The sequence below is a fragment of the Cavia porcellus genome, unplaced genomic scaffold (assembly GCF_034190915.1).
Source record: "Cavia porcellus strain 051 isolate PalLab524CR breed Dunkin Hartley unplaced genomic scaffold, mCavPor4.1 scaffold_4, whole genome shotgun sequence".
NCBI lineage: Eukaryota > Metazoa > Chordata > Mammalia > Rodentia > Caviidae > Cavia > Cavia porcellus.
This window is the reverse complement of record NW_026947487.1, coordinates 60,334,127-60,406,001: the sequence shown is the minus strand read 5'-3', so window position 1 is coordinate 60,406,001 and position 71,875 is coordinate 60,334,127. Positions and strand designations below refer to the sequence as shown.

Genomic DNA, 71,875 nt, shown 5'->3' with positions numbered 1-71,875 from the left:
TGGCCTTGCATAGCCATGCAGGGCTACAAAAACACATGGCCAAAGGGATAGAGATAAGAAGACACATCACTTTTTTGAAACAAATCTCAGAAGTTTCTGCTACTATTCACTGAAGCCATCAAAAGTGTAACCAGGTTCAAGGTGAGGAGAAATAGACTCCACATACTGACTATAACTGACAAAATTTGGGAAGCATATGAGATTGACACACAGTATTGTGATGGCCATTTTTGGAAAATACAAGCCCAAAATGAAGAGCGGAAAATCAAACAACATGTATCTTTCAGAAACTCAAGCATCTGCTATGTGTTAGTACTGGGTTGGGTCAGGCCAGTGGTTTTTTATTTTGATAGTAACTTTTATTTATTTAATAAAGTCTTTCCCTGAAACTCAAAATATAAAGCATATAACAATGAAGCTTTTATCTTAAAATAAAGAAAGCTGGAACCCCCCCCCCTCCACTCATTTAGCTTCGCCTTTGTACTCTAAAGCTCTAAAATCCCCTCCCGTGGAAACTTCTGCTTCGACAGTCACATATCCTCAAGGCGAATCCGTGGCTCAGGTTTAAGGTTTCTCCTTGGCTCCTTCACTTGTACCTAAAGAACAAGAAACACAGATTCTTTCTTCACTCCCCTTACCCAGCCTGTGAGCAGACTGATTTAACCTAACAGAGACAGATTGGCAAAATCACCTTGTAGTAGGTGCTCAAGAGTAATGGTACCCAGGAGGGACAGGTAAGCAAAAAGGGAACAAACTTAGGCAGTTTGCAGACATCTCCAGTGTCCATTACTTTGTTCACTTAAATAAACAAATAACCCCCAGGCAATCAGCAGCCAGAACCTCTGCAGCTGCAGGAATGATTGCCTTTCATTAGATGCAAAGACTAATCAATGCCCTTAATCGCACCACCACGTGCCCAAACAGCACAAGCAAATCCCCAGCCAGATCTCCGTTTCTGGGCATCTATTCCACGCAGGGCAGAGAAGAAGCCTCTAGCTCTACCCTGCAGAAATCCTGACGGGCACTAGCTGAAAGAGACCAGCTGCTCCCCACATTCCTGGAAAGAGATGCCTGCTAGAAGAAGCAGCAGATGCAGTCTAGTGGGCTAGTGATGGAGGTAAGAAGAAAGTAGACCAGGACTGTTGGGAGCATCTTCTCTTTGACTTGTTCAGCTGCTGCGAGGTCCAGGAAGAAGTGTCAGCTACACCAAGAAGTAGGCCCTGCAGCAATCGATAGAATCCATTCTGATCCTGCATTGGTGGAGAGAAAACCAAAGAAGGGGATATCCCTTGTTTTTCCCAGCAAATGAATCATACGGGGCCAGGAGCCATGCTGACACTTGGGCCAGATGACAGGGGGGAGCACCCATCATACAGGGGTGGAACCCTCCTCCCTCTTTTTGCCTGGGCTTGTCACTTCAGTTGCCTCAAGCCTACCTGAAGTTAGTTTTGGAGGAAATTTTAGGTCACACATTTCCCACCTTGATTTAGATTGCCATGTCCCATGATAAACTCAGTGAGCACCTCCACATGAGTCAGGCCATTCCTGTGACTTCCCAGACGTAAGCTTCTCACATAACTCCATTTTATCTGCCAAAGAAGAGATTTGCATGTTCCAATTTAGTACATTTCAAATTTTTGTCACTTTTAAAGATACTGTCATAGTTTTGGCCTAACCTACGTTTTATTTATTTATCATTTTTCATTGAACTGACTCACTTTTGTAGCAAACAAAGGAATATATTCATTTTAAATAAATTTTTTTATCACTGCCTGCCTAATGTAGAAAACCAATATTGCACACCATAAATAGGCTATGCCTATAAAAATAAACCCAATGGGTGTTCAGAGTGGATTAAGCACAAACATTTTACTCTGCTCATTTCTGAAACCATCATAAAATGACAGTTAAGAAATAAAAAGCAAAAAGGCATAAACCCATAGGACCAAGAAGAACAGAAGAGGCACGGATAACAAATGCCAGAAGCCAACAAAATTTTGCAGGCTACTGAAAAAATGAGTTAAAAACAATCGAAATCTAGATTTAGGGGGCAAATAAAGCAAAGACAGAAATGCTGAGCAGTGGCATCCTGGAAAGGTGGGAGTTCCAGGTGGAGCCACCCCCATTATTAACAGAAATTTGAATTAGAATCTATCAGATACCCACCTTTCCTCTTCTACCATCATCATCAGTAGAGAGACCCTCCTCTTCCTTACCAGAAGAAATACGATGTTTAGGAATCAGAGAAATCGATCCTCTATCACCAGCAGCATTTTGTGACATACTACAAAAGCTGACAATGCATTAAGAATAGTAACTAATCTTTACAGTGTCTCACTGCTGAATATCCCACACACTCTCAGGCAATAGGAAGATGGCCGTTGTATAATGACATGATAAAGCGTAAGGGGCATTGGTGGACACTAGAGCTTCAGCTATGCTCAGATGGAAAAAGATCCATGAAATAGGAACATGAAAGTGTAGAAAGAATACTCTGAGAAGGAGAGGATAAGTCAAAGAGGACAGAGGAAGTCTAAGAAAATGAATGAATTGTTTCAGGTTTGTTCTCTGTATTACAGATACACCAGAGAAGTGGAAAAATAGAGTATCCAGAAAAGAAGAAATCACAGAAGAATGAGCGAAGGAAATTTCCCAAAAACTAAAGAACTTAAATATTCTGAAAGAATTGGTCTACTGAATGAGTAATGGAATAAATGAATAAGCAGCCATGAAGGGGTGTCACCATAAAGTTCCAGAGCATCAGGAACCGAGAGAAAAGCTCAAAATCTTCCCAAGAAAAAACAAAGCATGAAACCCAAGAAGACAATCCAGGTGATATAAACAAGACTCTGGAATGAGTAAGACAACAGACTTCTCCTCAACAATATTGAGAGCCAATGAAATAGTGCCAATCAAAAAATCAGAGAAGTTTATTCTGACTCTTGAATTTTATACACAGCAAAACTATCAGTTCAGAGTAATAGAACAACAAACATCCCTTTTTCAGGTATGTAAAGTGTCAAAAATTTGCCTCCAAAGCACCTTTCTCAGGAACATATCAAAGGACGTACTGTACCAAAACAGTGGAATAAATGAGAAAGATGAAGATATGAGATTTTGGCTAAACGGGGTTCTGCTCAAGGCAACAGCCGAAGGAAGTCCCTCTTGAGGGCCGTGTTGTTGGGATGAATCAAGACCAGGTGGAACTGTAAGATGGACAGCTGCAGGAGATGTCTCAGAGAAAAAGTGAAGCTGACAGATTAACTGACAGATGTGTGTATGTGGGGGGAGGATTGGATTGAAGGTCTTTGTACAGAGCTACTTAAAGATGTGGGAAGAGCTATCCAGATGCTCAGAGAAAGTCAAGCAAAAACAGGCAGGTATCAGCAAACGATGGCATCTTTAGATACTATTTGAATAGTATTTACCCATTCATAATAATGAAACACTGTATCTGGATTTACTAGTAAAAAAAAAAAAACCATGACAACAGATCTATTGTGGAAAGTTGCAAGCTGGGCATGGTGATGTACATCTGTAATTCCAGCACTCGGGAGTCTGAGGTAGGAGGATCCCAAGTTTGAGCTCACTTTGGGCTGTAGTTCAAGGCCAGCCTGAACTACATAACAATAACTTGTCTCAACAAACAAACAAACAAAGTTGGAGAGGGGGAAATGAGAGTGCATAAGATACTTATTGTTCATTAATTAATATCTACTTATTCTTATTGTATACTAAATTAGTATACATTAGAATATTATAATAGTTATATACAATATACAATAATATAATACAATAGTAATATACAATAGCATACAGTAGAAATTAGAAACATGCATATGCTGCTTAGGACAGGGAACAAAACTGGAATAGCTGTAGGAAGTGATAATAACTGCTTCATGAAACTGGCATTGTGGGCATGGGAAGAAGGGTAAGCAAGGGGCCTACTGTTTATGGTAGGCACTGTTCATTATAGGTATTCTACTACTATTAATTAATGGTTAGATATTATACTTTAAAAATTAATACAATGAACACAAAATGACACAATTAAATTTTCACAAGATAGATATTATTGTCTATTCAGAGCTCTGAACTCAAGGCCTGTGCTCTGTTAAAGATTAAGAAAAGCAAAGGAAGCCAGGTACAATGGTGCATGCCTGTAATCCCAGCACTCGGGAGGCTGAGGCAGGAGGATTGTTGTGAGTTTGAGACCAACCTGGGCTACAAAGTGAGCCCAAGCCTGGCCTGAACTGCATAGTGAGACCCTGTGTCCAAAAAAAAAAAAAAAAAAGATTAAGAAAAACCAGAGGCAGCAAAGACAAACCAGCACCCTTAGAGAGCTCCCTCCCACAGAAGATGAGAAAAAAACAGTGAAACGTTACCAATGCAACCTGTTGCTAAGACAAAGCTGAGATGGTTGTTTGCCTGAGTAAGGGAGAACACGCCTCTGACAGAGTTTGAGCAGTGTACAAATTAATCTTAATTATTAATCTGACTGGATTAAAAGACTTGCAGAGGTGATTGGATCATGTGAACGCTACACTCATCAGTGGATTCACCCACTTCTATTCAGAACTGAATGTGCTTGGGAGCGGGGCCCCTTTGGAGGAAGCTGGTCACTGACGGGATGCCCTTGGAGGCAACGCCTCTCACTGGTGCTATGCCACTGAAAGTTCCTTGGCTTTCAAGAAATGAGCAGTTTTGCTCCATCATGCCCTTCTGCCCTGAGGGTCCTGCCTTGGAGGTAGATGACTATGGACTGAAATCTTTGAAACCATTATCCAAAATACTCCCCTGCATTTAAATTGCAAGTATTGGGTATTTTGTCCCAAAGTGGGGGAGTAAGAACAGAATTGAATCAGAATTGGAAGTTTGGGCTAAAGAGAGTCTCTCAGTGCAGGGACTTGATTGGGATTAGGAAGACTCATCCATTGAGAATTGATGCAACCAGCAAAGCAAAGATTTTGAGTGGGTGAATTCAAAGGAATCTGAGGGTACAAACTGTGTTGCTGCTTTCATTGAAGAATCAATCGGTCTTTGAGGAAGTTCCTGGAACATACATTCAATGGAGCAGGAACTGTCCTGGACAACTCAAGCCAAGCTGAAGAGACGATGGGACAGAATGTCATGTAAATGTGAACAGGGAGGCAGCTGGGTCCTCAGGGCCCAGACTGAGTATGGGATAAAAGGATTAATTGACCAATTAATTAATGCCACCTCTGTCCATTATTTATGCCTGGGGTCCGTTGGCCCACATTTTGGGATGAAAATCTGACTTTGGTAAACAAAGTGTTATCAGAGAATGCTAATTACTTAATAATTATTAGAGGTAAAGATTTGAAGACACTATGCATCTGAGACCAGCTCTCACCTTGACCACAGAGAACTTTAGGGCACTTATATTTGTTCTTGGTTTCATGTTTCCAGGATTCTAAAACTTTAAGTGTCCATTTTATATAACAATGTTTCCTGACTTGGAATTTTGTCATGTTATAAAAGTATACACATTTTCTCCTTGCAGTTCATTATAAAATTACATGAAACATACAAGATTTCACAAAATAAGTTTTTGTGGTAATTTTGCCACCTGTCAGTCTATTGTGAGTGTTCTGAGCATGTTTTAACATGGGCTTGCCTAAGCAGTGATGTTCAATCCTTAGGTATATTCAATGCATCTTTTGATTTATATTTTCACACTACAGTGGATTTATCAGGATGTGATCACATTGCGAGTCACAGAGCAGCTGTGTAGGTTTTTAAATCCACTAAAAGATTTTGGGTCCACAGAGTGGCCATATTTGCTGACTGTAATTAATTCATTTCAAAATGATTCTTCTCTCTTTTTTCCCCTACTATCTGTCTTTTCTCAGAGTGTTCTCACTTTACCTGGCCTAGCCCAGATGCAAGATCCACCAGGGCTCGATCCAGTCCCCCAGTGTGGGGTCTGTGTCCCGTGATTTGGTTTCCCAGGCATAAATGTACCTGTTCATGTTTCTGCTCTGAAGCCCTCTCCTCCTGGGCTGGTGTTCTTCTCCCCTGCATATAAAGGCTGTTTTCTGATAAAAACAGAACTCAACTTCATTCTTTTTCAGAAACAAGCTCCAAGCCTTCCACTTGTGTCTGTTGAGGTCAACACCCCTCCTCTGCCTGCAGCTCAGAGGGAGCAGTTTCCAGGCCCTCACCTGCCAGGTAACACCTGACTTCACTTTCTCACACCATAAGGATATCTGGACAGGCACAAACCAGGAGGATTTTTAGACCAACTATAAAAATCACCAAGGCAAAATGGTTTCCCCAAAAGTGACACCAACTAGCAGCTGGGTGTGGAGGGACAAGCCTGTAATCTCTGGAAAGAGGCAGAGGAAGGGCGCATAGAAAGTTTGAGCTTAGGCAGAACAATTTAGAGATTTAGGGAGAACTGGCTTCAAATAAAAAAATTAAAAATAAGTGGGGATGTAGCTTACAGCAAAGGCATTTGTTCAATGACTAGTTTAAAAAAAAAGGAAAGAAGAAAAAAGAAGCAATCCCAAGACTCAGGTTTCAGAGCAGCCCTATACTGAAGTTTCTATCAGATTCCAACCTGAGAAGCGGATGGGAGATGTTTTCAAAGTTAAATCCACTCACAAAAGCCTAAGGGAAAAGGGTGTTGGGCAGTTCTCCAATGACATCAGCTATGGCTTGGAAAAGCAAAAGAATAAAAACACAACAACAAAACCACAAGGCAACCAAAAAAACGCCTCACTTTTATTTAATCTTTTAAGCCTTGATTTAAAAACAAAGTCAGGTTGGGTTTTGCAAGCTCAGATGGGGGAGGGGAGGGTGCAGAACTTTGAGCAGCCTGCAGGCCACCTCCCTGGCCGCCCCAGCCCGCGATGGTGACTTGCTCACCTCCCCCAGCCGCACCCCTCCCTGCCCTTCCACCCGCCCCATTCCCAGAACAAGACAGGAGATTTGTTACCGCTGATGTGTGGCCCCATCCGAATGAAGGGGGCTTTTCATTAACAAAATAGCGGGCGGTGTCATCTTCCCCTGGGTTGGAATCATTCACTATTAGCACAATGTGTTATTATTGTATTTTTAATTGAAATGTAAATTCTGGGAACACTCTGACCTAATTTACTCCCAGGGAAAAAAGGGCAAAATTCTCATTTTCAAGGCTCTAGAAATGCAAGTTAGTGTTATTAATGATTAAGCTCTTTTTCCTTCCCCTGTGCTGAGAGGTGGGGGCCGGAATGGGACCTTCTCATCCAGGCACAATAGTAACGTTACTCCATCCTCTCAGAGCTCTTGATCGGGCGGTAGATGAGTTGGGGAGCTTGCATATTTCCTCTGCTGTTCTGGGGTTCACACCTGGGCCGGGAAATGGCCAGAGTGCATGGATGCCATTTCAGGTTTTAAATGACGATGATGATTGATGCATGATTAAACGATTGATTTGGAGAGATTATTGTCCCATCTATTTCAAAGGAGCTCTCTTTGTAAAAAGAGAACCGAGTGGAGACAGGATGATTCAGGGGTTGACTCAGATTGTTCACAAACGTTATACACTTACACTCCACTGGGTGATGTTGCTAGAATCTGCAATAGAGTTCAGAGAGCGATGGACGTTCACAGCCCAATTCTTCTTGCACGGAGAATAGAAGGCATTCAGTGTACCAACAGATAGTCACTGAGCACATACCAAGTGCCAGCCACTTGGAGATGGATGGAAACCCCATTTTCTTCATGGGTGGATGATTGTTGGAAATTATCTTGCTGACTGATTGACTGAATCATTACCTATCTCCTCTAATCTCCCCCATCTTCTCTAGAAGGTAAAGAAGTCCCTCAGGTCCTTGTTCTGCTTGCCACATTCAGCAGTGTGTCCTCAGCGTGGAGGTGCCCAGCACTCACCAGTGATTAAAAAGTATTTATTAATCACAAAGGGAATATGGTACACAAAGTCAACAAAGCTCATGTACCGAGGAACCTACAATGTCTCTGACCAGTGTCATTAGTATCACACACCTGTTATGTGCCTCAGAAATGAGTAAACAACTTCAATCCCGTGTCATAACAAGAGAGACAGACAGTGTACAGCCTGGTGTAATAATGCTCTAGACCCTGGCTCTTGACTGGGGGAGATTCATACATCCTTTCTCCAAGGAGGCATCTGGCAATGCCTGCAAATTATTTTGATTCCTTAACTGAGGACAGTTGCTATTGGCATCTAGGTAGTAGAGACCAGGAACCCTGCTGAATATCCTGCAATGCACAAGGCAGTCCACAAGGCTTAAGACTTACCTTGCTCTGAGGCTGAATGGTCCTAAGGCCAAGAAACTCTGTTTTTGACACAGAATTGTGTATAGAATTAATCATGGAGCCCCAGGTAGCAGTGTCAGGGACTGCAAAACTCCCTGTGCTTGCAGAAGAGGTGGGACAGTGCTCTGGAACCCAGTGTCACTCCTGGAGTTACTGCCAATGAAAGTCAGAAGAATGGAGTCTCTGGAACCTGCTAACTGTCTCACACTTGGCTGTTTAGATATGGACCCTCTTTTGGGAGTCTCATGACCTAACTCACATTTGATGGAAGGAAAGGTGGAGGTATAGTTAGGGAAATAGATTATAAGGTTACCCAGTGACCCTCTTCTTAATGAGTTTAAGTCCCTGGTTAGAAAGGGGCTGACATTCTAGGCTGGTGGGCCATCTGGGGCTCTCCCTCTCTCCTCAAAGGTAAGGGAAGAGAGATTTTCCATGCTGCCTGACTGTATGACACTCAGTAGCAGAAAGAACCAATTGCAACATCTCTTCATTCCTGCACATCTCTTCCCTGAGGCCAAAGATTCTGGGGAGAGGAGATCCCATTCCCTCTAGCTTCTCACGTTTCTCTTAAACATGTTGTTTGTGGCTTCCTTTAAGCAGAATGAAAATAAATGCAGGCCAAGAGAGAAATGATTGGCAACACCAAGCAGCAGACAGGGGACTGTGGGACTTCAGGCGAGTGACATGCCCCAGCGCAGCAAAAGCAAGCCAAGCATTAGTGTCTGTCATTGGACCATCCCCAGTTGAGATCTTTGGGGGTGTGTGGCTTTCTTTTTAAAGCAACTTGGCATTTCATTACATCTACTTATAGTCCATAGATCAAACGCTCAAGGCAGGAATGTGGTGGGGCGGGGAAGACCCAGAGGCAGGAATGACGCAGGGGAGGTCTGGGTGGGTGTTGGGGGAATTGAGCCATAAAGAGAAGTCTCATCCGTGGTCTCCTCCTCTGATCCTATGTGTTCACAAACCAGGAATCTGGGCTAGAGTAAAACGCCATCTGCCTCCAGATGAGAATTCCCTTGGATTGTGGGAAGTCTCTGTGTTGACAAAGGGGACCTGAAGAACTCAGAGCAGACACCTCAGTGTTCCCTTCATCTCACAACCCTAACCAGATGTCTCCTTCCATAGAGATAAGGATGGGGTCCCCATTTTCAAAAAGGAGAGGAGTGAAGTGGAGGGAAGGGAGGGCATGGGAGAGGAGAGGGAGGGAGGGGAGAGCTGAGCAGTGTTACGGTGGAGGTGGCCTGCTGTTCCTCCTGTTTCTTAGAGTCTCCTTAAAAGATGGGCAGGATTTTCTGGATCTTGGCCATCTGGAGAAAGGTCTCCAGATGGAACTCAGACCCAGTGGTCCAAGGACTTTCAACACAGTGCCCCTGATAGGCCCTTAGATACCTCAAGCCCAACACTTCCTCTTGTTTTAAACACTTTCCTCCTTTCGGGGACAAAATACCCAAACCTGCAACTTGAAGAAGGAGAGGCTCATTTTGACTCCTGGTTCAGAGATTTCAGTCTATGTTTAGCAAACTGAAGCACAGAATAGGCATGGCAGAAAGGACTGGATGGAAGAAAGCTGCTCATGTCATGGCAGCCAGAAAGCAGAGAAGGGGAGAGAAGTTGGGAAGGAAGACAAACTCTTCCATATGACATCCCAGCAACCTGACTCCCCCAACCAGGACCCCCCTCCTAACAGCAAGTCAGCTATAGAGCCCCAAGGTCCAACCATCTTCCAAAAGCCCCTTTTATGAGCACAAAAGGTGTTGGAGGACATCTAGATACAAACCATAACAACATCCGATCCAACTTTTATTGTCTCTCCTAAACCTAGGGACTTTCCCATAACTGCTCTAGGGGATGACATCATGGCCAATGTCATCACCAAGCCAGAAATGGGAAGTCATCCTACACTCCTCCATCCCCCTCTTCTCCTCTTTGCTGACTGCCCATTTGGCCTTATCATCTCGGCCCCTTCATGTCTCCACCCATGCTGAAGCTCTCATTCAGACTCCAGTCACCTCCTGCCTGATTGTCCTATTGATGTTCTTATTTATCTCTCCACCTCTCTAACCTGAGTTTCTTCCAATTCAGCCCTCCCAGGAGAAATTTTCTGAAATGCAAATCTGATTATAAAAGCCGGTGGTGTTTATTTAGCACTTACTATGTGCCTGGCTCTAGCACTAAGCAGGTTCTCTTCCCTATCCATTTAACCCTTGCAGCTACCCTTGAGATGGGTATAACTTGACAGACAGAAACTTGGAGGCTTAGGAAGATGAGACAGGTATTAAACCAAGTCAACATGGCTTTTAGTGACAATCTTGAACTTCTGGTGCCTGAGGCTATCCTCTTAGATACAAGCTCTAAGTTTCATATCATTGCCATACTTACAATTCTTCTATGGTTCCCCTGTGCCTTCTGGATGGAAGTCAGACTTATTTAGTCTACTAGTCTCATTTCCTAGGGCTTCCCACCCTGTCTGTCTTTATGTACTACATGCTATGTCTTACCATTTTGCATTGATCAATCTAAACTACTAAACTACTGCACATAACCAACCACATTTTGAAAGAAAAATGCCTCTGCTCTTTGAAACTTAATGAAAACAGCACTGTCTGAAAGGAGCCTCCACATGTCTAAGGAGAAATGTGTAATCCCAGCACCACCAAAACATTCCATGTCTCTGTCACTGCATTTATACTATATTTCAATTGTCTTTTTGCATTTGCCTGAACTAAGAAGAAATGTCTGCTATAGATTGTCTCTCCCCCATCCCGCACCCCAGTCATGGACTGAAATCTTCACCTCCAAAGTGATGTCCTTAGAAGTGTGACTTTTGGGAGTGATTGAGACATGGGAATAGAACCTGCCTGGGTGGAATTATAAAGAGACCCAAGAGAGCTCCCTCACCCCTTCTACCCTGGGAGTACACAGGGAGAAGTTGCAGTCTGTGAATCAGGAACAGACCTTCATCAGATACCAAACCTGCTGACATCTTAATTTTGGATATTCAATCTCCAGAATTCTGCGCAATAAATTTTGGCTATGAACCAGTGCAGTTTATGATAATCTGTTATAATATCCTAAATGGACTAAAAAATATTACTAGTTGAATCAGGAACTTTTTGTATTAAGGAACACAAAGAGACCACGAAATCTCAGAGATAAAAGAGACCATACCTGCCACAGTTTTAAGCCTTGCATCCTACTCAAAACTTATCACAGGGCATGTAACCATCATACAACATTTAATACTGCATGTGAGTTTTACTGTCACTGCATGGTGGTCAGCTACTCACTATGCATGCTCTTTCTGCATGAGTTGGCATCCTAACTCTGCTCAGTATGTTCCTTAATTCTTCTGTATCCTAGCATCCTCATTATAATAGACATAATGAAAATATCAACTTTAATATCTTTCCTGAGACTATAAAGTCAAAGCAAGATTTTAAAAATGGTAGGCAATAGATATTGCACACATAATATCCTTCCAAATCATGAGTTAAGTTAAAGAATATTTTTGTTCTAAAAATCTCATAGTACTCCCTCCAGTTAACAGCCACCTCCCTAGAAGTTGCAAAGGTAGGATAAGAAGCTGCATCTGCTGATAAATCCATAGACAGAGAATTAGGCCTGTTTGCCAACAGTGAAGACAAACCACTGCGAGCCTCTCTTTCTTGCTGTGCAAACTGAGGACTCATCAGAGACTGGTCATTTTGGGCAGAAAGCAAGCCCAACACTAAGTAACTCAGGATTAAAAGACTATCAATAGATTGTGACAGGCACTTCCTGAGAAACACATCCTGGTCAAATAGCAGCAATCATTAAATATATGAGAATTGGTCAATTTAATCTGTTCTTTTCATATGGGCTGATTGAGTTAGAAGAGTAACCGAGCTAGGAAAAAATTGACATTTTGCATCCATTTCAAACAAATTGGAGAGAGGAAGGCATAGAGAGACCTGTGAAAGGAATCCACCCCCAATCCATACTCCATGCAGTGCCAACCTGCACCTGGATTTATGCAGTTCAGAGGCTCAGCAGCCGAAGCCTAGAAAGATTCAAAGTCACAGACTTAAAGCTGATGCACAAGTAGCTCCTCTTTGCATGCTGACAAAAGCCCTAACAGTTTCTTCACCTTTTCCTTCTATTCTCCATCAAGTTCCACTTGCTGAAATAACAAATGACATATAGGAAAAGAGCATAGGCCCTTGAGAGTCAGTGGTTCCAAGACTCTCACCCCACCCAGCCATACAGTGAAGGAAACAAGATATCAATGTTAACCTGAAAGAGACGTGGATTTCTGGCCGGCCACATGTTTCTGGGAGCATGTTTCAGAAAGATGAAGGATGGTAGAGCTTTCTTTGGAAAAACATGATGAACATGGATGTATACTCCAAGACAGACTTTGCCCTTTCCATCAACCACCTCCATCACCACCGAGCATGAGGAATATTTGCACCTAAGGGTGCAACCTACCTATGGCTTCCCTACTGCTCACATTTCTCACCAAGAGACATGAACATGGTAAGGAATATATTCTGTATGTGCTGAGGTACAACCCTCTGGCCCACCTAATTTCAGCACTAGGGAGGTAGACAGCTCCATGTTCACTGATAGTGCCAGTGATACCTCTTTATACCCAGGACAACTCTCCACTGATGTGGGTGGAGGTTTAGAGGCAACCCCATGTCCATCCTGTGGGAAGGACAGTATTGGGGAGAATTCTGCCTGCTTCCTCAAACAGTCCTCGGAGGGATCAAGCCCTAGCAGCATAGAACAGTAGCAAGTTCCTTTCCTTTCCTTTCCTTTCCTTTCCTTTCCTTTCCTTTCCTTTCCTTTCCTTTCCTTTCCTTCTTTTCCCTCTTTTCTTCTTCTATTCTTCCTTCTCCTTCATCCTCAATCCCTGAAATCATCTCTCATGAAACAAAAAACCAAAACAAACAACAACAAAACTACATGCATTGGAGTTCTTTTTGAGTTCCGCTCTTTTTTTTTTTTTTTTTTTTCTTTTGATACTTGCATTGAATACAGGGCCTTATGCATGCTTAGTATGTACTCTACCACCAAGATGCACCCATGGGTCCTAGGTTCTACTTTTGGGGGAATCTAAATTAACAGCCAAGGGAAAACAAAAATCAAGGGACATTTCCAGGAGATCAGCTGCAGAGTTCATGATTTGCCCCAAGCTGAACTAGAACGTGCCCTTGGCCCTGGAGATGCACCACTCCCCAGACCTGAGACCATGTCTGGTTTCCTTCTGTAGTGGGTGGCCTGGAGGAGCCACCTAGGTACCTCAGAAGACAGCCCATCCTAAGCCCAGATCTTGGGCATAGCTGCCATTCAAATTTAAACCTCAGGACTACTCTGGAGCAGGATAGGGATCATCTTTCTTTTCCAAATGGTAAAACTGAATGAATTCTCACAAAGGATTTTTTCAAAAGAGGCTTAATTTCATCTTTTAAAATTGTATCTTTAATAAAATTATTCAAGAAATATATGCCAACCTAGAATTTCTCATTCTTTTATTTTAACAAATCTTTACAATAACCTATCTTTGGAATATATGAAAGTGACTTTTTCCCTAAAAACCCTTTATTCTTTTTTTTTTTTTTTTTTTTTTTGGTATGGAGAGCAGACTCACAACCTTGCACTTCTCAAGCAGGTGCTGTACCAGCTGAGCTATATCCCCAGCCAAAAGTGGCATTTTATAGCACTTTTTCTTTTTCACTATTTGTAAGAGCACAATTGTGGTCAGGGTTTATAAGAGAAAAGACTTAATACAGGACACATAATTTGTAGGATTGTTTCATAAAGTTTGCCCGAAGAGTAGAATGCAAAAAAGTGCAGAAGATCCATCCACACATTAGAGACCTAAAGAACCCAGCTGAGGGCCTGGATCCCACAGCAGTGTCCTGCATGAGTCCAGTTGAAGACCTAGAGCCCATGACAATGTCTTATGCATGTCTGTATCAAGGACTTTCACTGAGGTCAATGGTAGAAGCTAGAAAATCTGCATCAGTGGATGAAGGATCTGTGCCGGCAGGCCAAGGGAGCTGCACTGGAGCCAGGAAGTGACACTCAAGGTGAGGAGCAGAACTCCCCCGAAAAGAACCATAGCCATCCTCAGCAACCGCGAGGGCCTGAGCTCCTCCGGTGATGAGAAGAGCTGAGTTCATATCAGGAAAATCAACACAACAAGCTTTTCGAGGAGAATCAATAGCTTACCAAAGTAAAACAGAATGAAGTCCATCAAAAGAAGCAATGTCGTTATATGTGTATACCTACATACAACTGCACTGTTTGTTTTGATGGGCTTTGTTCTGTTTTATCTTGCTTGTTTTATTTTCTTCTAAGTAGGAATTACAAAAAACAAATTATCAACTTGTAACACACAGCTGAACTGAATCAGTGTGATTCTGGGTGTGGAAAACTCACCAGAAGATTGTTGCCAAAAGCATACAAGCAGAACTGGAGGGGTGTGCAAGATAGATAACTATACTACTAATTCTCTGCTCGTTTATTGAAAAGAATAGTTTGTGCTGTCATTGATTGTTTGATCATTTTTTATTACTAGATCATGTAACCCGAACAACTATTTCTAAGATAAAAATATGTAATATATTAACTAGTCAAATTCTTTCTATTTCTTTTTTGTTTTGAAATTCTGTATTATTTATATCCTTTTTCTGTTTTGTTTTTGTAAAATAAAAAGTCTTTAAAAAACAGTGCAAGTGCTAAAGGACTTCAAAACAAGGTAATAGGAAATCAACAATAGTTACCATAATGCCTCTTGTTGTCTTCAAAACAGCCACCCAAATCATCAGACATAATAAAAGTCAGACAAAAAAAGAACCAATAAAAAAACACAACAAATTCAATAAAGGACTTCAAAACAAGGTAATAGCAAATCCAAAATGGCTGCAATAGTAAATCTCGTTAACTCTGAAATAGCTGTCCATGCCATTGGATATAATAAAATCAAACAAGAAGCAACAGGATAAAACCCAACCCAATAAAATAATGAAAATGATTCAGGACTTCAAAACAAGACAATAGGGAATTAACAACGGCCACCATCCTCAGAAGGAGATGCCCCATAGATGCTACATTGCATACTGTTATCCTCTGAATAGATGATCAGACTACTGGCTTTAGACTTGCAAAGTCAGTGAAACACTGAACATTACAAGCATTAAGTTATATTTTACCTCAATAGCCATCATTGCAGCCTGTGTTTCTCCCGATTAGCAGGTTGCTTATGGTGCAGGGTGCACAGCAGGTGGTGATGGTGGTGGTGGTGGGTGGTGGCTTTTGTGGTCTGCCAATCTACGTGCCTGTGTGCTAGAGGTTGGCATCTGGATCTTTCCCCAGCAGCCCGCACATGGTGCTGGCTTACAGGGAAGGCTTGCTTCTTGTTGACTTCTTGTTCTCTCCTCCTGCTATAAGTTGATCATGTGTAAACATATTTCATATTTCAGGTGATACACATCTCAGGTGATAAAGAGCTGCTATTTAACAACCTTAAATTACATAGTGAGAAAATGATCCTCTTTTCAATTTTCTTCAAATGTTATAGATAAGCAGAAGGCTCAGTTTAGTACTAGTAAGTCTTTAATATCTCTCCAAAACTTGACAGTCTTTCTGCTTATAAAGGGAGAGTAGGCCTCCAGTAAGTAATAATATCTAGAATGATTCTGGTGATTGCTTCATTTTTGTGGAGCTATTTTCGGGTTTGCTTACTTTTATAGCAAAGGAAAGTCAATACCTATTTACAGAAATGACATAAATTTGTGTTTTGGAAAAGTTATTAGAGCAAAAGAAAGTTGTTTAAAAATATTAAGTAATTGCTGGGGTTACAGCTCAATCTAAAGCTCTGGTCTGGCATGCATGAGGTCCTGGGTTAGATCTCAGCACCACCACAAGAAAGAAAGAAAGAAAGAAAGAAAGAAAGAAAGAAAGAAAGAAAGAAAGAGAGAGAGAGGGAAAGAGAGAGAGAGAGAAAGAAAGAGAGAGAGAGAAAGAAAGAAAATTAAGTAACTGATCATGGTAAAATTTGAGTTGCACCAGAGTAGCACCTGAAGTCTGGGAAACATTATTGTAAAACAATATAGTACTCTACTGTATCATCTCCTCTGCTTTCACAGTCTTTTTAAAATTTGATTATTCAGGTAGAAGACCACAGAAAAGACATAATCAATTGATTGAAGGATTCCAGAGATCTGTTGTAATCTTGACAAGTTCCTTTCCCTTTCTGGAACTCAGTTTTCTCTTCCTTCAAATGGGTAGAAGGGTGGGTAAGACCATCCCTTACAACCCTTCCAGCCCTATGGTCTAGTCCCATAGTCCTGCCATTCAGGGCTGAATTCATTGCCACCGAAGTGCAAACATCACACCTCAGACTAATCCTATGTTCTCTCCATAAGTTCCCTCCTGCTCTGCTTTGACTCCTAAGTGTCTGCTCTCTATGCTCTAGTCTTGCCCTCTAGGGCTTGTCTTGGATAGAGACAATGACTTCTTACCTGGTCTTTTGTTACTTCATTTGTCTTTCAGATACCAGCTTTCTAGACCATCCATTGTAGTAGCTGGATATAAAGAAAAATCTCTTCACACGAGTCCCTTCTGTGGTCTGCAAGATCTTCTACCATCTGGCCTCTATCTGTCTCTCATCTTCTACTTTTGATTTGCCCTTTAGCCCTTATCCTGTGCTTTCATTTGGCTAAATCTTGTGCATCCTTCATATAGGATTCATCTCCACTGCCACTTCTTCCAGGAAGCCTTCTCTGATCGACTTACTGATGGCCAGGCTGAGACCAGCACAGCTCCCTTTTAAGTTCTTGGGTGACCTTGGCTTTTGCTTTTATGGAATGATATTATATGTAAGTTTTTATCTCCCTCAAAAGATTGCCAACTTTGTGCACACACACAGTGGTTAGCACAGGGACTGGCACAGAGTAGGTATATAATAAATGAATGAATGGTTTTACTAACAACCATTAGGAACCAAAATAGCTTCTGCAAAGCCTCATGGTGTTGAAGGCTTGGTTGTCATGAAGTTTGAGGAAATGAATGATTGGTCACTAGGGCACTAACCTCACTGATGGATGATACACTGATGAGTTCACTGGCTAGATGGGCTATTAGGAGGCGGGACACCTTTGAAGGGTGTCCTGCTCCAAGTCTTCCCTCCTTCTCTTGCTCTTTTCCAATATTCTTTGCTTCCTGAGTGCCATGAGAAAAGCAGCTTTCCTGTCCCATGCCCTTCCACCATGATGTTCCCACCTTGGGGCCAGCTTTCCATAGACTGAGACCTCTGAAACTGTGAACCCCAAATAAAACCTTCTTCTTCAAGGTGATACATGTCATTTTCTTTGGTCTCAGCAATGGTGATGTGACCATACAATGACTCAACTTGTAATTCTTTAAGAATAAGAATACTTTCAATTTCCTTCATGATCTTTCTCCATATCTTGGCATTTTTCCAGGCATTCTCTTGTGAGGATAATGTGAACTTATTGCTACATCAATACTTTCCTTTCCAGGAGGCTCCAGGCTTGTGTGGGACAAGAATTGTCTCCTACTTCACCCACTCTCATTGGCAGAAGAAGTGTAGGTACTCTTGGGTAACTATAATTGTCCCGAGGTGAAAACTCAGTATAAACACAAATAGAACACTCTTCAGGCCCCTGACGCTCTGCTCCTTTTATTTTGTACCCTTCTTAGGCCCATTTTGCCATTCTGAGCCACCATCCGTATAAGCCATATCACGTCATAGCACGGATACAATTATATATGGAGGAAAGAAATTTCTATTTTAGTCTCAAGAAAATTATGTGATTTTGCTTAAGTTCAATTTAAAAACATGGAATATGACTGAACTTAATTTTAGTACTTAGGAAAAAATGTTCACAGTAATTACAGATGAGGATACATATATGCAATTTATTTCAAATTTAGTAATACAAAAAAAATTCTGGATCTTAACGTAACTATTTATAACTTGGCTGGGAGAACTCTGAGAATTCCAGTTATTTTGCCAGAATAGGTTATTCTTCATGTATCTTATTTAAGCAATAATGCATGACAGAGTGTGCATTATGGCATATTAATTCTCACCTAGTGTGCTATTAGGCTAACATTGATGGCCGAGAGCTGTCAGTGCAACTAGGCATGAATTAATATCTAATAATTCCCCTGCTGAAATGTCTTATTGAGATTATAGCACTTTATTAGCAAAGGTTATTCCTTTAAAAATGTTTTTGTATGCTAATTGGAAAAAGGGGGCTCGGTACGGGCAAAGCTTTCTGACTTTTCCCAGTAATTATTTCTGAATTTCTCTGATGCTCTTAACACTTGTCTCTAGTGGACACACAGGGTCTTTGGGAAGTTTTCTTAGAAGCTGGGCACAGGAGAACACACCAGCAATTAAAAATGCAAGCATCATAGCTGGCTTTGGCTGGGAATTCCACTGGGTAAAATTTAAGAGCTGGGAATGTAGCTGGAGGGCACTTTCCTAGTGTTTGTGAGGCCCCGAGTTCCATTTCCAGTGCTGCAGAAAGGAAGGAAGAAGGGAGAAAGAAGGAAGGAAGGGAGGAAAGGAGGGAGGAGGAAGAAAGAAAGGATAGAAAAGGAAGGAAAGAAGAGAAAGAAAAGAAAGTAAGTTGAACTATTAAATTGAGGCTTGCAATCATGTGCACAACCCAACTAGGTGCTAAGGAAGATGGCAAGCTGTCAGCGACCCTTCCAGTGCCAGTCAGGAGGCCGCTGTGCTGTAGCAGGGATGAAGCAAGGTCCGAGTCTGAAGGAAGGTAACTGAATTCTGACTCCAGCACTTGTTAGCTGCGATCCTCACGTCCTCGCATTGGGCCTTCTCTTGCTCACAACTGCCTCCCAGTTCAATGGGCAGCCCAACACTACTACCACCAACTCCAGCAATAACAATGGGTCTTGCGATACATAAGCATCCACTCCCTGCTCTCCCTCTCTGCATCCACCTGTTCCTCCTACGGAAGCCGATTTGATCTTTGTAACAGCCACAATTTAAAGTCTGCATGGCTACTCTCGGCCTCCTGGAGGTACACTGTCAGCCTCTGGCAGCCTGTATGTCCCCATATGTCTGCAGGGAGAGAAGCTGTCTTCCCCTCCCTGGCTGGGTTCCTTCTTTCTGCTACTCCACAGTCCTCGATTCTTCCTGCCTCAGGAGCATCACATAGGCTGTCCTACTTCTTAGTTCTCCTCCATACTTTTTAGTATTGTTTTCCCTGCAATGACTCTTCTGCAAGACAGATCTCTGCTGAAAGCAGGGAATTTTTTTCTCTTTCATTCTCTTCCCCGCTTCCTTTTCCTTTCTTCCTCTCTCTTTTCTCTCTTCCATTCTCTCTCTTTCTTCCCTTCTTTTTCTTTTTCTCTTTCCTTCCTTCTTTTTTACCTCCCTCTTCTCTTTTCTCTTTCATTTTGTTTTCCTTTCTTCCCCTCTTTACATTTTCTCTCCCTTTCTTCCTACTTTCCTTCTTTTGTTCATTTCTTTCTTCCTTCCTTCTCCAAGATAGAGCCTCATACATAGCAAACAAGCCCTCAAACATTAAGCTATGCCTTAGCTGTGTTCTGCTTTCTGCTGGGAAGATGATATAGCTTGAAGACCTCAACAAAAGCCAAGAAGGTGCTGGTGTCATGCTCTTGGACTTCCTGCCCTCCAGAACTGTGAACCATAGTAAACTTCTATTTTTCATGAATTATCTAATCTTAGGTAAACTGTAACAGCAGCAGAATAATCAGTATACCATTTGGATCTCCTCCTTCTGGATACTCTCTTTCAAGTTAGGGGTGGTTGCTTATTCCATTGGTGAACAAATACAAGACATAATGTGTATTACTTTTAAGGGAGGCAGAGTTGAGATAGAGGCCCTATCCGTCTATTCCTGAGTGAACATAATAGGCAGAGTCTCTCTCCTGACTTGCATGAAAGAGATGCAACTATGCAAATATGTTCTGTTAACTACTTCCCCAGAATTTAGGGCTATTTGTTGCATAGCAAAACATAATCCAACCTGGCTGATATACCTGACCTGCCCTAATGGTTCCATCCTCACTTCTGCACTTGACCAAGTCTTTATGTACTAACTTGAATTCTCTATGTAATATCTCTCCCTTTAAATCATTTATCATGACTATAATTACTTAGCTATGTGTAATTATCTGCTTAATGTCTATTTGGCCCTCTAAAACCAAAGTTCTAAGAGAGAACAGATACTGTTTGCTTTGTCCACCACTTTATTCCCAGATGCTATGTACCTGGCTCATGTTAGATGCTTAATAGTTGCTGAAAAACAGAATGAAAGAATCAAACATGCAAAAGAATGAGTAGTAATGCAAATACAACCACTGGGGAAAATATTTCCCCAATAAGAATTTAATGGTTAACCAGTAGGTAGGTCTAAAGATGGCTCCTTTCCTCTGAACAATGTGCCTTATTTTGAAACTGTTGCATGACCTTGAACTAGAGTCCTCTTCTCTCTGGTCTCAGCTTCCTCATCTGTCAAATAAATGAAGGTCATCTTTTCTGGGTCCTTCCATTTGTGGCATAGGAATGTTATATAGTGTGCATTATACATCAGAATATGGGTGCATCTGGAAAATATAATGTTGAGTGAAATAAACCAGATATGCAAATTTAAGTAGCATATGATATCTCATTTGAGTAAGGCAAGCTATTAACGAAGAGATTGTTTTAGGGAATGGATAGAAGGATGTACAAGTTAGTTATACCATTAGTGTCACTTAGTTCACTAAATAGGAAAGGTTGTGCTAATAAAGTAATTTTTATGCCCATATTTTGTACTTGAGTGACTAAAGATAATGTTGTATAATTTATTAACAATTGTTACTTTTTCATTATTTTGTTGTGAAAATTTGTTTTACCTTTTCTTCTTAATATTAATAAATAAAGTAATAAAATTAAAAAAAGAAGGAGACAAGCGAGTGCCTTTCTTACCAATAAGAAGAGGTCTCAAAGACTAAGGGTGAGGGGGAGAAGAAAGGGGAACAAATAACAACATGCCACATACTAAGAATCTAATAGACTCAATGAATAGAAACACTGTATGTCATGAATATCAGCTAAGGTTAATAATATCAGTAAGAATGAAAATGGAAGCCAGGCATGGTGGCACATGCCTGTAGTCCCAGTGCTTGGGAGGCTTAGCCAGGAGGACTGTTGTGAGTTTGAGATCAGCCTGAGCTACAGAGTAAGCTCACATGCAGCCTGAACTTCATAGAGAGACCCTGTCTCAGCAAGACAAAAAAGAAAGGAAGAAAGGAAGAAAGAAAGAAAGAAAGAACGAAAGAAAGAAAGAAAAATGAAAAAGGGACAATTAGAGTAAGAGAAGGAGGGAGAGGCATGGAAATAGGGATTTAAAAAAGGAAGCAATTGGTATTAGGTACATGGGTGTACTCCCCATGATGTATGTACTGCAAACATGTACTAGTAAAATCAATCAATCAACAAATAAAATGTCATGTAAGTGAAATTTTACAATATATAATTTTAGAATTAACGCAACTGAATAGTTTGTTTTGAAAAAATGCATATATATATATATATATATAGAGAGAGAGAGAGAGAGAGAGGCAAGCAAAAAATGTATATGTATTTCATCAGTCTGCCATGCTAATAAATGTGTGGAACATAATAGCCACCACTCTGAGCACCTCTTATAGAGGACAACAGTAACTTGTATTAATCACATGATATCTTAGTAACTTTAGCATTGAAAAGTCTATATGATTTTCTTTTCCTAATGTATTCTATCTATCTATCTGTCTGTCTGTCTGTCTATCTATCTATCTATCTATCTATCTATCTATCTATCTATCTTTCTATCTATCTCTCTATGCTGAGCTGGCAATGGGAGAATAACACCACTCATACCTCTCCAGCATGATGGCAACGTTCACCTCCAGGTATATAGGAATGCAGCTCAGCACGATGACCCTGGGTTCAATCCCCAGTCCCATAAAAGAGGGAGAGAGAGAGAGAGAGAGAGAGAGAGAGAGAGAGAGAGAGAGGAAGAAGAAGAAGAAGAAGAAGGAGGAGGAGGAGGAGGAGGAGGAGGAGGAGAGCAGAGACAGAGACAGAGATAGAGACACAACAACCACAACCATAATTCCTTGGGATACTTTTCTTTATGTCCACCACTGGAAGTTCCTCACCCTCACATCAGACAAAACATATTTTCTTGGAGAGAGTGATGAGCATCCTTGCTGATTTGAAACATATGGTTATATCTTTTTAAGATACAGAAATGAGACTGCCAAATGTAACTTTGTAATGCATGGCCTATTGGTGAGGGAGGAGTTCTTTGGTCTTTGGAGCCCAAGCAACTATTCCTTTTTTTCCACAGGATGAAAGAGGCTCATGAGAGCAGAACTCAGGGAGCAGAACAAATGAGGTTGCTCATGGATTACAAAACCAGCACTTGGAGCAGCTTCTCAGGCCCAAGTGTGGACAAATGTGCTACCGAAGATGTACTGACATGCGTATCAGCCCTGCTCTGCTCTCTGCAGTTTTTGCAGAATATGTAGATTTTGAATGGACCCAGGAGAATCCCTTACAAAGGAACACCAGTAGAAAAGCTAAGGAGGGGCCACATCCTGAAAAGTGCTCAAAGAAGCTGCCACCCTCCCACACAGTGATTTCCCCACAGAGGCCTCCAATAAATCCTTAAGGTCCCAGCATTTCCAGATTCTCTTAGTTCTGAATTCTTGGGAGACTTCCATGCTGATACTTAAGCTGCCTATGTCTGCTCCTTTCAGGAAATATCAAGAATCCAAATTTTTCCATACCAAGGCCGAAAGCTGCCACTGACACTTCTAAATGTTCTCCAAACCCCAGGGTTCCTATTTCTGCATGTCAGGGAGGATTCTTTTTAATTCATCCAAAGTACCCACCTCTGCCTGAGCCATGATCCCTCAGATATCTACCCAGAAGTAATAAGCAAGCTGTAGGCGTCCTTTGTGAAAGAAACCAGGAGGCCAAAATTGCCATATAGCAAGGAGATCATGTTGAAGACCTTGTTTACTCACTGCAGACAAGGTCATCTCTTCTATATGTCATCTCCACGGGAAGAGAACCACTTCTCAACCAGAATGATGGGCTCCCCAGGTATACCTGTTCAGAGGTTCTCTGACTGCTGTGTTCTATGGTAAAGCCAGGTGATCAAGAAGACTAAAGAAGGAGAACCACTATAGAGATGGGGTTGCTGAAGCATGAAGATGAGAAGATGAGCTAACTGTGATAAAAGGGACTCAAGGCCCAAAGGTTTTATCTGTGCATTAGAGAGCCCCCATCCTACCCCCTTTAGACAATAAGCACCAAAGCCTCTGGTGCTCATCAAAATGCAAGCTCCATACAAAGATCTACTATGTCAGAATCTCTGGGACTGGGACCCTGGAATCTGTAGTTCTAGCGGTTTGTAAATCAGGAGACAGGTCTCATGCTTTCACACACACGGGCATACACACACCCACATACACACACACTCATATACTCTACCAACTTGCTTCTCATGAGTCATGATACTCCAAAATCTCTGCAGGAAAACTTAATTCCTTCCATCTCTCCTTAGAATGACTTTCAAAGAGGGCAAACTTGAAAGCTGATAAAGACAACATACTGGCATGGGCTAAAATGGCTTATTGGAAAGATGCAAGGTTTTGAAAGGCTCTTCTTTCTATGTGGTACTTTCCTAGTGGTGCTTTTGATTTGCTAAAACCCCTTTTCTACTCACTGAATAAACTCAAGAGCATTTTGAAGTCTTCCCAAAGTGGCTGTAAAGCTCAAATGTGTTGAGCCTTACCCCTCATTTGGAGCCCAGGTTCAGAAGGAGGTACAGAGTGTCCTCCTCTTCACTTCAGTGTCCTCCTCTCTTGGTTCTCTGAAGGTGACTTTCTTCCCAGCCCGCGTCTCTCTGGTAGTACATGTCCCCTCTTGTAAACAGCTGGGTCTTGCTTGGCAGCTGCTGCAGATTAGTAAATTACAAGTTTGAGATTAAAAAAGAAATGACTAAAGAATAAAACCTTTAGTCAGGCAATTTAAAGTCAGACTGCCACAATGAACACCTGTTGGGACAGACCATTATTAAGAGCTGGAGGATTTGGGTGAAAAGATCACTGTGAATTAATTTTGATTGCCTCACAAGACTTTGCATAACAAATGATCTCCAGTGGGGGTGTTGAGGGACTTGCATTTGAAGGAGGGGGGCAGATTTGGTTTCCAGAAAGGTAATATAAGCTCCCCCAGGACATTAAAATCCACCATTGGCTGCTCTTGTCTGTGTGCCCCTGTTAAAGCAGATTGCGCATGCTAAGGTTACCATGTATTATGCTTCTGGGGGAAAAAGAGAAACAATTGATATCAAAATCTTTTTAAAAGGTTAGTTGAGAAAGCATGAGGTCAGAAACTCATGACTCCTGAATTGTTAAATCATTTATTTATGTCTGTGTCTATGTAAATGGAGATTTGGGTATGTTCTCAATGATTTAAGCAGTCCATTTTTTTATTTTTTAACTGATATACATACACAGAGGCAGTACATCTGCTCTTTTTTGTAAGGGAAGAATAGAGTAAAAGATGTGTTAATAAATGGATTCACTTGCAGTTAGATGACCTTTGTACTTTGTAATGTCATCAGAAATGAGAAAAAGTTAGGCATTAGTGATCACAAGGTACTGTGTGGAATGGATGGGCTGTTGGGGGTGGGGTGGTGGATATACTGAATATTAAGTAGTTTCATTCTTTCCTGAAAAGAAAGAGACTCCAACTAAAATATGCCGGCATCCTACCTGTCTGTCAGCCCCTGATTAAATCTAAAAGCAGGCATCCCATCTGTTTGCCTAAATGAAAAGTGTAATATTCTACTAACTACTTTCTATTATCACTCAACTTAAGGGTTTCTGTGCAAAATGATCCGCAGTTCATTTGAAGTTTATTTGGCACACAAAAAGAACACTCCAGAAAGCTTTCGGCTTTTAAGCTAATAAGCAGTCTACCCAGATGACTCTGGCTGAATTTTCAACATTTGACCATTAATATCACATGAATTTTCATAGTGGTAGACTTCCATTTGTCATCAACCAAATAACCTAGAAAACATCTTGACAGCAACAGATAACTAAAAACATGAGGACAATGTAATACTCTCTTCTCAGTTAGGATTTTCCTAATTGTGAGGGTGATGGAAGTTATAAAACTGTTTTAGGTTGTGTGACAGTATTTTACCCACCAATCATATTTTATTAAATAAACTATATTTTGTTCTTTTAAATGTGGTGAGCCTCAGCCCCCAAAGCACAACCATAACCCCCATGCCAAACCTCCGTGGGGAGTCCACTCTCCCAAAGTTTGAACATGTTTCTGATGGTTTCCTTTGTTTCTAGGTCATCAAAAAGATTGGGGAAACCTTGCTGTGAGTGAATCCTACTTGGGTCGCTTGCAAATGCTCTCTCCCCATGAGCAAACGCTTCTAAAAAGAATTCCAATTTCTGCACCATTTGGAAAGTCTTTGGGGGGTTCCTTAGAGATATTAGATAATTGAATATAGCTTTCTCCCATTGGAAAAAAAATCACACATCCAACAACATCCCCCAAAGTCCCAACATCCCTTAGCACACCAGTCAATTTTATGACCAAGTTAATCTGGAGCGTGACTTGTGGAGCCCCAGAGGGAGGTCAGTGAAGCCGGTAAATATGTAAACATGGCTTTTTCGGTTTCCGTTTCGCATGAATACAAAATAAACCGTGGCTCTCCGGACGCTGGAAAGTTCTTCCTTAAAGTTAATAAAACCTGTCAACTTCCATAAAGGCCGAGAGGAAGGGGGTCCACAGGTGCAGGCGTTAGGGCTGAGGCTGAAGAAGTCGGGGCAGCTAATAAAAAGCCCTGGGCAGTGTGCGCCTCTTTCCCCATCAATTCCCATCAAGCGTTATTAGAGTCATCTGCCGCCTTGGAGGTGCGTCCCCCGCGCTCGCCCCGCAGAAGCGACAGTGACATTTGGCTGCGCTGCAGGTGCGGCTGTGTGTGGCCGCGCGCCCGAGTGGGGCCGCCTTTGTGGCGCTCGGGTCCTTTGATCTGTGCCACAAAGGGCCTCGAAGCAGCAGCCCCCTGCTTTCTGCTGGCCTGGGAGGCGACAGGCTGGGGGGCGAGGAGGGAGGAGGGGCCGGAGGGGAGAGATGAGGTCTCGGGAGGGGGTGATCCATAATATTTATTTCAACAATAGCTTCAAATCTTTTTAAACATCATAAAAACACGGCTCATTAAGCCCACAACAGCCTTGAAATTGTGTTATAAAACCGCAAAACAGAAATCAATACATTTGCTAGAAAGGAGGTAATGAAATATATTGAGTTGCCTGAGAAGTGGTTTGTATGAATCATAATATTATTATGTGCGCATCAATTCCATTTCCAATACTTAAAGTTAACCAGCTAGTGAAGAGCGCCCTGAACCCTCGTTAAACAAGCTCTCCCCGGTTACTCGCCAGGCCAGCGAATCCTATAAATAACCTTGGGGAGGGGGTCAGATCAATGCTGCCCACTCCAGAGCTTCAGCTGCTGCAGCCCTATTGCTTCCCGGCCTGATCAATACAGGCTCACAATGGCCGGGAGACAGCCGGGGGCAGGCCCGGAGCTCTGGGCTGGAGTCTCCCGCCCAGAGCCACAACACTGCCAGTTTCTAAAAAGGGGCTTGGGCCAGCTGCTCTGCCCCTTCTAAGGAGAGAGTGCAGCTTCCTGCCCCACCCCTCTGATGAGGAACTCCTGGTTTCCGTGGTTTCTCTACCGTGAAGCAGCACCTAGGAGGACACAGCCGCCGGACCCAGCACCCTGGGGACCTCTCAGTGCAAGGGCTGAGCTGCAATTTGTTCTCTCGTTCCTTTCTATTTGAAATGGATATCGTTTTATTTTGCTATACAGTGAATGAAAACTGGATCACGTTTTTCCTTTCTACTTCCTGATATCTTCTGAAAGACACACTACTGATTCTGTAATGTATAGAAAGCCAAAAACCAAGGAGACCCAGGTTTGTGAGACTGGAAGCTTGCACAATGGAAGGGAAACCATCTGACTTTCACAAATTTCATTTAAAAAAAAGACAACTCATTTGCCACAGTCCCCTTCCAGGTCTAAAGGGTGGAGATGTGAGAAATGGGGACTCAGAGCTTATGGGGGTGTCTGGCCAAAAGGAAGGCCAGACCCCCGGAAAAGTCTCCTCTCTATGCCTGTGTGTGCTGCCTCCAACTTCTAGGATGAGAGTTCCCTAAGGGCTGCAGCTTTATTTGGCTGTGTTCCCTGTGTGACCACAAAGGATGCATGTGACCTGGTTACATCATAGTTGTGGGATGAGTAGAGAGATTTGGGAGTGGTCAGCTTTCCCAGTTCTCATCTGAGCTACAGTGGTGCCTCTTGCGTCCTGAGTTAGGCAGTGCCTCAGGCCTCATTCTGGCTCCAGGTGTGGCTTTTGTACTGTACATTGGCACTGATTTGGAAACAAGAAGTGGTTGGCTCCAGGAGCACCTTCTGTGAAGGCTGATTGTGTCAAATTGAGTAAAAGAAGCTTAACTAAATTGGCTCAGTAATTCCACACCCTAAGGTATAGTGGACCCATCCTTGGGTACATGAATGATATAAAGGGAAAATGAAGGACAGATCTGCGTCTGTTTCTTCAGAGAAGCTCCAGTCTTCACCTTCACCTTGGACGTCATCTGGCTTCCAGTGCAGACTCTTTGGCTTTCAGCACATTATTTTTGGCCTCCTGGCATAAACCCTTCAGCCTTCTACTGCAGATCCATCAGTCTCCTGATACAGACTCACATAGACGCTACAGTGAGCTCCAGACTTTTAAGTATAAACCCTCTTGGACTCTTCCTCATCCAACTCTGTGGGTAGCCATTGTAAGCCAATCTTGTAAATTCTTACATATTTGTATATCTTTGTCATATCTGTTTCTTTAGTAAACACTGACTGATGCAGGTTTTGGAACCAAGAGTGGGGTCAGAAAGGCTTCCACTTACATTCAGAAGAAGGACTGGAACGGCAGTGTGTAAAGCTGTGACTGAAGCCAAATATGCAGTGGACATCCGAGAAGAGTGGGAAAGCCAGGAATATGCATCATTCAAGGAAAGCGGCGAAGAGTGAGCAAAACCAGCTAAAGAAGAAAGCCATGGGAGCTACCACCACCAGAAGTGTCACATGGGCAAATCCACCCAAGCCCTTTGGTGTTTACATCTTGCCAGCTGGGGATGCTGGAAGTGGAACTATAGGATTTAATTTTTTCCCTGCTGGATTTTAGACTTGTGTTGGTCCCATTCCTTTGTTATCTCCCTGTTGGTAACTTTTGGGATGGTAATGTTTATCTTGTGCCACTGAACATTGGAAGTATTTAACTTTCTTTTCATTGTATGGAGGTTTACAGCTAAGAGTTTGCCTTCAATCTCAGACGAGACTTTGGGCTTGCACTTTTCAGCAATGCTGAAACTGTTAGGACTTTGACAACTCTTGGAGATAGACTAAATGCCTTTCCCATAAAGGGATATGCATGAGTTTTTTTTTTTTTTTTTTTTTTTTTTTTGTCTTTTTCCTTTTTATCGGTACCAGGGATCGAACCCATGACTGCCTGCTTGCAAGGCAGGCGCTTATGCCACTGAGCTAAATCCCCAGCCCCTTAGGCATGAGTTTTTAAGGGGCCGGGGCAGAATGTCATAGCTTGTATCTACATATCCCCCCAAAGCCTCATATGGTCATAGGTTGAACGGTCATAGGTGGGGCTTTTTCAGAGGTGGTTGGATCTAGAGTGTGTGGCCTTGGAATAGATTCACGGTGCACTGGATTCATGCTAGGATCAAGGGCAGAAGGATTAAAGTAGAGTGGGTGTACTCACTCTAGTCTGGATAAGATAAAAGGGACAGAAAGATGCTGGTAAGGCCCCTTGTTGCTTTTGCTACCTTCTGCTCATCATAAACTTGTATCTCTGCCACATGCTACCCTGCCTTGGAGCCATCCAATTATGGACTGAAACTTCTATGAACTTTTATAAACTTTTCTTCCTTTAACTTTTAAGTATCAGGCATTTTGTCTCTGCAACAAGAAAAGCAACTAATACATCCTTCAATGGTCATTTTACTGATACCGACAGTCACATGTAAACGCATGTGCGTACACATACATATGCATACATACACAGGCAAGCCTAAAACCACACACAGATGCGCAGCATGCATTTAAGTCATGCACCATAGCTCCCCAGATAATACAGGTGTTGGGACAGACTATGATTACCTCTGTAGGTACAGCGAAGCAGAGTGGGAGAGCCCAAAGCTGGTTTTCAATCTGGGGCAATTTAGTCCCTTTCCTACCCCCAGGGACATTGGGGAATGTCTGCAGATATTTTTGATTGTCACTACCTGGGTGGCGGAGAAGCGGAAGAAATGGTACAACAATCTACTAGCAGAGAGAGGCCAGGGACCTCTCTCTGCTAACTGCTAACTGATGCACAAGGCAGCCTTTGCCGCAAAGGACTGACCAAGTCCACATGACTTTGGTGCTGACGTTGAGAAATCCTGGGTTGAGGCCACGCCTAAACATTGTGTCTCAGGAGAGTTCACAGTGCTGCTGTTCTGTTTGAACCACAAGGCCTTTACATTCTGTCCAGGAGAAGGGGAGGGAGGCTCCTTATTCCTTTTTTGCTCACGTGGCTGGATAACAGGGCCTTAATTCCAGCCTTCTAGACTGCCATTGTCCTTAGTGTGCTGCTGCTGCTACAGCTCTGGGTCCTTTCTCCAAAACCCCTGAGCATAGTATACCTCAGCTGCTGCTTGAGAGTGCCATTCCCACACATAAACTGGTCACCAGCTTGCTGAGGGTTGACTCTCCTGCTCTTGTGTGGTCTATAGAATACTGGAACCAATTCATTTCAGAATCAATGCACAATTATTTTGGATTTGTCAATATAAACAAACTAGACACTACAGTGACTAGATCTCAGGACCTAAAGACTGTGATTAATTTTTCCAGGACTATCCGTTTTCCTCTTGATCTTGTTCTTATTTCCTGCTGCCCCGACCTGTTGTCTCAGGCTCATCCCAGAATTGGTCATTCCAATCATCTTGGTTGCTTGTTAATATAAACTTTGCAGTGACCTGAGTTTCTGCTTTCACTGTCCAGAAAAGAACAGTGGTCATCTGAAACGCCACAAACTTGATGTTCTTTGTTTAGAGAGGGGAGTGCCATTCCTGATAACATAATCCCAATTATGCACAATTAGCTGACTCAAGTCAGTGCTGGCCATTTATTGACTAGGCAGATGGTCACCCAGCTCCTGATTTTGTCACAGCAAAACCTGGTTTAATTTGGACCTAGAAAAATAAGGCATAGGCCTATATTTCCAGAAGGCTTAATACTAACAGATAATCCCCCAGATGTGTTAAATAGCCAAGCTAGAAAATATCCTGTTCTGTTTCTTTTTTAGGGTTTTAAATTAAAAATGTGTTTTACAAGTAAAATTATTTATTTTCATTTCCAGCATGCACCCAAGGAAGTAGAGCGAAAGAAAAACTTTGGGAAACAAAATTCTCCACATTGCAGAACTCAGAAATGCTACAAAAAATTAGCCATGATGATTTAATTTGGAAACTCCAGAGGAGTTAGAAATTTAGTGAAATGAAAACAAAAATTTCTCAGTCTCGAATGTATTAAACTAACTCAAACAAAATAACTCAATCATCCTTTGAGCTAAGATTTGCCATAATTTGGTCACGGTTTATGAAACCAACATTGAGTAAGAAAGTCAAAATGATTTCTTTCTCTGTAAATTTTTGAAGTTTTGTTTATCAACACAGAGATTCCATCATAAAAATATTTCTTTTTTTAAGCCAAGCTTGCAAAACATTAGGAAATAATTTATTCTTGTTTACTATGTTTGTAATCTACAGGTATAAAGTACTGTGGTCAAGAAAATCTTCAGTCATAAAACAACTAATAATATCTATTTTCAAACTTTATGGACATCTTTGATTATCACTATCATGTAAGCCAGCATAAATGAAACTCTAATGAACATTTCTTATGTTATATGCAAATACATAGTTAAATTGAGAGCAAATATACCTTTCTTTACATAACAATGAATTCCATTTGTATAAATTTCCTGGAGGGTAAATCAAAATTTAAATGAATATGATAGATGATGTCTTTGTAAAGTGAAGACTTTCTGAGAAATGAATTTACCAGTTTTTGAAGTAAAGGATCATAGATTGGATTTCCTTAAAGCAAAATATACAAGGATGGCAGTAACAATGATCATGAAGATGAAGACAGTAATCCAGGTTTACTGAACTGTATTATAAGGCAGACATTCAGCTGACTGTACATGGTTTATCTCAGTGGAATCTTCTGTCTTTCCTGCTTGGATCAAGAGGTATCTTTAAGCACCCAAACCCAACACAGCCGCTTCCTGTTTTACTTGACATCTAAGTATGAATAACATTATGAATGAAACACAGCAGAGTGGGAAGAATGCAGAAAAACAAAAATCTGCAAGCTGCATGATCTCAGTTATCTCACACTTTCTAAGCTGCAGCCTCCTTTATAAAAAATAAAATACTCCTGGTACCGATAAAAACCAAAAAGACAAAAAATAAAATAAAATACTCTGGGCCTAAAAATCATCCGATCAAATTACTATCAACTCCACTTATAAGGAAACTACCTTTGTTTTAACAAAGAATCCAACTAACACTATTACATGACCATAGATAAGTAAAATGTTCACCATGATGTGGGCTGTGTGGTCTACCAGAAGGCCCAGTTGCAATGATTGGAAATATTTGAAAGGAATATTAGGTGCCACATCTGACAGTCTGATTTAGAAATCAAAAGTCAGTTTGAACCAGTATTTGATGACTTATGCAACAATTATTTGTAAAATTGTCACATGCTCCAGTTAGGTCTAATTCTTGAAGGTAAAACCAATATCATAATCATAAGTGTTGTCAAGGTAACTACTTGGCAGGTAGACGTGGTCTAAGTGTGTGCTGAATTAGAGACTAAATTGAAGTAATAATTTAGCCTTGATTTACTGAGATGGAGTCACTATTTGGAGAGATTCTGCACTGGAAAAGGCATTCGTCCACATTTTGAACTTTATTTCCTTCTACTTCCCATTTTTACCACTTACACTGTACTTACTCACTCTGGCCCAAACTATTTGATTCAATTGAATATGAGCAAATCCCATTTGGCAAATTGCCTAAGTTTATAGAAGTCTCCAGGTGTGTGTGTGTGTGTGTGTGTGTGTGTTATTGGGAGGGCCTGTGTTCCATGTTGTCACCCAGATATTTGGGTACATTTGTGTCTGCAGATGTATATATTATATCCTTCCCGGGTGCAATGCACTTGCATTTCTCCAGCCTTACAAATCCTGAAAGCATTGGCTAAACCATACCCTGCAGTTAAGTAAGTATTTTAGTGGAAAATTAAAAAAAAGTTTAGAAACCGAAAGTTGCCAACTGAGAGCAGAAGGAAAAAAAAAAAAGATTGCATATCACCCAAAAGAGAGAGAGACCCCAAAGAACTGACTTCCCCATTTCTTTTAATCCTGCACTTATTTTATAGCCAGCATATTCTCTTTTAGTCCATGATTACTTATTTTAAATTGTCTTCCATTTCTATGGCTTTGTCTCCTGTGACTCCACCTTTCTGGTCTCCCAAACGATGCAATCTGTGCCATTAGCTGATGTAACTGATTAGAGCCAGGAGATGCTTCATGTCTTCATCCAATGCTGGGGAGAGAAGATGAACAGGCAAGATGATCAGACAGCAAGAAGACTCCACCACCTCTCATTTACAGGTCCGAGACCTCGGAGACAAGCCACCTAAAATAGTGCAGACGGCACAGTTACCAACAGATGCAACTGTCAGAGGCACACATCGGTCTCAAGGTGCAAATCACTGATCTCATACCACACTCACCAGCTCTCAGTTCTGATCCTGTATTAACAAGAATTGCACTGCCATTTTTATAGCTCAGGAAATGATTCCCAATTCTGTTGAATTTGATAAGTTTTATCTAGCACCTCTTTGGGAAGAATTTTTGTTTATTCTTTTAAATACCTGAAATGCAATTCCAAACATTTTCAAGTTAAACTCCTTTCTCTTCACAACCAACCCCAGAAAGAATCTGGGTGAAAGACAAGGAATAGCAATTGTTCTCTTTGTTCTAGAGCAAACCAATTGTATTTGGATTCCCCATGGAGGTGGTTCCTAACAAATTGTTCTGTACCAATTATCTCCATGCAAAGGTCAGGTAAAGTCTCAAAGATCTAAATCTAGGATAAAAGGAATGTTCACATTTCTCAACAGAAGGGAAGTGACTTCATGACTGTGTTTACTAAATGTGGAATTCCCCCAGCAAATTTACATATTGCAAAAGTTATAAAAGAGTAAAAATTCCATTCAACGAAATTTTCAGGGAACAGAATTCTAAATATATGAATTTAAAAAGGTACTCATCAAAATTCCCTTTAGAAAATTACAATGTCTAATTCTAAAGTGACTGAATTAGTTCTTTGCCTTACAGAAGTGTTTTCTGCTGGGTTCAAGTAACAGCCTAGGACTCTGCCCCAAACTCTCTGTGTCCTGGTGTTTGAATATAGAAAACTATGGTCCCAAATGTGGATGAACTTAGGAGCCAGTATGTTTATCCTGGGAACCTCATTTTTAAAATACAAGGTTGAGCTAGGTATGTGGCTCAGTGATAGAGAGCTGGGTTAGCACCAAGAGGTGCTGGGCTTGGGCACCAGCCCTGCAAAATAAGTAAATAAATATAAAAGTGAAAATTCAACTTTCATTTTTATTGTTATTTTTAAAATTTCTAGTAAAATAAGAATTATGAAAATAAAATACCAGTTGCTCTAGCCCCTAATAACTAAAGTTCTAATTAACTGAGACATTATTCCAAGGCAGAATCTGAGGGTAAAGTCTGTACTTTAAAGGCAGGATGAAAATTTGAATTATAAGTGGATGTTGAATATTAACCCTGACACTGGCCTGGATAGCAAGTTTCTCAATCTCAGCACTATTGACTTTTGGGCCAGGCAATTCTTTGCTGTTGGGCTTCTCCTGTGTGCTGTGGGAGACTTGGCACCATCCCTGGCCTCCACCTACAATATGCCGATGCCCTCTCCCAGCTGTGACAACCAAAAATAGCTCTGGTCTCAGCCAACTATCTCCTGAGGGGCAAAATCAACTTGGTTGACAATCTTTATTCTTGTGAGGGGGAAAAGTCATTTATCAGCCATTTCTAATCCACTTTAAAGAATGCATTTCCATCATATAATGAAGTATTAAATAACCATTAAAAATATTTTAAGACACTTACTAGGTGCAAGAATATGCTCATCTTATAATGTGAAATAATAATAAAACAGAACATGAAAGTGTATGTGCTATATATATGCATATGTATATACAACAAGGTACACATATTTGAAAAATTTACAATAATTAAAAAGGGAAAACACAAAAATGAAAATCATAGTTACCTCTGGGTGGTCAGATAAAGTGGTGTATACATTCTTATTTAAATTTTTCTGTTTTCCTAGATTGTCTACCAGGAACCTGTATTTTTGTAGTTTTAAAATGAAACACAAAGGAAGGACAATGTATTTTATATTCTATGTCCCCTATTCCTAATTTAATTGTCTTCCAGACCCTGAAGAAACCATGGTGGTCCTTTCTCTCAGGATCCTTATGTTCATGAGATGCTTACCACTGCCTCACACTGGAGTCTTAAGTGCCCAAGGTCAGAATTCATGACAGCGTTTACACCTTTTTTCTCCATCTGAGCATATTCATTGATTGATTCATTCATTTCTCTGGCACCATGCTAGCTACTAGGAATTCAGTGTGGTGAATAAGGCAGGTAGAGTCCCTGCTGCCACAGAAGACAAAGAATGAACCAACAAGCAGATGCAGGAGCAAAATAATTCCAGAGCATAAAAGAAGCTGGGAAGGCAAGAAAGCACAGTGACAGTGACTGGCAGGAAGCACTACTTTACAGTGTGTGGTTAGGGAAACCCCTCTGAGGAAGAGACATCTGAGCTGACCAAAGAACTAGACAAAGAGAACTAGCACAGCACATTCAGAAAGAAGAAAGCCATCGAAGTAGGCTTTTTGCAAGCAAAGAGGTGTGGCTGGAGGCCAGGCTGGGGAGTTGGCAGGACCTGGTGGTACGATGTCCTACAACCAGGCTTAGGGTTAGACATGCAGGGTGAGTCACAATCTTCCAGGTCAAGAGCTTGGACTCTGCATTCTAAAATGGGTCTTCAAGGTGACTGGGATGTATTGGAGATTTTGAGAGCCACAGTTCCAGGGTCTTGGCTTTCTTCCAAAACTGAGGGACTTGTGGGCCCAGAGGTGGTGTGTGAACTGATTCAGACAGCTGCTCTTCAGAAGATGGGACACAAAGCAGATGCAGCACTGTCTTTGGGAGCTTGTGAGAAATGCAGTATCTCAGTCACCTGCCCGGATGTGCCAATCAGAATCTACATTTCAACAACAATGCAAGAGGTTTGAATACAAGTGAAAGTTTGAGAATCGCTGATTTAAACCAATGTACTACACATTACAATAAAGCTTAGACAGAGAAGATTAAAACAATATGACTTTTAGTGATAAGAGAGCAACAACATATTGATTATATTGTCACTTTCCTCTGAGAAGGGAGGCACTATCAATAAGCTGAGTAAAGTCTCTTCCAGGTTATGCTTATATTTAGTTTCCTTGGAGCGAATTGTAGAGTCTGAACTACAGCCTTGCACTTGGCTCTGCAAAGGCTCATCACCTGGGCAATAGACACTGAAACTTACTTTACCTTCAAATTTTTTAAAAATAAAAAATGATTTTCCTTTCTTTTTTTTAAAGCATCACATTTGGTATGCTCTGCTAGTATTTCATATTTTTAAAAATACGTGTATTAGTCTGTATTGTGTTGCTACAATAAAACCAGATGCCAGGTAATGTATTAATAACAAAAAGTTGGCTCAGAATTGCATGTCTGGAAAGTCCAGACAGCATGGCACTGACATCTGACAAGAGTTCCCCTGACTGTGTCAAGACAAGACAGAGAAACAGAAAGGAAAACACTATGGGAAGAATGGGTCAAATATATAGAGTGGTCTCATTTTGTGACATTCTACTCCTGTGAGAACTACATTAGTCCTTTCTGAGGGCAGTGGCTCTAAGGCCTAATCATCTTCCACTAGGCCTCACTTCTTAAAGATCCAGATTCTCTTAACACTGGAAGTTGTGAGGGACACGCTCAAACCATATCCAAACCACAGCAGTGTGTAAGAATTAAAGAAATACAAACAGTATGGAACAAAGACTTCTATGATTAATCTTTAATAATTGTGAGTCTTATTTATGTTCTCCGTTCCTCTGACCCATGACGCTTTGCACATCTCTTTGACTTAGTGTTGGTATCTATAGACACTACTCTAAAATATCTCTGGCTTTCTTTTTCCTCTTATTAACCTGGGGCTTTCCATTTTTTATGCAACAGCGTTTGCTAATTAGACTTGCCCTGGAGGGCAGATTTTGCTTCTCTTCTTTCAGTGATCAGAAAAAAGACCATGTTGATATATGAGCCTTGTGTTTATTCTATAGCTCTCACTATTCAAATGTTTCTTTCAACTGACCATGGCTACTAACTTCATTTCTTTGTCCCTTGAAGCCGATAAGCCATTCCTTTTAGCAACCATCACTAATTCAAGAATAAACACAGTGCTTTCTCCAAAAGTGTTACATTCTGTTAAAGGAATCTAGGAAAGGTACAAATTCTCTCAGCATGGATATTATGAATGGATTTTAAAGTGCGATGCAGTAGGGCTCATCTGCCTCATCTTCTTTGGTGATGGTCACAGCCCACAGGTGCTCTCTATTTACATCCTTATGCATGAGGACACACAGCTAATCATGCCACTCTTTTCCTCCGGGCTACCTTGCCTGGGAAGAGGTTTTCATGGGGAACAGCACTGGATGCTATTTTACTCAGGTTTATGGTGCCAACTGCTACTGTCGTGGTTCTGCTTTTGTGAACAAGTTGCTCCTATATCTAGGGCTTCTGTAGCAGGAGGGCTTTCTGGTCCTACAGATGTCTACAAGTAAAAGCCCCAGAAAATACAATACTTTGCCTTTGGTGTCTTGGCCTACTTCTTGTTTCACTGCTCTGTGACCTAATGATGCAGAGGGTAAAAATCTCCACAGCAGTCATCATTGTCATCAAGTTCTTAAGTAATATTCTGCTTGGATAATGCAACAGCTCTTAGAAAAGGATCCACCTGAACCTTTCCTGAACCACTCTCTCAAGCCATTTTGTGGGACTATAAGGGCAGATATTTATTTGAGCGAGGTCATTAATAACCTTCAGTGTCTGGTGCAGAGTAGGTACTCACTGAGCAATTGCAGGATGAATGAACTTTACTCAGTAAGCCAAGCATACCCCCAGGGCTGAGATGGCTTTCTTGAGCCTCTTTTCTCTTTGGAGACCTTTCCATGTCCTGTGTGTGGGCTTCTAGAACACTTCTCTGCATTCTTCAGGCTTATACAGTGGGCTCCACTACTTAAGCACCAGAGGTCAATGGCACTTACCATACCTGACACTTCTATTGAGAAGTGCTGAATAATTTGCTATCTCAGTCCATTTTCTGTTGCTATGACTGCATACCTGAGACTGGGTAATTTACAGAGGAAAGAGAATATTTTTGGCTCATGATTCTGGAGGCTGGAAAAGGGCCCAGATTAGCTCAGTTTTAAGGGAGAACGTCACGGTGGAAAGAAGAGAGTTCCCAAAGTATGAAAGAAAACAAGAAAGTTGAGATAATAGCATGATACCTAATCCATTCTGGAGAGAGCCACATTAATCCCTTCATGAGGGCAAAACTATCATCACTTTAACACCTCCCAAAGGTTTTATCTCCTTTCAACATTATTGCATTGGGGAGCATCCCTCAAAAGGAGTTTTTGATGGGTACAAGTCATACTCAAACCATAGCATTTTTTTTAAGTCAACCATTTGATTAAGGAGCACAGAGGTAAAATCAGAGGGAAAGTGAAATAGAGGAATGGAAGAAGATTCTGGGTAAGTGGTTAATTAGAAATTATGGGCTAGCCATTTGTTGGGGTAGCTGGGGCTTTAATCCCCAGCCTTGCAAAAGAAAAAAAGACATGGTTCTATCTAGATATCTCAATCTTCTTCTGTGGTCACACTGAGAAAAATCTTAGTTTCCTAGTTTCCTCATCTGTTTCCATCTGCTCTGCCCTGGGGCAGGGTTAAAGCAGACAGTCAACATGCAAGTGCTTTAAAAAGCTTTGGGACTCAAGTGCAGGGAGGAACAGAACTACTTTTCCTCCTCCCCGCTGATGCCTAGCTTCAAGTCATCTTTTTGTGCCCTCTCTAATGCCCCAGCAAGGACCAACACTGACCGGAAACCAGGGTCCCATCTAAACTCTTGCTGCTGGAGTCCTCCTGAGAGATCCTCACGCCATGAACTGCCCTTTTTGGCTATTGCTGGCTCCTTTCCATGAAGATGTCTGCAACCTGCCTTTCTCACCACCTCTTCTTGCTAAGCTACAGTTGTCCTTTTTACTAAAGCAGGAACCCCCTCTCTCAGTGTCCTTTTCTTACCTGCAGAAAGTCAGGGGCTTGCAGAAGCCAGAAGACAGGTAGGTAGGGAGATGACTTGGGTAGAGATTGCAGAAAAAATGAAGAGTGGGTTTGAAGGGTGACAGTCACACCATGGTGCCAGCCAGTTCCTGAAATGTGAGAAACTGAATGCTTGATCATCTGAAGTTGGGGAAAAAATCTGGAAATTGGAACTTTTTTTTTTTTTTTTTGGTAAGTTTTAAATGCTGGCAACACTTCCAGACTTGTTAACCAGGCTACATGAGCCAACTGAAACAGTCAGTAGGGTGAATGGTTGGATGCAATCTGGGCTGGAGGGCTCTGGGCACTTTCTGAGCTCTGAGAGCCACTGCTTTTCTGGGCTGAGGAATTTGCTCAAAAACAGCCAGTGCTGCTTCCTGTCTTCCTTCCCTGTTCAGGTCCTTGATGTGTGTCACTAGGCTACTGAGGCAGCCTCCTCCTGCCTGAGGAACTTCTTTGGAAATAGCATCTCTTCAGGTATCAGGTGAAGATGAAGTCCATAGAGTGGACAACACAGCTGGTACCTTTAGAAGAGGTGACACAGAGGCGAAGTGATGATGCTCAGAGAGATCACGTGGGCTGGTGGTGGTGCAGACTGAAGAGCTGAGCCTGCAAGTCCAGCAGTGCCAAGGATTGCGACAATGGCAGAAAGGCTGGGAACAGGTTCTCTGCTAGAGAGAGGATGCGGCTCTATCATCTCCTCAATTTAGGACTTCTAGTCCCCAAAGCTGGGTGACAATACATTCTGCTGTCAAACATTTTATAGCACCCCTGAGAAATGGTTACATTGGCCCATCAGGGGTGGACATGGCTATGGATTGAATACAGTTTGTCTCCCGCAAAACTCAGGACAAAATTTAATTGTTATGGTGGCAGTGTTGAGAGAAGAGGTTTAAAGAGGTAATTAGCTCAGTTAGAGAGAAAATGCTTTTTTCTCGGGAGTGGACTCATTCTCAAGACATTTATTTTAGCTTCTGTGTGCCTTAGTTTATTTATCCATCAAATGGGATTGATGATAATAACCTCATGTGGTTGTTGGTACAGGGATTAAATGGGTTAATTTAAGAAAAGTGGCTGGAACAATGCTTGATGTTTTGGAAGTTTTAGATACATCCCGTCAAAGTGAGATTACTCAGCCCCAGGGATGCCTGAAGGCACATAGAAGCTTGATGATTAAACAACCATCAGTGATAACTGCAGAGCTGGAGGTAGACACTTCAAGGCAAGGCTCTTGCAAGTTGGTGGGAGCTCACTGACACAGACTGGGCGTGGCTGGGGACAGCTTTTCTCCAAGGAGCTTCCATTCCTTTCCTGAAGCCAGCTGGCAGGGGCTTCTCATGGTGGCAGCAGAGTATGAGGGCACAGGTAGAAACATGTAGGTATCTGGAGACCCCCCCTTGGAACTGGCGCACATGGCATCTACCTTATGTTTCTGGCCACAGCAAGTTCCTTGGTCCAACCCACAGGGCAAGGAAGGTCCCTGTCCATGACGGGAAGGCTCTGTAAGCTACCCAGCTAAGGGTGTGGATGAAAGAGAACTGTCGCAGTAACTCTTTTAATTATAACTTGAATAAGAAATATTGGGCTGAGAATCAGGATAAGAAACTTGTAAATGTGGTCATGCCACTTCTAAAGCCAGACTAAGAAGGCAAAACCTCAATCAATCAAATCCTAGTTCTTCTTTCTATCCAAATAAGTTCATTGCTGAGCACAGTTGGGAGATTTAGGAAGTGTGTGTGTGTATGTTCAACTGTTATCTTTGTAAAAGTCTTTAGACAGCCTCTTTTCTGAGCCATTTTTCTTTCCTTTGTAATACTGGGAATCAAACCCATGTCCTTACACATGCTAGGCAAGCACTGAGCTACACTTTCAGCCCCTGAGTGGTGTTTCTAATGGGACTCTCCAGGAATAATTTCTTGGGACTTCTATATTAGGCTGCAGTAAACTCGACAGTGAGTATAATGATGATGGATGCTTAGAAATGGCAGGATTTGGGAAGGATATTATCATTGTTACCCAAGAACTGGGCCCAGTCACCAATGGGGGAAGAGATCTTAAAGACACCATGCAGCTTGCTGCAGTGATTAAGCTTCCCCACTCAGTTTTTGTTTCCTCTTTTGCATTAGCATGTGTTTAAGGAGAAATCCCCTTGACGACAAAATGCTATTAAAATCCTCCATGTGGAAGCAGCCCAGGAAAGAGAACACACACGAACTGGCACCAGGAGCCCAACTGCTGATCTCTCTTTTCCTGTAGATATAACCACTACAGAACTATAGAATGCCTATGTGACCGCAAAGAGAACTGGGGGACCTTTGCCGTTTACCTGTGCCTTCATTATTGCTCTATCTATTCCCAGTTTTGGCTGCCAGCCCTCTCACTAAAGCCTTTAATTCTGTGTTTCTGCTGAAAAACAGAGGGAAATCATACTTTTTAAAAGGTTTTTGTCAATGGCAACTCAGGCTAAGAGGCACACTTATCATCAAGCCCTTGTATACATCGTACACAAATGAAACAAAAGCTTAACACTATTGACCTTATTACCTGAGATACACTCTGACATTGTCTATTTATTACACTAAAGCATAACACTGGCAGTGATCTACTATGCTGACCTCATAATGCACTAATGAGTCACAATCCAGTCTGAAAAACTCCAGGCTGGTTCTAAGGTGTGTGATGACAGGTAAGGAGGCAGGGGGAGGGCTTCAGTGAAACTCTTTAAGACCCACAGACCTCACACATGGGCAGTGGAAGAGGCAGAGCTGGTCAGAAGAGAACTAAGATAGGATGGAGCCCAGCGTCACAGCCGATCTTTTCCTGCTGTTTTGATTTGGGGCATGTCATCCTTGTGAGACATACTTTAAAGATTTCTCCTGCACATGATAAGACTGTCAGAGAGAATTGAATCTAGTGTTTCCCATTCTTTCCAGAATAAATCAACTTAAACTTCAGAAACAGAGCCCGCTTAAATTATTAAATAAGTGGTAGGGTAGAGGAGGTGTTGCAGTAGTGGGAAGACTGAAAGTGGCCAGAATCTAAAGAGTTGACAGGTGACGGCTGGGCCTCATACTGAATGTAGCTACTATTAAAATATGTAACTCCTGGACTCTTGGCGTCTGGATGCCAAAGGACTCCGTCAGGATTTAGCTGTGCTCAGAGAGAGGCTGGGTGAGGTCCTGCTATGGGTCTAACAAAGAAATATCGACTTCTATGCAGCCTCCAACTTTGTACCTTGCATGTCTTCAAATCCACCCATGAAACATAAGGAAAACTGATCCTGGAATTGTCCTCTGTGAGGTGAGCCACCAAGGGCCCCACTCAGAAAACAGCCTGTTTCCTGTGGTGTTTATAAAGGCTCCTCACATTCTCCATCTTGTCATCCTGGCTTCTCAGGGGGCCAGAGCCAAGCTGACATGCAGTCCATGAGTCTTTGTTCACCTTAAGACAGATGGACACAGAAACACAGGAGAAGCCAAATCATATGTCTAAACAGTTAAGAGGAAACCAGACTCAGCAAGGAACTACAACCCTGGATTTAGCCTGGCTGAATTTTCTTCTCTGGGATTTCCTGTCTCTTTTCTTGGTGTTTCTATCTATCGAATGTTGCCTGGTGGTTGGTTTAAGGCCATCAACTCTGTGGTGAAAGAAAACCTTATACGGAATTTGGGCTTAACTGCTAAAATATCAGCCACTGCCTAAGTGTGTGGATTCAGAGCCAGGCTCATGTGACATAATCTCCAGCCTCTGTCAATCTCCCTTGACAGTGGAAAGAAAGACCATATCTTTAAGACTGGGCTTAAATGAGCATCCACACAGTAAGGCCAGCAGCTACCCCAACAACCACCTTGGGGGGGTGGGGATCAGGCACCGAGGTGGTGGTGGGGTGTTAGTGAGCAAACAGAAAACACATAGATCCTTAAGGAATGTAGACTAAATGAACCCAAAAGCCAACCTCCAGCAATGTTCTCAGACTGCAGTTAAAATTTAACAATTTTTTCTTTATGTAAATCATCTGGCATACTCAGTTGCATGGGTGGGGGGTGGCAGGGAGGGGACAATGGGTTAGGATTAGATAATTTACTTAGTGCTAAAATTCCAGGAAGTTTGTGTTGATTTGGGCCTGGATCTTGTTACTTTTTAGCTCAAGTCTAAATCTTTATCATCCTATTACAGTTGAGAAACTTTTAAAAAAAAACTCAGTCATTTTTACAGTTGTAATTTTTACCCCCTTTCATCAAATAGAGCTGGTTAGATTAGCAGCTTTTAGTACTGAGATGAAAATATTGGTAGGGCCCAGTGGGTCCTGTTTTGTTTATTCTAACGGAGTGGCTTTGATCTAAACATATTTCCTGGGGTCTGGATGAGATGACCTAATTCCTGTCTTATCCCTCTCCACTTTTCTGTGAATCTCAGATTGTACTCTGCCATGGAGCTCTTTGAAATTCACTTTACTTTTTTTTTTCCCACTTTGTCAGCCTCCCCAACATTTGTTTCATTTGCGGTGGAGTGTGCAACTCCCAGTAAAGAACCCATGGCTTTATTTTTCTAACAAGACTGCTAAGTTTTAACAGACTGGGAGATTTTCCCCCTCTTTTTCCTTTTAAAGTTCTTTCATTCTTGACATACACAACATGCCAAAAACAATAAGCAAATACTCTATTGCTAGAAATTTATGTCAACTGCAAATCATTTAGGATTTTCTGTTTGAATGCTCTCCTCTTTTTATTAATAATTTTAAAAGTTTGCCTTCACCCTGGTCCCTAGCTCCCCCAAAGCCATAAGAATGAACCTGGCCTGTGGAGACTGGATGTGTGTGAAAGCTGAAAGCCCAGTTGGCTTTAGTTATCTTCAGTGGATCTGCAAAGATGCGCCCACACTTACCTACAGGCCTCCCACCCAAGTCTCTGGGCAGCTTGGGTCTCCTTGGTTCTCTGGGTTCCTGCCAATCACCAAATTGCTCCCTAAGAATATTTTCCAGAAAGGGAAACCCATCTCTGGGAGTGGGGGGAGCAGTTGAGATGGGAGGGGGGTAGGGAATAAAGGACTAGAGAGAAGGAAAGTCAGAAAGACAAGAAAATGACAACAGGGGCAAGGCAGGCAGGAAGAGCAAAGCCAAACAACAACAACAACAACAACAACAACAACAAAGACAAGAAAAGAAATAAATCCACAGAAGTTACTCAGGTTTGTGAATCTGGGCTGCTAGAAACTACTGCACTTTTCTGTATTTTTATAATTCACATAAAAAAAACTGCAAAAATGTCACCAAAGTGAATATTTTTAGCTAAAAATTTTTGTGAACTTAGTTGTTATCCCACTTTGCAACAACTGTTCGTTTAGCAAATTCGGTTCTCTGCACAATTCCAAAGCGGCCACGATGCACCTCCAGTTTCAGGAGAAGAGAAAGCCAAAGAGCGAGGCGCGGTGGCCGCGGAAGGGGAGGCGGAGTGGGGGAGGTGCGCTCCCATCACCGCCTTCAACCAAGCCTGTGGCTGAAGGCGCTTAAATCCGTTTCTCCTCTGCTGGGCTGAGCCCTGGGCCCAGCGTATTCATCACAGGGAGGAGAAGGCGGGCCGAGGGCACTTTCTAGTTTTGGAAATCCATGGAAAAGGGAATGAGCAGGTACTGATCAATAGATTAGAAAGGCAATCGATACATAGGTAGGCAGGGATAAAAACAGAGAGGGGACAGAGACCACAACCTTTCCCTAAGGGATTCGGTTGCCTTCGAAAATCTGTCTAAACGAAAAGCTACGTGTGCTGGTTTTAACACTTTCAAAAAACGCTACAGAGGGGAAAGAAAAACGAGCCGGCCCCCGGCCCCCAGCCGCCCGCCGCCCGCCGAGCGGAAACGGATTTGCAGCCCCGGTGTGCCCGGCCTGACCCTGCGCCCCACCCGGCGCGCGGGAGCCCGGGGACAGGGGCGGGACGCGCTGCGGCCACCGCAGCCAGCTGCTGCGCGCTTGGGGACGGCGGGGCGTGCAGGGCGCTGCCGCAGCCCGCCCCTCGCGGTGGCCTGCCCGCGCCGGCCGGGACGTCCCCGGGCTTGGTTGGGGTCAGAGCAGCGCCGGGGCCCTCGAAGCGCGCGGCCCGGCCCCACCCGCGTCCCCCGAGTCGCCACTCCCAGCCCCGGGAAGGTGCTGAGCCTCCTGCGCAACGAAAGCCACCCAGTTTGGCTCGTGGGGAACCAGAGCTTCGGACCGGAATCCTGGCCTCTCTCCTTGTCCACACTTGGGGGCGGCGAGAACCGGACCCGCAAAGCGAATTCGAGAAATCTCACCGGCCACATTTTCGGGTGCTAAGACATCGGGATGAGTCTGCACTGGGACGCCGGCACACTCCCATCCCGCCCTCTTCTGGTTTGGGTCCTGCTCAGAGGCCTAGGCTCAGCAGGGCTGCAGACACAGCGGCCGGCCGCGGGGCTGAGCTGATGCTGCAGGCGCCTTTGCGTCCTGGCCCGACCACCCCGGGCTTTCAAGTTTCGGGGCTGAGGTCCTGGGGGCGCGGCCCCGAGTGGCTGAAACTTTCGCCCAACGTTTCAGTTAATTCACCCTTACCTGGGCGCAGCCACCGCCTAAGACTACAGTTTGCCATCCCCTTAAAAACACAGTCAACAAATGCCCGTGGACTCAACTTCTACCCCTTCCCATTGCTCACCCCCAAATCGTGCACAAAACCTACTTTCCCCTCGAACAAAAGGAGCAAGGAGGAAGAATCAAATGGAATTTTGATGATGAAGTATTCAGGTTGACTTTACATCTCCTTTATAATAGACCTTTTCTTTTAAATATGCATGCTCTTAAATGCCTAAAAGACTAATTAAATAAAGAACATGTTGACCTCGCTGGGTTGAGGCCCAGTTTCTGAGTCAGATTATATAACCCTGCTGCACCGGGAATTCTCCAGCAAAGAGGCTCTCAGCCGCCAAAAGAAGGAAAGGAAGAAAAAAAAAAAAAAAAGCCACTGAGTCCAGTGAAATGAAACCAGAATAGTTAAAGCTGAAATCCAAACCCACATATCCTGCTTAAGGAAACTTACCTGTCAGGATGAGATCGCCAATGACAACTTTTTATTTTTTCCTCTGGGGGAGGGGCGGCTGAGGGACGGCAGAGTAACATTCCCAAACAAGTAATGGATATTGGGAAAATATCTAGGTCCTCCACATTTCGAAGTGAAATCATAGGCCCGTGCAAACCCGTTTCTGTTACACCCTTTACAGTTTCTTATTTAGAGAGAGATACTCGTTCACATACACAATTTACTGGTGCCTGGGGAAATGTTAAGATACATTTTGGGGTCTGGCTAAATAGAAATGCACTCTAAAAACACAGACACAGTATGTTGTTTTATCTGTTGCAAAAAAAATTGTATTTGATTACTTGAGTAAAATTACAGTATCTCTGTTGTTAGTAAGTATTAAATGTTAAAGAAATTGGACCCCCCCTTTCAACTTTCCAAGAAAGTGCATGTAACAGTCCAATTTTTTTCTTCCATACCTAATACAAAATAAACAAACACTATACCTGCTCTCTCAATCAAGAAGAAGCATCTGCTCTTGTAAGGAATGTATGTACATTTTAATGAAAGTGATATTTCTTTTTGTATATACAAGAGCATCTACATTTTCTCCACTGAAGGTTGTTCAAGATGCTATACTTAGCAGCATTGTGAAATTCCAGCACACATTTCTATTGTGAATATACCTACAAGGCAAAATGTTACGTCTCAGTTTCAACTACCAAAACAACACTTGTTTTTTTTTTCCTCTAAAGAATTCTGCGTGCTTATTACTGTACAGAAACTTATTAACATTGAGGACGACTCAAGTAAAAAGCACAATACAAATAGTTCAAAACGGAAATGGTTAAATCTACAAAACAAAAAAGCAGGTTGAATTTTAGAATAAAAATGAAAAAAACAAAAACCCAAACCTTTCAAAGAATCACACTGTTCAGTCTGTACTTTCAGTCCTTTCCTTAAATCTGTTTTGAAAGATTAGACAATGTGTTTGCTGATAAAATTTTCCAGCAGGATCAAAGTGTACATTTATATACAGACTTTATTAGAGATCTAATGCATCACGGAGGCATTGCATCAACACCAGGTTCATATTAAACTGGATATAGAAAATAAGTTAATGCCAGATTAAGACCGCCTAGCAGGGCAACTTGCAATTGCCATAAATGTTACAGCAAGTTTACAGCACTCTAGTCAATTAGTATTTAGTCCAAAATACAGAAGACCAAAGTTAACGCTTGCATTCTGTTTGCAAAGCAAGGTTATATCACTAATAAATAAGCTTTCTTAGAACTCTAGAAGTTGAACAAAGTACAAAAGAATGTCTTCATAACGTTGGAGTTCATAGACCGGGGGACTGGAGGGTAGGGGCCAGGACAGGAGCAGGAGGCAACCTAGGTGCATTCTGAACACGAATGCTATGTCTCGAGTGTGTGGCCGCTCTAACTTGTCACGATCTCTTTGCTGTCCTCCACGAAGCGGGTGAAGCGGAAGTTGGTTCCGTTCTCACTGCTTGCCATTTTCTCCAGGCCAGCCAGAGGAGCACTGGGCTCTGAGTTCTGGAGCTTCTCCAGATTTCCCGTCAGCCCACTAATAGGTGAGCTGCTCCCACTGCCTAGGCTTCCAGGAATTGGAGGGATGCCACCATTCTGAATGACAGAGATCTCGTTGGCCTTCATCGCCAGCCCATTGGAGAGTGCTGCTGCATACTGATTCCAGAAACTGGAAGGATCTCCGCTTCCTGACCTCGTCGCCAAATCCTTCTGGAACATTTCTGGGAACTTGACAGGATTGCCTCCTAGAAATGTCATGGGACCATCCACAGAGAGCCGGCGGCCCCGGCGTGCAGGGGTGCTATTCCACATGTGGGTGCCCATGTGTACCTGAGATCAGAGTGGGGGTGGGGGGAGAGGGGATAAAAGAAAGAGAGAACAAACAAGACAGCAGCTTAATAGTTAAATCTATCTCAACTCATATGCTAACACTCCACAAAGCAAGTGGCCCAAATGTCTATTCTTATTACGTGCTAGACAGGGAAAACAGTAAGGGGAACCATCCACTCCTGTGGACCAGTAATAACCTGTTTGTTCTTTGCAGCCCTGGGCCGCCTCTCCTCTTCCCAGGCAAAGATGCCTTACTTACTCTTTTTTTTATTACCTGTATTTAGTTTGTAATGGCCTCAAGCAAGCTAGTCAGTCGCAGATAGCTCTTTTCAGGGTTAGAATTGTTATGTCCACTCTCATTGCAATGGTAAGTATTGTATCTGACACCTTTTACCCTATAAATGTCCTCTGCAGATGGGAAGAAAGTACCCCTTGCTGATTGCCCATTGGAGGGCTTGCGTGTAGAGAGAAAAGCCAGAAAGTAATTATTCATCCTACATTACTGGCAGCAATCTCCAGAGAAATACTCTGTCAACAGAAAAATGTACACAGTAAGAGCGCTCAACCATTGCTCTAGAACGTAAGCATATTTGCTCTATTTGCAACACATATCAGTAGGAAATGTTGTATAATCAATTATCATAATACCCATTAGCAAAGCAGTGACGTTATTGTTTCTAGAAAAACAAACCTTGCTGGACTGCATAGTTATGAAAAATTGCTGTGTACGCCGAGAACTGTAATTATTAAGTGATATGGGCAGCACACAGGCCACGTGGAGGTCTTTAATCAACACCCCATGGCAATGCCAGGCTGTCTTATTTGGTAGGTAAAGCAATTCATTTGGTGCACTTAGTGAGACAAGAGAGAAAGGCCACTGCTTCACTTAGGTGCCAAATCATTCAAGACACTATGACATGCAGCCAGCTGCAGGCAGCCCTCCCCTGCTTTCCACAATCCTGACCTTCATGGGCAACCTAATTTCTCCCAGGTCAGCCACGTGCAGTGGTGCCCTTTGGAGACCCCTGTCCCTGAGTATGTGAGCGGATGAATCCCAAAGTGTGTACTTCAGACAATCATTAGCAATGGAAGGCACTGATGGGGCGGGTGAGGTGCAGATGGAGTGGGTACCTTAAGATTGCCTTTTGTTGTGAACGCTCTTCCACAAATAGTGCAAGCAAAGGGCTTCTCTCCAGTGTGAGTTCTCTCATGGATCTGAAGGGCACTCGACGAGGAGAAGGTTTTTCCACATGTGTTGCAATAGTGCTGTTTGGGAGTTCTCCGGGGCAGAGCTGGGAGCAGAACTGGGGACGTGGCAGAGGATGACAGAGGCCCAGGAGGGATATGACTGGTAGGGGTGTCCTTACTGTCCTGAGGAGAAACATGCACAAAGCCGTTGACCTCTGTTTTGATGAGAGACGACAAGGAGTTGGCGGGAATCACCGCCGAGTTCTGATTGGGGCCAAGGTTGGAACTGGGCTCAAAGAGCTGTGATGGTAGATCTCGCATCTGATGTGTCAACATGTGCTGTTTCAAATTACCCTTTGTGGAAAAGCCACGATTGCAAACTGTGCAAATAAATGGTCTCTCTTTGGTATGACTTCTGTAGTGAATGTCCAAGGCACTCTGACAAGCAAAGGTTTTGCCGCAAATGTCACAAGCAGTATTTTTAAATTTACCCCGGTCTCTGAAAGGGAAGAGGATTCCCAAAGAATCCTCTTTGATGATTTTCTCTGCATGACTAGATGTCAAATCCAAAGCTCCCCCATTCACTGGAGTGGGAGACAAACCATTGGCAAACTCGCTTGGTCCTGCTCTCGGTGGCTTCTCCTCCATGCTGGGTGACTTGTGGAATTCCTGGGTGCTGTTGGATGGGGACAGAGCCTGCATAGAAGAGGTAGACTCTGAGATGGCTGGGCTGCCAGCACTTTGGCTTTCCATGTCACCACCCACTGAGGACGAATCGTTGGTCAGCACATCCCCCTCAACGGACCCGTTCTCCACGGACTTCAGGCTGGCCTGAAGCTGCTCTGCCAGGCCAGCATTGATCATCTTCATCTGATTTTCCAAAGCAGCAATGCTGGACATCTCGAGGGGCAAAGGTGAAGAAGACAAGCTGTCTTGGGATGCATCCGCTGACTTGGGTGTATCTGGGATGCTGCCTTCAGGACAGTCTTCCATGTTTTCATCGGAGAAGTTGTCTAGGTCATCAAAATTTTTCTCATCGAAGGAGCCTGTGTCAGACTCCATGGACTCCGGGTAACTGTCAGGGACAGGGGTGTTGGGGATCTGGCCTCCCATATGCATCCGAATGTGTTGCTGCAGGACGACAGCATTTGTGAACTTCTTCTGGCAAATGGGACAGGAATGTTGGACTCTGAGTGGGGGCATGGCCCGATGTACACTGTAGTGAGTTTTAAGATTCCCTTTTGTGGTGAAAGCCCGGCCACAGATTTTGCACTTAAAGGGCCTCTCCCCAGTGTGTGTCCGGTAGTGCATTTTCAAGGCGCTCTGACAGCTCAGGATCCGGTGGCAGATGATACACTCATTGGGGTCAGTGGCCTTTTTGTCAATGTTTTCTACCAGTTGTTGCAGCTTGGATGTCTCTGATGCCTGGGCTGAGTCCAAGAGTCCCCCAAAGGGAAACTTGGCCTTGAACTGCTCAGACATGAGTGGCAACAAAGGGTTGGTGAAGGTGGTGGCACCTCCTGGGCCACAGTCAGTTGCTGGGGAGCCCAGGGTGCTGTTGCTTGCTGTTGGAACAGAGTTGGTGGCCACACTATTCTCTTCACTTTTGCTGCTAGAGGGTGGCACAGTGGACACTTCTGCTTCCTCAGGAAGCCCACCCAGGTTTCTTGTGGCCGGATCAGGGGCCCCAGAGTCACTTTTGACTGAGCTGGGGGGGCTGGCGGCAGAATGACTGATGGGGATGGGGGCTGGCTCTTCAGTCTTAATGAAGGGTGTGAGGCTTGGGAGGGTTGGGGGTAATGGCAAGCCAACGGAAGTGGTCAGCGTGGGCAGGACCGGTTTGGTGTCTAGCCAACTGGTGACTGGCTTCTCTGGAGGGATGGACATGCCATATGGGATGCCAGTACTAGTGGGGATGTTGTCCAAGTGCTCGGGCACAGGATAGGGATTCATCTGGATGTGAGGATACTTCTCTTTGTGGCGCTGAAAGTGGACTTTCAAGTTCCCCTTGGTAGAGAACCTGTTTCCACAGATGTTGCACTTGAACGGCCTCTCTCCGGTATGGGAGCGCAAGTGGATCTGCAAGGCACTGTCGCTCCCAAAGACCTTTGCACAGAACCTACACTTGTGTTTGAAGAATGCCTCATCCGAAGTACTTTTCGCTTCAAAGGCAGTGACATTTGGTGGCTTGCTTTTTCTTTGCTGGGCCAAGGCAGACAAGGAGTTTAAATCTTCTGCAGTTGTTCCAATGTTGGGCAAAGGGCTGGGGAAAACCGCATTAGCAGGGGTTGGCTGAGGTAGAAGTGGATTAGATGCAGGACTTAATAAACTGCTTATTGCAAAAGCTGGTGAGGACGATGCTGAGACTGCTGGGTTGCTGACATGGTTTGCACCAGCACTCGAAGCCACTTTTTCTGAGGACGGGGTGTTAACTGCTGCCGCCAATATACTCATATTGGGAGAAGTGCCACTGCTGGATGGAATGATGGTGTTGCCAGAACTGCTCTGAGGTAGCTGGATTGGGGGTAGCTGTTTCACACCACTAATGCTGGCAGATTGGCTAGCGAGGCTCTGTGCTAATCCAGCTGCTGCCGCCAGCTGCTGAGATAAATGGGAACTTAGCGTGGACAAGGGGTTGGCAGATGTTCGTAAAGTACCTTGAGAAGAACTAGAAGATGTTGGCAAGTCTGTGTTCTGAGAAGCCAACAGTAATATTTGGTGCCGAATCTGTTCGATCAGTTGCAGTTGGTGGATTTGCTGCTGCTGCAGTGCTAAGAGCTGCTCCATGAGGGCTGGAATGGCCAGCTTGCCTCCGGAGGCCCCACTGCACCTCGCTTCTTGGGAGAACTGGGCTACCGCCACCTTGGTGCTCTGGAGGTTCTCAATGATGACGTTGCTATTGATCACGGAGAAGTTGCCCAGCGTCGTCAGGTCCCCGAGTTGAGGTAGAGAGGTTGTGATCGCTGAGGTACCTGTGGAGGAGCTGTTCTCGCAGCTTGGGGTGGGGTTACTGGTGGTGTCACTAGACGTCCCACTGCCGCTGTTGGGAGCGGCCAGGGCCTCCACCTCCATGGACTCTTCCCTGTCAAGTCCCTTGTGTTCTGAAAGGTCGCTGCAGTCTACTTGATCTGTTTTGTTCACTGTGTCTTTCATTTGTTCATCAGGATTATCAGGAGGGGGGCTGGGTGAGAAGGTTTCTGGTGGGGAGGCTGGATTTTCACTGACAATCAAAACTAATTGATTTTTAGTGCAGTTCTTCTTGTGGAGCAGAAGATCTGATAACTCAAAGAACTCAGCACAGCACCGGCCACAGACGTGGGCATCCTTGTTTTTGGTGGGGCGATTCGGCTGACCCTTCTCGATGTCTCCTACAAACATTAAAAGGCTCAGGGTTAGAAAGGAAGCCAAAATACATGTCATCTATGATTAAAAGACAAAACAAAACCAAAAAGCAAAGCTTAATCAACTGCTTCCTAACTGCAAAATTCAAAACTACTATAGTCCAGGTAAACCCAATCACTATTACCTAGGAATATTTCATCATTAATTTTAAGCATTGTGAAGGAATTTCCATCCATGTGGTATCTCAGATAGATAATCATGGTCCTCAGATAATTCATCAAAACATAAAAATATTATGTATGGAGGAAGATATTGGTACATAGTGAAATTCCATACCAAAATATTGATTTCCAATATTTTATACACCTGATTGTCTACTTGTCCAGAGAGAATCCAGCAACCATTCTGAGGACTTATTAGGCTCTTGAGTTTCTGTCAACCTTATTCATTTTCAACCGTTTCAAAGATATCTGTGACAGTTTGTTCTGTCACTAAACTAATTTGTAGTCATTCAGGTTCCAATCAGTTGTTGACAAGGAGGAAAAAAATGCATATCACCCAGCTGTGGACTGACAACTTGAAAATCACCTCAAGCTCCCACCCCAAACCTGAGCTAAGTCTGATCCGTGACAAACACACTTTAGTCACATCAGTAACAAATCCTCAAGATTCACTTGAATACAAAAGGGAAAGCAACACACACAATGCAGAGAAACACAATGATCATAATCCTTTACAAGGCCTGCCTAGCACCTATATATCACCCCGTGGCATGTTTATTTTTAAAATTAAAAAACACAACACTAGCTCCCATTCCACTAATCAAGGGATATAAGCCACTGTGTTCCACATGGCAACAACATGCCTCTAAATATTTTACCAAAAGTGCTCTATCTATACAACGAGCCTAAGACTTACATTTCTGATTAAAAAATCAACTTACAGAAGGATGTGCAGTTAAGGGGAAGTTCTCTCCTTCCCCTAAGAAATCATGTTTGGTGTAGAATTTGGAAATGCTTTGCAATTCTCCTTGTCTGAATGCCTTTAAAAACAGTTTGCTCTTAACTGTTATCAATTGTTTAACAGATTGTCCTGACCCTTTTCTTATAAAAATCCTTTTATTTCATGTTTGTTTCCACTGGTTGCTCAGATGTCTTCTCACTAAGATCCATTTGTAAATTAAACATAAAAATCTCCAACTCCAGGCTAACATCCTATTCAAAGACAGGATGGCGTCCCATTGTTTGCCCAGCATGGGACACCAACTTCTGCTGTACAAATGGTGTGTGGTCATCTTCGAAGCTATGAAAAAAAAAACTGTTTAATTCAAGGATTACCTCCCTGTATGCTTTTCTGCAGAACTGAATCGGATAATAGGTAGTTTCCATGACTTCAAAATAGAATCTCCCAGAAAACTTGCAGGCAAAAAAAAGTAATTGCAGATATGAATGCAAGTAAAATCCAAATCTTGCTTTTTTTTTTTCCCCCTCAGAAAACTTAAAAAGTCCACTCAAAGGAGCCAGACATTTGCTTTTTTGGGCTGGAAATCTAAAAAGCTTGAGTCACTTTGCATTTCAGAAAACATAATTTACACTACATATTAACTTTTGAAAATTCCTTAACTCTATCTGCTTAAGAGTGCTGCTGAAGTTGATTAGAATCCCTGGACAAGTATGCCAAATATATTCACACTATTCACTAGGAGTGCTATTTTAGCAACTAAGTTACGCTTAATAAGGTAGCTTTCCTAATACCCATCTTTTAATCTGTACAAGGTTATAGTGCAAAATGCATTAACAGCACCAAACAAATCATAGTTGTAGCAGAAAATACCAACAACGATCCAGTTTTCATTTAATGTTTAATCATCCTAATTGGCACCAGATTCCTATGCACATTTAAGGTGCTGTTTTAAGCAGTCCCCATCTCCCCTCCTGCCTTAATATAAACAAAATATTAAATGAAATTCGCTAAAGTTATGTTGCTTAACTTGGGACAAAAATAATGTGACAAAAATTCTGTTTAAAGCTTCTTATTTTGACAACCAATTTTAAATGATACATCCATTTCAGATGCTTATTTTAAACTAGGAAATGCAATTCCTAATATATTCAACAGAAATGTTATTTCTTTCTCTTTGCACATTTCCATATGTAATGGTTATGTTTCCATCTACTTTTACAGCCAATTATGAAGGAACAAAAGCTATTCTGTTTGTTCACACATTTTCAACAAAATGCATTAAAACTATTATGTCAGCATGTTCTATTAAGCTCTGCATTCAGTGGAAAATACTTTTCAACCAGCTCACATTTATCAAAACATAAAGCCACTTTAAAACACAGTTTTGCTTGGTCAGCTGGGCTTAGACAAATAATGACAGATTCAGAACTAAATAACTAGCGTGGGGAATCAGAAAACTGACTTCATCAATTGTACACATTACAATGTAGTTGCTTCAAATATTTAGCACATCTGTGCTCACGATTAAAGGGCATTTTAATTCTTTATAACTTGCAAACATCTGATAGTCTCATAATGTATAGAGAAAATAAAAGATAGGTTACTTTATAGGATTTAGCTGGTTATTGCTTTTCTCTGTTCGAATTTTGTATTTCTACTGTTTCAAGACTTACTTGAGAATTTTTCTGAGTTTTTCAATGTGAACGTTTTTATATTTAGGATTCTGCTACTAGATGAAAACTACAGAGTTTAAAAATAAACGCTTTTGGCTTACAAAAGACTACGTTTTAAAATTTGCCTATATTTTAGCTTAGATTTTCCACATTTTAATAAGCTGACATTTGATCTCATTGTATAGTTAACTAATTTCCTGATATTTATGAAGACCCCCCAGCCCCTTAAAAATCCTGGTATCTATTTTGATTTATTTCAAAAGCAGGTGTCGCGCTACACTGTAATAATTCCTAACTTTAAATCTATCTGCATTCGGAACAGCATGCCAATGAAACAGCTTAAAAAGAAAGAAGACAAAACATGAGAACTAGTGAGTCTTTAACTACTACAAGGAATATTTTAACTTGTAATAAGACACACACACACATACACACATGCACATGTTCTAATGTTCTTACTCATTTTTCCAAACCAACCCTCTACCACCTTGTATCTCTCTCAATAATCTGTTACACAGGATTGCAACTGGTGACCTCATTATAGTAAATACAGTTGCCTTGTTCCTTGTATTATGGTGAAAATAATATTGCAGTTTCTTTTTTATAGATTTTACAAAAAAACTAAAGTAATTTTGTAATTCTAGTCAGATATGAACATTTAAGAAGCAGTGGTTTTCTAACTTTGTACACACAGAAAATATATTTGGAATTTGCTGTTTTTTGTTTTTCCTTTTCTTTTTGGGAAGTAGGTGATCTTACACCACCACCAAATTTGTACTGAAATTCTGAATGTTTTAGCTCTTATTGTACTATTTAGGTACTTGATGCTGAACTCAGCTCTGTCAGTTTTTCATCACCTGAACAAAACATTGCAGAGTCGGAAGCAGAAAATTAAAGTGTTCCAACGTATCTGTCTATTGAGAAAATAAAAATAACATTATGCTCCACACAGAAAGGCTCAGCCAGCCCAAAAGAAAACAAAAACAAAAACCCCAAAACCAGAAAACTACCACCCAACTCTACCAGATTTAGTTTTCTTTTTTGGACCTACTCAGAAAGACACTTCACTTTACTTCCCATTACCTAAAGATTAGCATTTTAAAATGGATCCACTCACAATAGTGGGTTTGAGGCCCATAATATTAACAGGCTGTTCCTTTTCGTGGACCTATCTGGAAAGGCTATCACAAACATATTTGATTGATTGATCCTTTATCTTTTTTCCCCCTCACAGACTAGGGAAAGGCTGAAGCTGAATGTCCAACTTAAGATTCCAAAGAAATTGTAAACACTACAACATATGCTGTGCATATTTTCGGTGATGTCTAAAGTTTCCTCTATGCAATATGCAACCAAGTGACAAATTGGCTGCCTTCAAGTTCACTCAGTATGCTCACCAGGATTAGTGTGTTCTCCTGTGGAAGAATACAAGAGAAATCTCTGAAAAAATAACACGGACAAGACACTCCTTTTAAAGTAGTGATCCAAGCCCACCTAATGCATACAATAAATAAAAGGGCGAAAATGTCTTCCCCATGGATGAATCAAACTGAACACTAGATGGGGTTCCAGTTGCAAGGGTTTGTTCAAAAACTTCTTTGTGGCTTTCCTATTCCAGTGACGCGTAAAAGAGAGATTCCTTAAGGCGAGATCTAAACTCTGACTACATAAACATTGGCAAAGACACAAGAAACTAAATCCCTGTTGTTTGAGGGTAAAGCTGAGCTATGGGAACTACCTGTCAATCTTCCCCTTTGGGGGTCTGGCATCTGAGGGTGACAGGGGAATAAGGTTAGGAAAAGAAGCCAAGCTGATAAGGTGAAACTAAAATAAACTACTAACTTCCTGCTAAGTGACTAGCAAGACTCAATTTGGGGGTCACTGGGAAGATACTGAAGGACATATTATGATCTGGACCTTGTCACCTTTGCATGGGAGGAGGCTAGCAAAGGTTAAAACAGCTCGACACATCTAGGTTTCCTAAAGCCTGGTACACACACTTTTTTCTTCTTGGGGGAGGGGTGTAATTCACCATCTCTTTTGCTAAACTGCTAAAGGACCAGAGTTTTGATTATCTAATGGGCTACTCTGAACCACAATATGTTTTAGAAAAACTTAATTTAGGCTGTAGAAAGAATTTGTTCTGGCTGTAGAAAGAATTAGTTTAGGCTGTAGAAAGAATTTGTTACTATATAGAGCTGAGTTTTAACAATTTCAAAACATGTAACCTGCCTGTTTCTTCCCCAGTTTCCAGTAAGAAAGTCACAATGAAAGTGTAGATTTTTGCTTTCTTAAGGACTGTTGATAAAGATCACTCCATACCTTCAAACTAGAAAGAAAAGAAACCTAACCTCCAAAGCAGTGCCTATGATTTGGTACTTGTGCTTATGAACCATAATGGAAACTTGATGTAAAATAAACCACCAAACATTCAGTATCATTAATTCACTTTCACACATTCTGCCTCATGTCCAGCTAGACTTTGCTTGTTTCTGTGCTGTTTTTAACATTTTAGGAAGTATCTTGCAGCCTGAAGTAAATCTCAAAAAACAGTGCATTTTCTCATCCAGAATCTTCCATTATGCCAAACTTAAAACAGGCCTGATTAAACATGAATTCTTTCCAACTGCCTTATCTTGCAGGTGTCGGTTTTTCAAAAAAAGCAATTAATTATAGTTCTCTCTAACCTTTTGGGCCCAGAAATCAATGTGTTGCCATTAAGCTGCTCACAATGAATAAATTACTTTGGTAAAAAAACAGAATTTCATTATTAATATAAATGGGAGGAATTTTGATTATATTTCATGTAAGAGTCAATGTTTTATCTGCAATTCATGTTTCTACTTTTCAGTAATACTTTTTCTTTAAAACTTGAGAAGCAAAATATTTAATAAACGAATGGAATCTAAGTAGACCCTCCATATAGTTATAGAAGTCTTAAAAATACAGGGAAACACACACACGCGCATGCACGCACACACGCACACACACCTGAAATCTAAATCCTTAGGAAAGAATCTACACATGAAATCACTGGAGTTTCATATTCTCTTTCCTCAGAATTATCTATCTTGGTAAATAATCTTCCTAGTGGCAGTTACCTTTGTAAAAGTAATTTGAAACTTGTTGAATATCATTTATGAGACAAGTCATATTTGTCATAATCTTGATTTCACAAGAAACTGAAACATTAAGTTTATTTTTCAGTGTTTTTGGCAGCATGGCTCCACTAATGTAGAATAAAATATAGCATTCTAAGGTGGACTAGATAATTTTATTTTCTTGAACTTGTTCAGATGCAGCTATCTCTGTGCAATGCTCAGCATGGCTTGGCCTTTCTTTGTAAGCGTATTCACACTCAAACACACACATGCACACACACAACAAAGCAGAAAGCCATCCTTCAGGGCTACTGTAATGGGGTCTACAAACTTTTCTCGGTCCTGCTCTGGGTAGAAGTCATAAAATTTGAGGTCCTAGTATATGAGAAGAACATAAACTCCATTTAATTTGGTGATGTTTGCTATTTCATTTGCTATATTTTTAAGAACCTCTCAAGTCAGAAGAAAAAATAAGCAGTGTTTGAACAGAGGCTTGCCTTCTAAAAGTTTAACAACCTTGCCATATGTAACAAAACCAAACAAAACACTAGCAATTCCTTCAAGTATGGGTTCAGTATAGGGAGGATGGAGATTGCTGATTTTAATGCAAAAAAGGGTGACTTTTTAAAAGTAATCTTAAGCTATGTCATGAACTTTCAACTGCATTTATCTCACAACTATACCCAAATAAAAAGATCTAGGGTATGTTAGGCCCTCTTGTATGTCAGGCGCTGGGAAGGATTACTTGTGTACTAATATTATTACAGCACACTAAATCCTGTAACCCTATTACAAAACCTACCCTCTAGGCAACTTCTCCCAAACTTATTGTTCAACCATGTAAAAACAGTCATAACCTAAAACCATTACTACTGAAGAAAGAGAGGAGTGGGTGGGGAGAGGTGAGGAAAAGGGCCAGGAGGGGGTGTTTCCTAGGGTGCTCCCAACAGTTTACTGCTTTTTACCACAAGGATCTAGCTTTGAGAAAGAAAAAAGAAAGGAAGAAAGATAAAAAATTAAAAGAGAAAGAAAATTTGACTCAGTTACTTAACTTAGCTCAAAGCTCAAATAAACTAAAAAATAGTACTAATAAATAATAATGGTAAGAGGTAGTGAACTCCTTTTATGCTATCGCTTTATGAGAAGTCTTAACTATTAAAAATTCCAGATCCAGAAGGCACTAGCAAGCATCATTTCTTCAGATGCAGGAGTCTTTTCTGAAGAAAAAAATGAGAGAAAAAACAATATATATTTACAAAACTGACTAACAAATTTTCTCTTCTCTCTGGTTTGGTTTTTCGCATACACATAAAGTTTAACAGTGTTAAAGTACTAAAGATCTCACTAAAAACTTTAGGAAAGATTGTTGTGGGGGTGAGAAGCTTAAGAAAACAGTTGAGAAAACCCAGAAAAATACTCCAGTGATTGTTGCGGCCTTAAGTAATTTCACCCCGGTTCGCCCTGCACACCCGTGTTCCTTTGCGGGGGAAAGTGGGGTGTCAGGGGTTCTTTTCAGCGGACTATGAACGCAGAGATTCGGGGTTAGGCTTCATGCTTGAGAAAGTACTCGGAAGGACCAAATATTGTACACTACACAGTTTTCTTAATCGGGTCTTAGGTTCCCAACTTTTTTACAGGGATCCCACGGAGCTAACCCCTTCTCTCAGCAGGCAGCACGAGTAAGGAGACCGGGGTCGCTTCGCAGTGCTACCGGGTTCTGCCCGCGCGCCCCAGCCCTACACTCAGCGCCAGGCCTCTAGGGAAGAAGCCCCGAGACCAGGCCATGGGGCCGGGAGGCCGCACAGTTCCCCGGACAGAGGTGCAAATCTCGGGGCACGCTGCGGAGCTCTGGGGGTGATGGGGTTCCAGCTCCCATCTCCATTTCCCTCAGATGGCCCCCGGGAACACAAGCATCTCGACAGGCATCTAGATCTGTGGACACCCCTCCAGGGTCGCCCGTCGGCCTCCTGCAGCCAAGAGGCCAGCATCTGCGGGACGACCCGAGCCCAGGCACCGCTCCACCGCCTCGGGCGCAGGGCCTGGGAACTCGCAGTGTGAACCACCTCCAGAGATAGGGAAGGACGGGAGGTGTCCTCCTTCCGCACCCCCAAATCCCTGTCTGGATTTCTCCTACACTCCACTGTAGCTCCAGCACACAAACTTTGCTCTGGACCACCCCGGGGTGATCGCCTCCACTGAGACAAGCGCCTGCCTCTGTTTTAGGAACCTTTTCTACCGGGCTGTCCCTTCCCTAGCACTGAAAAACTATCCTACTATTCTCTACCCTGCCTGACCATTCTGGAAGTATGGGGCTCGGCGATCTGCAGAGAGCGAAAACCAAATCTCAGGATTTTGGGGGGCTAGGATTGCATGAACGCGGAGAAAAGATGCCTGGATAAACTTAGGGGGTCGGAACCTTGCGCTTCCCCTGTCCACTTGCACCATCTCTGCAGCAACCGGCAGCAGAATATTCCACCCCAGCCGCGATTCCAGGGTGTCGCGTCCCGACCCAGGTCCTCACCTTCTTACTGCCCCGAACCCCTTAAGACATCCTATTTCGCCCCGCAGGTCGAGGGAAAGCGTTAGCGTAGGGAAAGGAAGCACCGCGAACTCCCCACGCGCTCAGAGTTCAGCCATCAGCACCAAGTAAACTTCCTTCCCCCTAGCAACAGGGCCGGGCCGGTGGAGAGGCCGCGCTCGGGGCCCGCGGCGCGGCGCGGCGCAGCGCAGGGAGCGCAAGGGGCCCGGTGCAGGCAGCGCCCACTCCCCAGTCGGCACCCGCGCCCCCAGGGGTCCAGGGCCCTGGAGGCAGCTCCGCTAGCCCTGGCCTCGGCTCCCCGGAAAAGCCGGGATGGAAGAGCAAGGCCAGCGTTCGCTCCCACCGGCCCCAGAAGACACAGCAACTCCGGAAAGATCCTGCCGGGAGACGTGCCTGCTTTCCCTGGGGCCAGAGAGCCGGGAAGCCCAGCCCAAGAAAACTGAGAATTAAAAAGGGGGAAAAAGAAAACAAACACGCGGAGTGGAAAAAGCGAGCGGGGACTCAACGGCGGCAGAGCAGCGGGTACGGGACCCGACCGCGTGTGCGTGGGTTCGAGTGTGCGCGAGTGTGAGTGCGTGTGTGTCTGTGTCTGCGGCGCAAGCCGGAGCACTCACCATCTCGCCGGGGGAGCGAGGCCACTTCGGGGTCGGATTGGAAATGTTGAGGCTTCGCTTGCTTCCTCCGCGACATGCTGGCTCAAACATCAGCTGGGGCAGAATAAAAAATTACTAAAAAAAAATCTTCTCAAAATTACGGAAATCGAGCGGCGGCGGCGGCGGCTCCCCCCGCCCGCCGGCCCGCCCGCCCCCTCCCCGGCTCCCCGGCCCCGGGCGCAGCGCGCATGTGTCCTGCTATAATTATGATTATCAATAATGCATTGCGATTAATCATAGAGGGGCTCTTTGAAAGGCGATTGGCACCGGGCCAGCGCTATTCAAACCCGCTCGCCTTAATCAATTAGTTCGTGATTTGCTGCAGACCCCTGTCTCTCCGCGCGCTGGCCCAATAAGCCGGCCGCGGGGCTGGCTCTGCGCGCCGCGCCGCCCGACACTGGGTCAACCCTCTTCGCGACCGCCCGGGACTCCGCGGCCCGGCCGCCGGGGGCCTCCTCCTCGCCACTGCACTCCCGGCGCCCCGGCCGGCGCCCCCCCGCCAGGCTCGCTCCCTCCTCCCCCACCCACCCCGCCCCCATCCCGGGCTGGGCCGACCCAAATTAGCATGCCCTCCCCGGAATGGAGCCGCCCCGGGCGGGGGGTGGGGACCCGGGCGCTGGCGCGCGGCGAACTTCCCAACTCCGGCGCTTCGCGCGCCAGCCTGCGGGGGGAGGAAGTCCCGTGGCGGGATTTGGGGGTGGTGGGGGAGGACGTCCCGTTTCGTGAGTGTTTCTTCGTTTAAGAGCCACTAGAAAGCAGCCCACCCTCATTTAAAAAAAAAAAAAAAAAAAGCAAGTGGGGGAGAGCCAGCCCCACGCCGGTCCGCCTCCCGCCCGCGGCCCGGCCTCCCTTCCGCGCGCCGCCTGACTCGGCGTTCCTTCGCCCCGAGTTCTCCATTCCCTGGATCCCGGGCTCGCGGGGAAGAGGATCGAGGAAAGGTTTGGGAACGTGACGGGTTTGGGGCTGGGGGAGGGGCAGCTCTCGCCACCCCCGTTTTCTCCCTCCCTAGGGGCCCAGATCTTCCTGCTCCCTCGATCCCCTCTCTACCTAGGACATTCCCAGGACAATTAGGGCTGAAGTTTTCGGGAGAAGCGCCCCGAGCCCGTGGGATAAGGGGGCGGCCCTGCTCCGCCCAGGACTCCTCCCGAACTCCCCCCGCCCCCCTCCCGCCTGCCCCCGGTTGGCTGTAGGGCGCGTCACTCTGTCGGGAGGCGGCGGCGATGGTGGCGCCCTGGAGCCCGGGGCGGGTGGAGAGCGGGGACTCGCCTGGGCTCCGAGTTCAGCTCCAGCCGAGGAGGGGGAGGGGAGGGGCTGTCTCTTACTCTGTGCGCCGCAGCGTATGCAGGCCCTGTAAAGGTGCGACTGGGCAAGTTTGGTCCCTGGGCAAGGCCTGTCCCGCTGACCCCAGAGAGCCCTGCTCTAGGGAAGGTGCGCGTCGCAACCTCTAGGAACGAGGTGGCGGCGCTGAGCCGGGAGTGAGTGAGTGGCTGGGGGTGGGGGTCCCTGCCGCTGGCCCTTATCAGCAGTGAAGCTGGTCTACACTTCTCGGGCACTTGCCAGCCCAGGGTACAAACTTTTCGCTCTGTCTCCATCTCCCCAAGCTGGGATACAGCCTCCCTACCCGCGCCCTGGAGTGAGGAGCCCGGGTCCCGCACTCCCTCTGCCGGGCTCAGGCGCCCGCGAACCTGAAGCTCGGCGCTCTGCGCAGCCTAGCACTTCCCCTGGCGCTCCGAGTCTCCTTGCTCCAAGGCTCCCGAAGTCCTGCGCCTGAAGGACTAAACTAGTTTAAACTTCGGCCTCGTGCGGGGAGAGGAGGGGAGGCGCAGATACACAATCCTTGCCCTATCTCGCGATCGGGAAAGGAGAGGGCTCATAAGGACGCCCCAATTCGGAAGCGCCCTCGAGTCTGGATCGTGCCACTGTCAGTTCGCGCGAAGTGGACACCATCACCAGAGCAGAACTTTGGGTATTCAGGACCCGATTCCTCCCGCCCCTAAATGACACTTTGCTCTGCACTTTTTCCGTTCCCTATTTAGTCTAAATGTGTTCGGGTGAAATGTTTATTTTCCATCTGCTTCCTTTTTTTTTTTCTTTGTGTAACTTCTCCCTTCTTTCATTCTCTCAATTTTCCCTTTCTGCCTTTTCTATCTCATATTTTTCCGCCTTTACTCGTTCTCGTCTCCCCCTCCCCTTTACTCGCCACTTCTCCCCAGGTCCTGTTGGGGACTGTAGATTTTGATAAAAAGACAAACGAAGCTATCAGTAGAGCTGATGTTGAAGAATGAAGATAATAATGTTTCCATAGGTGGTGCTTCAAATGCCATTATTTCTCACTGAATATTTAAAGAGATCCCTCGGCAAAGATGGATCAGCGCGCTCCTGGGGTGCGAGCTGCTCGCTTCCCCTAAACCCCCGAGAACACGTAGGGGAGCAAGTGTAAATCCCGCACCTACACCCACCCCGCAGGCGTCCTCGAAAACACACCAGTCTCGCATTCTTCCAGGTACACAGGCGCTCCCTTGTGCACTTGCACGTTCCTTTCCCTAAATGTGCCGGCGTTTGGAGCTGCTCTCATGTCTTTAACATTCTTGGCTTCTGCAAGTCCGGGCTTCCGGGGCACCGCTTGTCGCCAGGAACCGAGAGGAGTTAGTGTCCCGCAAACCTTTTCTGCGGGTACACGCCGCAGGCGCCGCGGAAGCTCGGGGAATGGCTTAGCACACACTCATTCCTGGCCCTGTGTGTGATTAAGATGAAGGGGATGAGAGCTCCCCCCTCCCCAAACACCACAACAAACAACCAAAGGCAAAGAACACGTAAAATCTTTATCGCGCTGTTCGCTTAAAAGTGGGTGAACAGAGACAAATTATTGGGGGTATTCCAAACTTTGATAACTTTTTTCGTTCTTTTGCGTCCTCGACGGCGTAGAGGAAGGCGCCTCGCTCTGCGCACGGCGTCCCCCACTAATTTCTTGTTTGTTTTCTTTTCCTCTGCGGCTGGGAGAGAGGAGAGAGAGGGGAGGTGGAGGAGAGGGGGATGGGAGGCCGGGGACGGTTGGAATGGCGGGGAGAGGAGAATTGGTCTTTATTGTTGGTGGCAATACATCAATTATGGGCCATTGTCTCGGCCCCAAGTTCCGTGGTTCGCTGATGCGGGCGCCCCGGTGTCAGGGAGCTGGCGAGGCTCCGCGTGCTGGGATGCAAAATAATTAAATCAATAAAAACGGAGACAGAGTGCAGGTTCATTTTTATTTCTGAGCGGGTGGGCACAAGCTAGAGCGCTAGAAAGGTGCTGCGGCTGGAGTGTTCCAGGGCTCAACCCTGGAAACTTGAGGGGGTCGCTCCCTTCCAGTTGTGCATGGGGCAGCTGCTGGAGGAAGCGGGACGCGGAGGTTCGGAATTTTAGGTTCCTCGAGAGGCTCGGGTTCTTAGGGCTCACCCGGGATGGGGAATGGGAGTGGCCCAAAGCTAGGCAACAGCTGCGCCAGGGTCGCGACCTGGCTGACCTGGAGGAATCGCACCCAGGGGAGGCGCTTGGCAGTTCATTTGGGAGTTCGATCCTTGTTTCTACCAATATGTCCCCACTGTTACCCCAGTATCTTGGGAGTCCTCGCTGGGTTGACCGGACTGGAGCGCTGTGACCCAAGGCCATGGGCCACTGTCTCGTTACCAGAGGTGGGGTTTGTGGACTTCTTGGTTTATTCGCCATTCCTGGAAAGAGGAGGTTTAGAGGCCCATTCTAGGGCCTGGTTCCTCCCTCCGCAACGCTCACTGATTCAGGCCCAGTCTGACCCCGGGTCTGTAATGAGGCCTTGCCTGGGCCCCAGACCCTCTTTCCAGTTCGGCCTGCCTAGATTGGACTCCCCACTCCAGAACTGGAGGATGTCCCTAAGCGCCGTGCCCGCGCCCCTGCTTCCTAAATCCCGGGCCCTAGACCTCGCCGGCTCCAAAGAGAGGCTAGGTAAGGGCAGTAGAGGAGGTTTCGTTTTCCTTCCGCCAGCAAAAAGCGGCAAAAAGGCGGCAGCGGCGCCCCGGGGGCGGGGGAAGAGGCACACCGATGGTATCAACATTATTGATGGGGAAGCGTTCTGGCCGGAGCCCGGAGATCAGGTTCCCAGTCCCTCCCCTCCTCGGAGGTGGGTGGGACGCAGCGGGTGGTGATCGCCGTGTGTGTTTGGGAATGGGGCGCCTGGATGCGCCCGCACGCATTAACCACCGGGGTTTATTTGTATTTTCCTAGTCTGGAAACGTAGGGGGAGGGGACGAATGAGGAGGGCTGTAGTTCTTAGGGCTGTTTCCTAAGGTTTGGGGTTAGAGCGCTGGGAGGCGAGGAGGGCAGAAAAATGACACAAACTATAAAGACCAAGTTTGGAAGTCCTCCGATCTCTGGGACCACGCTTCCATGGGAGTTGTAGGAACTCTGTCCCTAGCTCATTTGCTGTCGCTCAAATCCTAACTAACCTCCCCTCTGCCACTAGAGCAGAATCGAACCTGAGGCCTGAAGGAGCAGGCGCCGGTGGGTGTCACCGCTCCTGGCCGAGTCTGCTTAGTGCACTCCTGGTGCTGTGTCTCCTGCAACTAAGTTCTGGCGGCGAAAAGGCGCAGTTTCGGGGGGCCTCCTGCCGCTCACCGCCAAGGGCTATCTCCAGACGGGCGCCGGGTGCTGAGCGGGCACCAGGCGCTCGGCGCCGGCTCGGGCGGGAAATTCAGCCGTGGCTTGCAGAGGGCGGGCTGGGTAAGTACCCGCCCGCATCCCAGCTAAGGATCTGACATTGCTTGCCCGTGGCAAACTTAAGTCTTTCTTCCCTCACGGAGCCATTCCTATATCGGCATTCAGAACCGGACTTGGCTAGTGGCTTGCAAGTACCTGAATTTTTTACTTTCCGTCCACATCGAGCGTCTTGTACTTGAATTCACTGCGCTCGCATGCAACAGTGCCTTGCTAAGGGGTCTCTGTGTATAAAAATTTTTCCCAAAGGAAATATCTTGAAACAGAAAAGGTGGAAAAGACTAGTCGAATTTATAAAAAGAAATTAAATTCCTTTGCGGTTTTCTGAGCGTGAAAAAAAAATCGGAACCAAGCAATACAGTGCAGCTGATCCTTGAATCTGGTACATACTAGTAGGATGTTAATAAAGCCCAGCAGGGTGCCCCGACCCCCAACCGGTTGAAGAAGAATTTTAGGATCCAGCAAATGTAATTAGATGTTAGCGTCTTCAGCTGGGTCTAGGTGTGAATTCTGTAGGGTTCTGTGCTCCAGTGTATTCGCGTTTGGAGGTGATGGGGGTCTACCAGGAAGCTGATTTCCATTCATAAAGAACATCCTCTCAACTCCCTATGGGATTCTGAGGTTCACTAATTTAGCAAATCTCTTGCAATAACTTTTGTTTAAACTATGCTGATACCTTTTCAGCAAAACTTCCATTTAAAAAAATAGATCACAGATTTTCAGAGATGTATGTACACCTTGGTTTTATAACAAGGTTGTGTGCAGGGAAACTCCTGGCAGAGGTAACTTGTCCCATCAGTTTTCATAGGGCAAAGCCTCTTTTGCTTTCAGTTTGGTAGAAAGATGAAATGGAAAGGTCATGTTTGAAGAACGGGGCTGAGATGGGGACCATGCAAGGCCCAATTGTCACTCACATTGGTGGTAATTTACAAATCTCACAAATCTCAGCTGAGCTATGACTGTGAGAGAAGGCTCTGCTGACTTGTGAGGGAAGATCTTTCTTCCTTCGCTTTTCTAAGTGAGAGAGATATTTCTTTTTGCAACTGCAGCTTGGGTCAGAGTTGTAGCGTTGACTTGTCCACATATTGAATTTGAATCAGTCAGTCCTATGTAGCAGTCCCAACATGCATCCTTCTGTTTTCAGTTCTGTAAAAGAATGTGTATATGTGTGTGTGTGGGGAGGGGTGGGTGTAGCCCACCCATCTCTTTACATTTCCCTTTCCCAGAATGACTACATTTTCTTAATTACTACATTAAAATTTGGTCCCAAGTTTAATCCTCCATCCATAGTAGCAGCACTGTTCAACTTAATATCCAGTTTGTGGAGTTGGAAATTTACAAAATTCCTTCCTTCTGCTTTCTTGTCCCTTCTCAAACAGGAGCAAATGATCTCTTAAATTGTAATCCTGAAGCCCTCCAAACTCACTGCTGTCAGAAATTAGCTCCAACCTTTTTCTCCTCTTCAAGTTCATGATGTTTATGAATTCTCGTTCTGCCCCAGCTTCTACTCTGTCATCACAGTGTCCTCACTTCCCCAGGACTCCTTGGCACATTGGTAGTAAAATTCAGTGCCTGAGAAAGAAGTCTTCCTCAGGAGCTGGCTTGGGCTGTAATGCAGGAGGCTTCTGCAGGGACTTTGCTCTGGCCATTGGTGAGGCTGTCAGCGACTCTCAGGGGCAGAACATGGGTCTATGCCAGCAAATTTCTCCTTCTGCAATCAAAGCATGATTTCAGGAGAGGTGAAATGGAATTCATGTTTTCTAGTACTGTTTTTCTTCTTCCTTCCTTTCCTTCTTTTTATCTTTCTTTTTTGGATCTCAGAACACTTCTAGTTTAAGGGAATGGGCTGAGCAAACCAATATCCATTATCTCAGGTCCTGACAGCGTGTCTTAGGCTGATCCCAAGTATTTGCAGGGTCCAGCTCTCTGCCACCTGTGCTGACAGGACATTGAGAGTGGACTCAGCACTACGGGATGTGTCACTTACCAGTGTCCTAGGAACACATCCTTAGGTTTCTGCGTTCATGCGGTGGGTAGTCTTGTTCACATTAGTATTGCTACCTTCCACTTCCTGCTCCATTAAATGCAGCTGGTGGGGAAAAAGGATGGTGCTCACCAATATCTAGCAGGAGCTGGCTTTGCCTTCTAACAGCAGTGTGACTTCCATATGCCTCCAACAGTTTCATCTGTTAAATGGAGATAATAATAGTCCTTATTTCATAGGGTTCTGGAGGGTTAAAAGAGTTAATATGTATGAAGAATTTAGAATAGTGGCTGGCATGTAATTAGCACAATGTGTTAACTATTATTATCATTATTTTACAGGGTTGTGGTGAGGATCAAATGATATAATATGGTTAAAATATCATTCTCTATTCATCCATTCATCCATTCACTTTACAGAGTCATGTACTAAACATTGGGAATGGAACTGTGAAACAAACACTGGCTTTCTTTTAATGCTTACAGGCAATTAATCAAATAGGTTATTTCCTGGGATTGTATTATTGCCTGGCTCAGTGTTAGGGGAAAAGGAACAGTAGGATGGCAAGAGTAAAAATGGTGCTTGATCATAGGAATCTCTAGCATGCTCATCAGAAACCCCAACTTAAACAAAATTTGAGACTAGAGTAGGTCATGCATGAGCTGAAGTACAGTTACGCATGTGAGCAAATTGCAGTCCATCTTTATGTTTCTGGAAGTTTCTTAGGTACTAGCGGACACGACACGGAAGTGCCCTGCTGTTTAGGTGCCAGCCTGCGTTCACTTGTTTGTTTCATGTGGTTCTATTATGTGGACACCTCTGAGTTATGTGCAAAACCAAACCAAACAATAAAACAGGTGCTGTTTTTATTTGTGCTCCTGAAAATTCTGAACCTCTTATAGTGCTATAGGCCTTACTTTTCTGGCTGTTTTGTACCCGATTTCATTAGATTGTAAAAATTTATCCCACTCCTTACAGTGGAGCATTCTGGCCTAGCCACCTGTCTGTGCCCAGGCATACCTGGTCTGGATCGAGGCTCTCTGATGATTCCTGTGTCCCCCAATTCATTTCCAGTATTGTAACCATGTTGTGACCAAATGTAAAGTAACATTTACAGGCAAAATGCTAAGTACCCTTCTGGAAAACCCCCCTTCTGTGCATTGAGATTAAAACACTTTTTATGGTTGGAATCTGGAAAAGGAATGAAGTCTGACCGAAATACCTCTTAGCCGTGGAGGTGTGTAAACTGTGAGAGTGGAGTGCACATGTGTCCTGTGCTACATGTGGTACTGGCTTCCCTGGGAGGAGTCTCACAGCTCACGTCGGTTCAGTCCTCGCAGATGTCGATGAGTGGAGGCTGAGGTCTCCTTTTCCCCTGGTGTTGGAGCAGACTGGATTGAATCTGTCGCTTGATGTCCTTCTCCTCAAAAATAGTGCCCAGAGGCCATGGGGGCTCTATTTAGAGGCTCTTTGGAGCCCAGCAGTATGTAAATTATGCGTGAATGTCCTTCATGGGTCCCTGTGGCCATGATCAGAGGGATTTAAACATGATTTAGAATTTCTGATGATTTGTGGCCCCATCATAGCAGCCAGTGCAGTCAGTGCAGACAGCCCAGGCTGCTTTCTCACTGTGGCACTACGTGGTTTCCATGTCACAGCTGCTCCTTCAGATCCAGGCTCTGGCTTGATCTATGAGCAAACCCTAGTGTTGGTGGGTGGCCTTCTAAATATCTTTATTATATTAGGGAGTTCTGGGATTTTCCCAAACCAAAGGTTTTATAATTAAAAAAGCAACATGGCTCAATCTCCTTCTCATTCATTTATCTTTTGTGTAATCATCCATTTATTTACTGAGCATCTATTACATTCCAATGGGTATTTTAAACATAAAGGATTTAATAGTGAGCAAGACAGACAAGTTCCTTGACCTACTGAAACCTACATTCTAAAGAAGAGGGTGGACAATAACCAAGCAAACAGATTCAATAAATTCAAACAAGGATAAATACTTTAGAGAACATAGCATTTTGTACTATGGTGAAGAATAACTTGGATTGGAGCACAGGAAGCATTATTAGGAGGATCTCAGCAGCAGGTCTGTGCGGAAATGGTCTGAGAGCTGAGATGCAGATGAAGAGGAGGCTTCAATTATGCCACAATTTGAGAAATACTCTGAAGCAAAGAGCTAGTGTAAAGGTCCTGAGGTAGGAAGAAGTGCTGAGAAGTTTATTTTTCTTTTGTCGCACTTTCTTCTTGTTATTATACTTCCAGGAGAATTAGAGAAATTAAATTTCCCCCTTTCAAACTGTATTTTTCAATTCAATAGATAAAACAGATTGTAAAATACCTGTATATTGGAATACCACTCTACAATACAAAAGGAATAAACCACTGATACTTGTTACACATGACTGAATTGAATCTCGAGAGTATTATGCTTAGGTAAAAATACAGAATCAGAAGAATGGATACAGGGTAGTTCCATTTCCATAAAATGCTAGAAAATGAAGACTAATCCATAGTGACAGAAAGCATTAGTAATTTAGTGATTCCTCTGAAATGGAAAGGAATGGCAGAGTGAGATAGACTGTCTCGGAACACAGTCAAACTTCTCAGGATGATAGAAGTATCTGTTGCCTTGACTACAACAGTAGTTCTATGGTCATATTGATTTGATTGCAGCAATAGTTTTATGATTATTCCCAACCTGATCAAATCATATGCTTTACGTATATGTTGTTCAAATTACCATATGTTTTCCTATTAACATATGATTTGAAATAGATATTGTATGTAAAGTATTTAATGGAGAAAGGGAAATTGCCACTGATGTATTTAAGATTACACCCTGAATGTTCTCAGGGGCTGAGTCACATTTGGTCTAGGACAAGCACTGGCTAGGATAAGGATGGGACTCGGCTGGTAGTGAGACACCTACATAGACCCCAAAGAGATGTGCAGTTTTCCTTGTGTTTCTGTATAGTAGTGACTCTTTCTATTATTATGCTTAGAAATAAAAAACACCCTTGGATGTCAGGTACTAACCTACTGTCAGAATTAGATGCCTCAGCCATGGTGAAAAAGGAGGCTACAGCTTCCTTGACAGATGCATCAGAGGGAATTCAGACTAGACCAACACTACTTAGAACCCCCTAAACGATATGCAGCTTAATGAATAGATGGTCATTATTCTGCTACATGATAGACCAGTTGTGTTGAAAGATCATTTTTGGAGAAAGACCTGTGTTTTCTCAAATCTGTCATAGATAAATATTTTTGTAAACTATGATTTAAAAAATCACAAAGAAAAAAAGAAATAGAAAACAGAGACACATAAAATATAAGCTCCAAATTGTATTAAAGATTCAGCAACCACAAACTGGCATACTTCTCAGTATGCACTCTTAGTTTCTGTAGTTCTGATGTTGTGAACTGATCACAAGTAACTCATGGATCAAACTGGTTCATGGGTCAGAGTTTGAGTAGTCCTGGGATACCCCAGAACCTCGTAGCCAGTGTACCTAAAGGTGAATAAGTCAGGATGAGATAGCGCTTCCCCTTAGTGCTCAAGATGGCTTTTGGAACAAGGGTCAGCTAGAGCCACCTAGAGCCATTTGTCACTGGTCACAGGAGCATCTTCTTTTACACACTGAAGCAAAAACAAGTTAGCAGTGGTCTGTGTGGAAATGGTTAAGAAGAACCATGGACCATCTGTTTTCCTTCATGTTTTAGGAAATATAAAAATTGGGAGGTAACTTGGT

The 71,875-nt window shown here is 43.6% G+C and overlaps 1 protein-coding gene and 1 long non-coding RNA gene across 3 annotated transcripts; both read right to left on the bottom strand.

The window, feature by feature from the left end:
- Window positions 1-32,913: 32,913 nt before the first annotated feature.
- Window positions 32,914-46,112, bottom strand: LOC134475718 (uncharacterized). The gene is made up of 2 exons (XR_010046925.1): window positions 45,327-46,112; window positions 32,914-33,213 (listed from the first exon to the last, which is right to left on the bottom strand). It is a non-coding gene; the product is annotated as an uncharacterized LOC134475718 (long non-coding RNA).
- Window positions 46,113-46,387: 275 nt separating this feature from the next.
- Window positions 46,388-61,870, bottom strand: Sall1 (spalt like transcription factor 1). 2 transcript variants are annotated; one of them, XM_063247131.1, is made up of 4 exons: window positions 61,733-61,870; window positions 61,367-61,459; window positions 49,078-52,502; window positions 46,388-47,946 (listed from the first exon to the last, which is right to left on the bottom strand). In XM_063247131.1, exons 2-4 carry the CDS (start codon window positions 61,440-61,442, stop codon window positions 47,506-47,508), a joined length of 3,942 nt encoding a protein of 1,313 aa, XP_063103201.1. In that variant the 5' UTR covers window positions 61,443-61,459; window positions 61,733-61,870; the 3' UTR covers window positions 46,388-47,505. The 2 variants fall into 2 exon arrangements, with proteins under 2 accessions (XP_063103201.1, XP_063103200.1); XM_063247130.1 differs by lacking the exon at window positions 61,733-61,870 and having other exon boundaries at window positions 61,367-61,577.
- Between the last annotated feature and the right edge of the window lie 10,005 nt (window positions 61,871-71,875).

Coding starts and splice junctions, on each gene's coding strand:
- Sall1 (XM_063247131.1), bottom strand. CDS start 61,442: ATGTCGCGGAGGAAGCAAGCGAAGCCTCAACATTTCCAATCCGACCCC. Junction 52,503..61,366: donor CTCGCTCCCCCGGCGAGATG/GTGAGTGCTCCG, acceptor TAATGTTTGTAG/GAGACATCGAGAAGGGTCAG. Junction 47,947..49,077: donor CAACAAAAGGCAATCTTAAG/GTACCCACTCCA, acceptor CTCTGATCTCAG/GTACACATGGGCACCCACAT.